Here is a 72089-nt window from a genome sequence, read left to right as displayed (position 1 = left end):
TTTAATTATATATATAATTGAAAATAAGCAAGGAGTAATTTCAACTATATCAATAATAATGATGTACTATAGTTTTGTGATGGAGGATTTTGATGAGGACAAATTGCAATTATATATATAATTGAAAATAAGCAAGTGGTAATTTCAACTATATCAATAATAATGATGTTCTACAGTTTTGTGATGGAGGAGTTTGATGAGGACAAATTGCAATTAAGATATGCATTCAAAAACAACTATAAATAAATTTTAATTATTTTTTAGAAAAAAATATTAATTAATAATATAATAATATAATCTAATCATTTTAATTGAATTTAAATGGTGGTTTCTAATGGCTATTATTTTCTATTTTTAATATTTTGTTATAAATATATAAATTAGTGTTTTTAGTTTGATATATATATATATATATAATTTAAATAATTATATATAAATATGTACATTCATAAAATTAAAATTTCATCTTTTACAATATCTATATAAAATTTAAATTTGCTAATACATATGGTATATAGCATACATATTTACAAATGCTTTCCTTGTACGGTTTTTCCAATTTTCATATCATTTTTCCAATCCATCTAGAAAAATCTAATGGAGGATATAAAACAAAATGTCAGTCCGTGACACGAAAATGATCCACTCCCAAAAAGGTAATTTAGAAACTGATATATTTGTCACCCCAATAAGTTATCTATGCTCCCTTGGAACCATCATTATGAAAGTAGAGAAGTTAATAGCGTTCCCTTTGCAGGTGAAGATTCAAGAAAAGATAGCGTTATTGCTGATAACAACCTGAAAGCACAAGCACGGGATAGCTTTGAAAAACAGAAGCAGGCATCTAAAACTATTGTAGTGCGATCATCACCCTGTCTTAGGTCACTACAGTGAACTTGTTCCTAGAACTAGTGGCATTTGGGACATGAGGAAGTGACTCAGCTACACAGGAGGAGAACATGTTCAGGCCTTAAAAAAATTGCTTCAGTGAGTCATATTATATACAAGATCATCTTCAGTTTGATGTTTATTTTGATGATGTAGTTACTCTTGAAGCCATGATAATATTTTAATCAGCACATGTTTATGCTGACGATTATGTAGGCAGGTTTGCTTTGTAGGCAAAGCAAAAGGAAAAGCTCCAAGAGCATTATCACTAAATAGTGTGCTGATCTAATCTTCTTTTGTAAGAGTAGAATAGTTTCTTTGAGTAATCTTCATTTTGCTATAGTGTGTTTTATGAGTGGGAATAATTGAGGTATTAGAGATTAGTGGTGGGGAGGAGGGGGGTAAACATCATATTTTTCAGTATTTAAAGAAGAAAATATATGGTGGTGGCCAAACATAATCCCTTAGTCATCAAAAAAATCCCTTAGATCAGAGATAAAATAATATTAAATCAACAAAACGGAGGCATGCATAATTATCATGGGATTTTTGATTTTTGATTTTTTTTTTTTTCCCTTTCCTATAAAACCAAATAGGTTAACAGAGTAGTTTAAGTGGCCAAACCTCAAAGAGCATCTTTATCTTTGACATGCAAACCATTTCCTCTTCTAGATTTTCATTTCAATCAGAAACAAAAATGTATTTTTTGTTTTTTTCGAAATAAAACTTGGGGGGAGAAAGGCTTTTATTTCGTAACTCACTTTAAATATACAGAGAAAATCCCATGCCATTTCCATTTTGATAAGTGAGATGACGTGAATTCATTCCAGTCACCTTGAATGCAGCACCATTCGGTATCTCCTTCTGCACCATCGCCCTCTACGATATTGTCCAAAATGTTTCCGAGTTCAATCTACCCAATGCAATTGTGCTAAATGCTAGGTTTGTCCATGAAAAAATACACCTGTATGGGCTTCATGCAGCAGAAGCGATGCAGGCCTTGGAATTGCGATTGGAAATGATTGAATACAATACTTCTGCCCCATCTGGTCCAGGAACAAACCAACGAAGTAGTTTCAATACAGAGCAACAATCTTCGGGATTATTATCCTTGCGAACTTGGAGGCCATCTGAACTTCAAGTCATAACAGGTAAGAAGTTACTTCACTGTTTCATCTGAAATCAGTTGTTGGTTGTTCTAAAAATTTGCAAGATACTGTCACAAGGGAAAATATAGAGCAATTGGACAAGTCCTTATATTGGAAATATGCAAGGGAAAAACAATTATATCAATGAAACTGTGATTTCTTGTTTTGTCTGTTGTCAAATTTTGATGTGACTAACTATAATCTAGTGATGAGAATTGTATGACGTGACTGACTATAATCTAGTGATGGGCATCGTCTAATTATGGATATTAGATTCCTATCTCAGCAAATATACAGTTTCAAACACTCTGTTTTGTTGTTTTATGCTATATTTGCAAGATTTTGTCACAAGGAAAATATAGAGCAATTAGATAAGTCCTTATATTAAAATATGCAAGGGAAGAACAATTGAATCAATGAAAATGTGATTTCCTGTTCTGTCTGTTTTCCGATATGATGTTACTTAGTCCAATCTAGTGATGACCATCATTTGATTATGGATAGAAGATTCCTATCTAAGCAAAAATACAGTTTCAAACGGTATATGTTTTGCTGTTTTCTGCTCTATTCGCTAGATATTGCCACAAGGGAAAATATAAAACAATTGGATAAGTGCTTATATTAGAAATATGCAAGAGAAAAACAATTATATCCATGAAAATGTGATTTCTTGTTCTGTCAGTTGTCAAACATGATGTGACTGAGTCTAATCTAGTGATAGGCATCATCTGATTATGGAAAGCAGATTCCTATCTCAGCAAAATACAGTTTCAAACAGTATATGTTTACTGGTTTCTACTCTATTTGCAAGATATTGCCACAAGGGAAAATATAGAGCTATTGGACAAGTCGTTATATTGGAAATATGCAAGGGAAAAACAATTATATCCATGAAACTGTGATTTTTTGTTGTCTGTTGTCCAGTATGATGTGACTCCATCTAATCTAGTGATGGGCATCATCTCATTATGGATAGCAGATTCCTATCACAACAAAATATAGTTTCATATCGTATATATATGCTTGCTATTTCGTATTATATTTGTTAAATGTTTATCATCCTTATATGTAAGTTCATATCTTTGTATTTTTTGTTGTTGCAGGAGTTGTTCAATCTCTTTGTATTTTTTTCTGTTGCAGGAGTTGGAGTCCACACTCGTGGTGGTGCATCTCTTCTTATTGCAATTAAAGACTTTCTTATTGATAAGGGGTGTATATTCATCTCAAACTTTTAGCATGAATTATCTTGTATTAGTGCTTTCATTGAAATTAACTGCATGTGGTTCAGCTGTGTTTGCATTGATCATATTATCTTATACTCTTATTGAACTGTGCCTGATTTCATTTTGATTAAACTTCTAGAATGAATAGGGAAAATTAGATATCCACCATGCATATTTCCTTGCATCAAATCTAGCTAGTTATCATATCTTCTCAGCAGTCTATGACTTTTGAAGTTTTGGGTGGATAAGAATGTCTGTAAAAATGTTTTTATAGTTTGCTTAGCATATCTATTGGACCGTGCAGGTACAAATTTAGTGAAGCTAGAGCAGGCGTGATTGCTGTTCGCCCTAAGTTGCGCTACAATTAGATTCCTCTTTTTAGCTACCCAGCAGTTTGTATGTACATTAAAATGAGCGAGATGAAGAGAATGGTCATTGGTGCAGCATATTGTCTGAGACAGGCAATGCAGTTTCGACCTCGAATGAATAGAGTAATTACTCTTATTCTCTTTAGCTACATATATATGTTTCAGTTTCTGATCTTATGTCAAATTTAGTTGCTTGAAGACGTTTCCTTTCCTGTGAGGAGTTAGTGCTAGAATTATTTATGCCCATAAGGAAGAAATTGTTTCATTAATTGGTTACTGTGTTGAAGAGAAGGAGTACTTTTTGGTCTACAACTTGTTATTGAGAGGAAGTCTGGAAGAAACTCTTTATGGTATGTCGTATGCCAATTTTCATGCATTTATCATGTTACGTCCTTGGAGACTTTTATTATTTTTTAGTGTTAAGTGTTGTTCCTAGTTCTCAGAAAAAGTTGGGTTACAGGAGGAAAGGATAAGCCACAGGCTCATTGGAAAGATAGGATGAAAGTGGCCATTGGAATTGCTGAAGCTTTGACTTGCATGAGGTTGTTCTCATCCTATCATCCATAGAGATGTGAAATCATCTAATAGTTTGCTTTCTGAAGACTTTGAACCTCAGGTCTGAAGATGTGTAACTTGTGGTTTAGCTTGGTACGTTCTTTTGTATACCGGTTTACTTTGAATTTGTCAATATCATAAGCCCGGTAGCGATTTAAGTGTCTGTCTGCATGGCAGAACTGCATTGGGCTTGAAATTTTCTAAAAAATTAAGTTGTATTTAAAGAAATATGGTGTCCAAAAAGCATAGAACTCCAAACATCAAATCTCTTTGCTCCTTGTAGGCTTGAACCATCATCTCTTCTAGAGAAATTCAACAATTCTAATTTAATAATCCTATCGACCTCTCTTTGTACCTTTTGCGACAATTGCTAGTATTATATATATACACCGGACCATCAGAAGGGACGGGTCACTACACGTGATAGTAAAGACAGTTATATCGTTCCTGCCTTGTGGGAAATACCGGGCTCCCATGGGGTTTCAGTTTGAAATTTCTGTTTTACAAACGGTTATTGCTCAGCTGTGCCTCATGGCTATCGTGAAATTCCAAAAGCCAGAGTTGACACAATCACTGGAAACGAAAAGGTTTTCGGGATCGAAGACTTTCCCCGCACGCAAGTTCTCCACGCCACAGTTTACTTGAAATCCCACCGAACCTAGACAAATATCGACCAATTTGGGGGTGTGGCTGGTAAAGATGGCTGGATTGAGCATATATAAATTAAGCGAGAGGGTCGATGCCCATAACAAACGAGGGATCAGTAATCAAGGAAATAATAATCAAGAACTATGGCTAAGTATAATTCAGAGAATGGGCTGGGTGTGGGTTACAACGTGGAGGATGGAAGTGACCAAGTGGAGATCGATCCGAGGTTGCCTTTGCTGCAGGATGGTGATCTCAGAGACAAGTTTGTTCTTCTCAGGGTCGATCACAACGTTGTGAAGAAAGGCAAGTCTTTCATTATTTCATTACCCCAAATGTTTATCAAATCCCCTTCTTTTTGGATTCTCAGGGTCGTTTTTCCAGTGCAATTTTTGGGCATTTTGCTTCATCTGGAATTTATTAGAATAGTGTGAACTATCATGTTAACACTATTATTATGGTTATAAAACTTGCTACCATTTTTTATGAGAATACGACTGAGGAATGGTTTTTTTTTCTCGAACTCTCTTGCTGAATAGTGTTTTCCTCCTTTGCTAACAATTCATCCACTCCAAAAGGATTCTTCAGAGGTAATAGGGGGAACTGAATACCTTATCACCCTGAGAACCTCGCCTCATATTTAGCATTGTAATTCTGCCCTAGAGCATCCATACTTTCTCTTACACGTTCTCTTATCTCTAATTTTTATTTTCCATGTTAATCTTCACTGCATCTATTTGATTTTGATGTTCCCTACCTGCATACTTGAGCCAATTATTTTCCCTTGAAATGCTTGTCTTGCCTTTGAACTTCTTTTCTCTAGGCCCCCAATTTCCTTACTTAAAGAGAAAGGTAGTCCCTGGACTTCAGCATAATTCCATTGTATAAGTTGGCATTTTTACATATGGCACATCTTTAAGTGTGACCATGAGAGCTGGCCATCTTTAATCTAGGCTACATCTCTTTATATTTTGATGTTCCCTACCTGCATACTTGAGCCAATTATTTTCCTTTGTAATGCTTGTCTGTGTAATGCTTATTTCTCTAGCCCTCCTGTTTCCTCACTTAAAGAGAGCGACAGTCCCAAGCTTCAGCACTAATATATGTTTTTCGTTATATCATGACTCATTTATGAAATGTATTATATATCATGACTCATTTATGCCATTGGTAGTAGTCTGCCTGACAGTTTTGTGATGCCAATTCTATTGTTGATTTGTTAACCTAAAAGAGTGCGGGTTCTTTGTGTTGATCTAGTGTTTATGAGATAATAATATCATGCGGTGAATAATATTTGCCTATGCACTTCCCATCATAGTTTTAATGGAGCTCTAACTAAAATTGACAACGAATACACATCTCATGAGTGGCAAATGTTGAATGAACAATTGGTCTGTAGCTTTGCAACAACGGTTTTCATACAGTAGACACGTAATACTCCGTAGAAGATTCCATGTACAAAAAGTGTAAGATGGCCGACTTTTCATAACCACTAACCACTCTTAAAACTAGTCACTAAGCCAATGATTGGTTTAGTGTATGGTAAAATTAACATACATGTACATGCATCACCATGGTGTCTCCGACAACTTTAAGGGTTAGACTCCGACAGCTCCGTCATCACCAGTCGGATTCGGCTAGAATCTGGCAGCTCTATCATCACCGCTCGGATTTCAACACTTTGGCATCAGATAAGACGTACATCTACATTCATTCAATGTCACCTCGCAGTCCGGCATTTCAAACAGGACAGTGAAGCCCAAAATTTTTTAATTCAAACTTGCTACTCCCTGTAAATGTGTTAGAAAACCTGCACAGATGAATCTAGCTAGTAAAGGTTGAACACACAGCTTTGCAGAGAAAAAACACTAAAAGAAAATCGAAAGAAGAAAAGAATGATTCAATAGAAAATTATGTTACAATGCTCATGATATAGCATTACTGGGTGAAGATCCCAAGTAATGACTATAGTGGTGGTCAATGAGAAGACTCAACACCTACAACAAGTTCCGGAGATAACTAGTCAGTTGCGGAGTTAAAGAAGGAGCAAATCAAGGAGTAAATCATGCAAAAGGAATTTTGCATGCAATCCCATGCTCTAACTAAAAGTCCGCATGTAGATGTGTAGTAGTTCCAACATGCAAAAGGAATATTGCATGCAGTCACATGCTCTAACTAAGAGTCTGCATGTAGGTGTGTAGTAGTTCCAACACCCCCCCTGAACACCACTATGGGGAAAAATAGAAAATGGGCCCTGGCAACTATGGCCAAAGGTCACCCAAAATACAGTGCAACTTGTACTAAAATTGAGGAAAGAGGGAAAACCTCGTGGGAAAACCCCCCCTCAAAATACAATGTAATCAAAAGAGAAGAGGAAGAAAAATACAGTTGCTAAGCAATCGTGTCCTTCACTCCAAGACGATCACGCAAAGAGCGAAACTTTTGCTCAGTGAATGTCTTGGTGAAGATGTCTGCAGTCTGTTCTGCTGAAGGACAGAACTGCAAATCAATGACCCGATCATGTACTAAGTCTCTGATGTAGTGCATATGGATCTCTATGTGCTTCGTCCGCTGCCACTGTACTGGATCCCTGCAAAATTTGAGAGTGCTCTGGTTGTCACACCAGATGACAATGGGCTGGTGGAACTGGACGCCCAACTCAGTGAGGAAGTGTTGTAGCCACAGAGAGTGAATGGTGATGTTGACTACTCCTCGGTACTCAGCCTCAGCTGAAGAGAGAGCAATAGCAGCCTGCTTCTTGCTCGACCAACAGATAGGGCCAGATCCTAGATTGAGTGAATATCCGGAGGTGGACTTGCGATCAATGATGTCTCCCGCCCAATCAGAATCTGTGAAGCCAAGGAGATTCAATGAAGTGCCTGCTGCATAGTGAATCCCGAAGGTGATGGTGCCCTGCACATATCGGAGGATGCGCTTGGCAACATTCCAGTGTAGCTCATGCGGCTCCTGCATGTATCTGGAAACTGCCCCTACTGCATATGAGAGATCTGGTCTCGAGTGGGTGAGGTACAATAAGCTCCCCACTAGCTGTCGGTAGAGAGTGCTGTCAACTAATGGAGTGTCACCTCCATCCTCAAGGTGGACCCCAGACAGAAAAGGAGTCGGCGCTGGCTTGCAGTCAGTCATGCGAAATCTCTCGAGGAGATCCCGTGCATACTTAGCCTGAGAGAGTTTGATGCCTGTGGCATTCTGGCTGATCTCAAGACCAAGAAAGAAGTGTAATGGACCCATGTCCGTCATCAAGAACCTATCATGCAAGGCCCTCTTGACTGTAGCAATGGCTGAAGCCGAGCTGCCAGTGATTAGGAGATCATCTACATACAAAACTAAGATAAGAAGAGAATCATGTGTCCTAAGCATGTAAACATTCGGATCAGACTTACATCTTTCAAAGTTTTGTGATAAGAGAAAAGAATCCATCTTCGCGTACCAAGCTCTCGGGGCTTGCTTAAGGCCGTAGAGAGATTTCTTCAGTCTGCAGACCAAAGATGAATCCTGAATGAAACCATGTGGCTGCTCCATGTAGATCTCCTCAGATAGGTCTCCGTGAAGAAAGGCATTCTTCACATCCATCTGATGTACTTCCCACCGCTGGGCAGCCGCAATGGCAAGTGTAAGGCGTATGGAATCCATCTTTGCTACTGGAGCAAAGGTCTCGTCATAATCAATGCCATGCACTTGTTGGAAGCCTTTGGCTACTAGCCTTGCTTTTCGTCTGATGATTTGCCCATCTGCAACACTCTTGGTCCTGTAGACCCATTTGGATCGGACAAGTTTCCTTCCTGAAGGAAGGGGGACCAGATCCCAAGTCTGGTTCTCGAGGAGGGAGTTATACTCCTCCTCCATGGCGGACTCCCAAGATGGATGCCCAGCAGCCTCAACATAAGACTATGGATCAGAAGACTGAACCAAATGACAATGCCAGGAGGGCGATGGTTCAGTGGCAGTGAGGACAAGAGGAGGCTCAATAAACTCTGAGCTAGTCCTCTGCAGATCAGAATTATCCCCGACAAGACCATTTCTAGCAGTTGGTTGGTCTTGTGCATATATCTCACGTAAGCTCCTTGTTCTCTGATTTATGACAGGGGAATATGATTCACTGCTGGAAGCCCGATCTGGGCTTGGATATGGATCATCATTTGCATGCACTAGATTTGTATCTAAAGACTCTGTCTTTGCATCTGCATGCTCTTCCTCGGCATCTGCATGATCTGTATCGGCATCTGAATGCACTGAGTCATCATCTCGGACATGAGGTAGATAAAAAGTGTCTGCATACGGTGCTTGAGGTGCATGCGAGAGACTTTCCTCAAATTTGACACTTCGCTCAATGATGAGCTTGTCCGTAGAGGGAATCAGGAGTCGATATCCCTTCACACCATCAGGGTATCCAACAAATATGCACTCAATGCTCTGTGGACCAAGAGCTTTCCACTTTTCAGAGGGGATCCGGGCCCATGCTCGAGAGCCGAAAACACAGAGGTGAGTGACCTCTGGTTTAGTGCCGCTCCAAGCCTCAAAGGGGGTCTGGTCCTTGACAGATCTATGAGGAGATCTGTTCTGGATGTAGTTAGCACAATTAAGTGCTTCGGCCCAAAGCTTATGAGGCAGTGACTTGGCATGCAACATGCACGAAGCCATCTCTTTGAGAGATTGATTCTTTCTCTCAGCAACTCTGTTCTGCTGCGGAGTGTATGGAACTGTATACTGCAACTGTATGCCGGACTGAAGGCAAAGGTTCTGAAGTGCTGTGTTAACATATTCCCCCCCATTGTCTGTACGGAGGGCTTTGATCTTTCTCTCTGACTGTGTCTCAACTAGTGCTTTGAAATCTTCAAAGTGCTCAAAAACTTCAGATTTGTTCCTGAGAGGATACACCCAAGTATACCGTGAGAAATCATCAATAAATGTAAGCACATACCTTGCTTTGTTGATGGAAGGATGAGGAAAAGGCCCCATGAAATCACTATGGATCAGATATAGAGGAGAGGATGCTCTGTGAGTCTTGCCGGTGTCAAACTTTTCTCTGGGATGTTTGCCAATAACACACCCTTCACAAACTCCTTTGGAGAAATTGATATTTGGCAAGCCTTCCACCATCTCATTCTTGCTTAGCTGCTGCATAAACCTGTAATTTAAGTGACCAAACCTCTCGTGCAAAAGCCTACTACTATCATCAGCATGTGTAAGCAATAAGGAGGATTCAGATTCAATAAATTCAGAAAATGTATACAGTCTGGCTCCATTGTTTACCTCACCAGTTGCAATTTTGGCATTGCTATGTAGATCATATATGTTCACTGCATCTGGAGTGAATTCCACTCTCTTTCCGGTGCCGGAATGAGTGATCTGATAAACTGAAAGCAGGTTTACCGAAAGTTTTGGAACATGAAGCACATCTTCAAAGCTTTTGTGTAAAAGTTCCACTCTACCTTTTCCGGTGACCTCAATAGGTGAGTCATCTCCCATGAGGATGGGAGGTCCTTTGCATGCATCCAAAGAGGAATAGACTTCCTTTGCAGCAACCATATGATGTGATGCACCAGAATCTATAATCCATGCATCAGGAGAAGAATTAATTGCAAGTAAAGCATGAAAATTGTTACCTTTCCCGTGTGGCGGATCCTCAGTTTTCTTCTTGGTGCCCTGAGGGATGTGGTCCCCAAGGTTGTGCTTCTGAAGGATTTCTGCCATTTGGTCAATTTGTTTCTTCATGCAAGAGGATTCTGGATGGAATCCTCTTTGACAGTAGGTGCATCTGTTTCCTTTCTTCCCTTTCTCATTTCTCGAGCCGGAGGAGTCATTGAAGGGCTTGGTGTACCCTTCCTTCTTTGGATGGGAATGTGCTTTTCCTTTGTCTTTTTGCTGCTGATTTTTCTGATTTGAATCAGATCTGTGATTTTTATTGTGGCTGCCATCATGCACAGCAAGTGCATGTGCTTTTGGAGGTTTGATTTTCCCCATGCCAATGAGTTTATCTTGCTCAAAAATAAGGGACTCCATAAATTCTTTGAGAGAAGGCATAGTGTAGGATTTACCTGTTGTGAGCCTTACTGAATGAAATGCAGACACAAAGACGGAGTATTCCGGTCCGAGCTTTGACATAATAGAGAGAACTTGGCGAATCTCCTCCATGGATTTGTCAATTCCACAACCCTTGAGTTGCAATAATAGATCATTATATTTGGTGAAGAAATCTTGAATTCTGTCATAGTTCCGTGGATCCAATGATAGCAGCTCCACTTCGAGCATATGTCCTTTCATCTCATCCTGTTTCCCGTAGAGCTCTTCAACCTTTTTCCAAATCTCATTGGGAGTATTGCAGGCAGATAGATGAAACTGCAACTCTGGAGAGATGCACATGCATATGGATCCGTGGGCCTCATCCATACGGTTGAGGTACTTGGATTTCTCTATGGCTGAAGTGGGTTCCACTTCTGTAGCCATGGTAATCCTGTACAACCCTTTATGACGAAGGTATCGAGCCATTTGGTCCTTCCATTCATGATAGTTGTATGGTGTTAGGATCGATGCTTTGGGAAACTCCATTTTTCTGTCAATCTTAGATCTCCAAGCTGTAATACTTGCAAAATAAAGTACTAGTGCGCCTTTTATCTAGCAACCTGTGGGCTCTGATACCATGTAAATGTGTTAGAAAACCTGCACAGATGAATCTAGCTAGTAAAGGTTGAACACACAGCTTTGCAGAGCAAAAACACTAAAAGAAAATCGAAAGAAGAAAAGAATGATTCAATAGAAAATTATGTTACAATGCTCATGATATAGCATTACTGGGTGAAGATCCCAAGGTAATGACTATAGTGGTGGTCAATGAGAAGACTCAACACCTACAACAAGTTCCGGAGATAACTAGTCAGTTGCGGAGTTAAAGAAGGAGCAAATCAAGGAGTAAATCATGCAAAAGGAATTTTGCATGCAATCCCATGCTCTAACTAAAAGTCTGCATGTAGATGTGTAGTAGTTCCAACATGCAAAAGGAATCTTGCATGCAGTCACATGCTCTAACTAAGAGTCTGCATGTAGGTGTGTAGTAGTTCCAACACTCTCGTGCTATCTTTTTTATGAAATGAATAGAAATGTGTAATCACCATTTCGATGCGAGTAGGGGAAACAAAACTTGAAGGCGAGTAGGTTTTATTACTCACTGTGGGTGGAACTCTACACTTGAAGACATCTCCATGGGCGTTCCTCTCATCTGTTGGCCATTGTTTGCAGATCAGTACTTCAACGCCTACTTTAGAAGTATTGTAGAGCTTTATAGTGAGCCTGTTGTAGAACTCATCGGCTTCGGTGACCAAGATTAGTCCTTCCACAGACTCTGCGCACTAGATTTCGGCAAGGGCATGGTCTTGGGCTTATGGTATCCAATCCTCTTAGAAAGAAAAGTTAGTAGGGTTTACATAAGTGTAGAAATAGAAAGTCATAGATGGCATTTTGGGATTCCAATGGCACAGAACCAGTCGTGGCTGCCTTCCATTGGAAGGGGCTTCAGTCCACTTTGTCAGGACGTAGTTTGAGGAAAGAAAATCATTCCATTGTTTGGAGATGAAGCGATAATGGTATACAAACTCCATTGGAAGACGAGCTAATATCTCTGTTTGAAGATCAAGTGATTCGCTCCGCAATGAACCCACAATACCCACCCATGCTTCTTGCATCTATATGTATATAACCTAGAAAGAGCAAAGCGAACTTGAAGATTTACAGAAAAAACCAAAAACGAATTTGAATATTTTCGAAATCATGTAAGACCAAAACAAAGTTGAAGATTTGCAAAATCATGCAAGGCTAATAGAATATTTCTTTAACCACATTACAAATTTATAGGACTGTACCACATTACAAATTTATAGGAGTGTAACTGACATAGGTATGGATTGTGAGCATTATTAAAAACATGTATGACATGTCGGCTTTATATTATTATCTAGGAAATGATTGAATGTAGCGATAAAAACATTTATTGTGCTACTTAACCGGAAAATAATATGTAAAATTTATTGTGTTACTAATGAGAAAATAACATTTAGAAGTTGATAAAATGTTCGTGTAAAAAATCAAATAAAAGAATTATAAATAAATGAAATGGTATAGGTTTATATTTTGCAATTACATATTGATTGATAATACAATATAGATTATTATTTTAATGTTAAATAGTGACAATATAATATAGAATATTAATAAGTAATGAAATAAATATATAGATTATTATTAGTATGGATGGGGTGTTACATATTATATATTATGGGCTTTTCAAGAAAAAGAGAAATTTCAAATGCTATTTGGGATTATAATCATAGATTATAAAAACTTGTTTCCACTTTGCCTATTGGTTCAAATTAAATAGAAAGGTTTTTTTTAGAAAACATATTATTCGAAATGATAGGGTTGGATTCAAAGGATAATTATGCTTCTTATTAAAAAAAATTAATGCACTACCATCATATTTTTTTTACTATTTCTCTAAAAAAAATAAGACAAAATTTGTAAAAAATAACTAAGGAACATGGCTTCTTCTAACACAAGAATGTATATATATTTAAATTTTACCATTTTTTGGTAAAAGTCTTTCCATGCTCTTACCATGAATACCTCTAAAATTCCATGAGATGATTGTTATTGTAAATTATGGATAATGAAAGGAGAGGAAGAATTTGCCATCAAAGCATTATGTTAGAAGGTAACCATAAAATATTTGATTTCTTATAGTAACTATAATTTACTTATTTAGTCGAGATGCTTGTCCTCTTTGGGATTCCTTTTAAGATTATTAGAATATCTAGGCTTAGGGTTGTGCTTGATGTTTGTAGATCCTCTACTCAAGGCTTTCTTTTGCGTGGGAGGGATCGTTGGACTAGTTGGATGTGTTCTCCAAGCACATATTATAATTAATGATTTTGGTAGGTTTCTACAATTCTTTGAAGGTTAATGTTGTCTATATCCATATCCCCACTCTCCTCATATTCTTAGATGTCTTTGTCCTTTTGAATTTTTCCTCCTCATTATCTACAACAATTTGTTGTGATTCCATCATTTTCCTACATTTGCGCTAATCATACTCTTCTGGGGAGCCTGAGGTGGCATTTGGTACTTGGGTTGTACAACTAGGATTCTTATATCATTATTTAGGTGAGAACCCTTAATGGTCCCATTTTGTTATAGTTGTGCCCTCTCTCTCCTATATACACAATATGGAGACTTGGTCTCTGGATTATAACATATGGTCATGTACATTATATTCATCATGAGGGATATTTCTCTCTCAGAGAGGGATATAATTGTTTGTTTCTTATCATTTTTAAGGTGTGCGTATCGTATCATTTGGCAACAGAGCTCATGATCCTATGGTTTTTCTACCTCAAACAAATCCTTGTGGGATTTTTTCTATAACATGTTTTCTAGGAGGTTTTAGATTGTGGAACATGGAGAATATTGAAAAGGAATCCTTCTACATCCTTTTCCCCCTCCGTTTTCAATAGATTTTAGAGCGTTATTTAGTTGAAAATATCTTAAAAGATGGCCATGATGATGGATTTTTGGCACCTAAAATGAATGTGTTCATAGTTGAGCATTTGTATGAAGTATGAATCTTGGAAGGTTAGATACATTTGTCTCTGTTTGATGTTCATCATCATGAAGAGTTACTTGATCAACAATGAAGGCTTTGGTCTCAGCTAACCTTTGTTGTTCTATTCTCATTTCGGCTTGAAATATTTTCTTTTCAAGGGCCTTGGCTTTAAGCCTTTCCTCTTCATCAATGGCCTTTCAAAGGGCCTCTACTTTTGAAGGGCATTGCTTTCTTTGTTTTTGCCTTTGCCTTATTTTTGGGTAGTGGAGAAGAAGCAAGTCATAATATTCTCCCTATTGCATTTTGTTCCATAACTCTTCATATGCGAGAATGTCTTGGAACATGAGTTCTTAGGGAGAGACTAATGTTCATATGGATGTGAGAATTTCATATGCTTGTAATGCTCTTTAACTATATGATGGGGGTTGTGTCTTTTCAAAATTCTTGTGAGGAGCTCAAGCTCCTCTTTTTTCCTGCCCAAGGAAACTTTTCTACATCATAGTTTTCTATTTTGATAGTGAAGCCCAACCATGACCTTGTATTGATGTTTGCTAAAACTAATGTTATCCCAAATTCCATACTCTTATCGACATATTTCAACATATAAGTATTTGAAACTTATTTTATGCATGCCCATGGTTTATCTTTTATGGTTTTTGTTGGCTTTGTGGGGCATGACACAAGTTTAGCGTTAGTTAGCCAAATAAATCCCTACGCTACTGTCCCTTTCGGTGTCAGCCCGCGGAGCGCGGATTGAAGTCTCACCAGAAGCAGTATGGGGGGATGTTGGAACCAATTTTCCACACCCTGAGATAGTCGTGATGTTGGTTTATACCCTCTATTCCTACTTTCGTACGGGTCACTAAGCTTTAGGGATCTATCAGTCTACCCCTTTATTCCACACTAAGCTTTAGGGATCTATCAGTCTACCCCTTTATTCCACCCTTAGATACCTTCGCAAACGTGTACGATTAACCTTCGTGCAACCTTAACCCACGATCCAAGTACTTTCGAACTTCTATGACAACGTATTGTATAGGTTCCCAAGTTATCTTAAGTGTTTTACTTATCTTACTAATCAACCACAGTTAGCATCGCGTAAATAGATATTCTTACTTGCATTCGATTAACCAATACAGTCACATACATTCGCGCATCACATAACCACTGTAAATTAAACCCAAAATGCAATATAAGCATATGCATTAACAAGAAATAAATACACATAATTTGCAGAATACTTCTCTTTATTGATATCTTCAAATTAATACAGACTCTATCCCCCCTGCGCACACAACTGCAAGGGTTCATGCACTCAGCTGCAGACTTCCACCCTAGGCCTCTCCGCACTCAACTGCAGAGCTTCTACCTATGCTAAAACCCAAAACACTTAGAATTCTCTACTAAGACTCCAAAAATTGTCTACCAACTACTTAGAGCTTATTTACTTAGCCCTTTTTTATACAATCCCATGGTCCATGGTCCATGGGTGGATCTTTATAGCAGACTTTACACTTTACAAAATACGGGCAGAGAACCCTTTATGACTCTTGACACCTTCATGCTCTGGGACCACAAAATGCAGAGACTTTACATCTTTTTTACAAAATTTGTCCCAAAACATGGGCTTTTAGCCCCAAAACTGTCCTTGGGGTAACCCATTCCCAACAGGCCCCCAACAAAAACATGGTGACTCGCCCTCGAGTCACTCTATGGGTGCAAATATCTTGGCTCGAAGACCTCCTAGTTCGACCTGTATGATGGCAACCTTGACAGTGCATTGTTTTGTTGCTTGCTTCACTTCTTCAACCAACTGCTCAGTCGTTGGTCCTGAACTGTCAGCCTGAAGCTTCTGCTAAGTTGCTTGTAGATTAGCAAGCTTACCTTCAATAGAGGTTGTGACCGAATAAGCCTCATCCAACTAGGGCTTCAAGTCCACCTTCAACATTGCCTCCTTATGTTGTGTTGCATCTACCTGTTCTTTCAATTGTTTGGCCTCCTGCAATTTCGCTAGTCTCTGTGTGAGAGCGAAGGTTCACGTTGTACCTTTTACTTCATCATAGCGTTGTTCTAGTTCTCGTGCCTCTATCTCCAGCTGTTGTACATTAGAGTCCCCCTCCAGGCTCGTCAAGACCTCGAACGATTGTTCAAAAAGTTGTGTACAGTCTGCTACTGCATTGTCTACCGCCGCTATTACCTCTGTGACAACGGTTGCACACTGCTCCTTTACTTCTGGCAGAGTTGAAGGTTGGGCCTTCAACCGTAAATCTGCAATTTGTAGGTTCAGCTCTAGCTGAACCTTAGCCAACTCTGTGTGAGCATCGCACACCCCTATAGCAAGCTTATGAACATGCACCTTGACCAGTTCTTCCTCAGAAATGGCCAACTCCGGGACCATTCGACATGCCTCCTCCATGACCTGAACTATGCACTTGTTTCGGTCGGTTACCTCGCTCATGATGGTGATGGCAGAGTCTCACTATAGGGCCATCTGTTCATTATTAATCTTCTGCTCACTGATCACCTGCAAAGCACGGTGTTTGCGGGCCCTCAGCTCCATGATCACTCCATCCTGCAATAGGTGGAGCGCCTCGCCAGGGAGCGCTGCCAAGTTCAACCCCACTCCCTTGAGGGTGCTGACAGTGGGCATGTTAGCTTCCTTTTCTATGGTCAGTGCTCCATCCAACAGTACTATCGCGTGGGAGACCTTTGCACGCAACATCTCGGCAGCTTCTAAAGTACTGATAGCGAGGCTGGTGGAAACTATGCCATCCTATGATGTGTGGGTCTGTAGCTCCTATAAACCTATCTGGATGGCCCCCAATAGTAGTTGCTACTGCTGCTCAAACTGATGTAGTGCCTCCATGATAGCATCCCACATCGTGTCTCCAATGTCATGTAAATCTCCTTTTATGAGGGTGATTGGGTCCAGCAACGCCTTACTGGCCTTGGATTTCTTCCTTGACCCCACTTTTTCTTGTTCCCTTGGACACTTGATGCGGTTCGACATCGTCTATGGGTCTGTGCCATGCTGCTCTGTTTGTTCGTCCGATTCTTCCTCTATTTTAGGCGAAGATGACCTCGCGCCTTTGTTAGAGCCACAATCTATTTTTCCTATCTCATTTTATGTCTACTAGGCGACATCATGCTCCACCTAGACCTTCTCAGCGGCCTACTTCTTCCTCTTCTTAGATAGATGTGCCATCTTGAGCTTGGCTTTCTTTTTGCGTTGTGCGGTAGACTTGCTCGACCCCACAACAAGTTTGCCCTTAATTTGAAAATGACACAAAATATTCAAGGTTTTTTTAGGACTAACCCACAACCAGGATGGTTTCAACATTCTCCTATATTACAAGGCATTAAGTATGCACATGGTACAAATAGGATGTCAAAAAAGAAAATGGAAAAACCATTTGCAAAATATACAAATTACCCTCTCCAACGTGTTCACCAAGAAGGCCCAAATCCAAGGAAATTTTCTTTGTTTTTTCTTTTGATTTTGATAAAAATTAAACAAGTAAATTAATGGCAGTCATCACATCTGGGTCTTCTTTACATATTTATATGGTTTCTCTATTTTATTTTGACAACTTGTTTGTACCATGTGCATCCTTAATGCCTTGTAAGTTAGGAGAATGTTGAAACTATCCTGGTTGTCCTAATGATAGTATCTCCTTCTCAAAATGTGTTATATAAGGGGAAAATTTTACAGGACTCCAATGGTGTAAATATATGAGTTTTTCACCATTGGTAAAGGTTCAATGCCAAAGAGTCTTCCCTAGACCCATGGGACACCTTGACTGGTTGAACTTGTGGTTACACCCAAAGGGAGGATGAAAAATTGAAATGATCTTAGCTCAAGTGGCTTGGTGAAAATTTGGTTTCCCAAGTTTCATTAGTTATTAATGGATATGTTGTAACTGACATGTTTGTACATTTATGAAGTAGTTATATGTAGTGTATAGAGTTGATGAAATAGTTGTATATGGTGTAATCGAAACATATCTAATTGATACTGCCTATTCTCCAAAAAATTTAGCTCCTATTGAAAAAAGTAATAAGACATTTTCCTCAAAGGTTTAAACCATTAAACATAATTCCAACACCAAAACATAATTATAAGGGAAGCATGCGTTAGGTGCATCGTGCAATATTTAAGTATAGGGCATATAAATGTCTTATTTTAAGATAGTTTAAAGACAATGACAATATGTTGATTCTTTCATAGGATTTACCCTTGAAATATAATACACTAGAAGCTTTGTTTCAACAATATTGGTTGTACATTGGGGACTTGAGAGTGCTTATGTGTATCTTCTCTACCCCTTACTTGATAGCAATAGGTCATCATCACCAAAACAATATGTAGCTGCAGTTCTTAGTCTGTCTACAAAAAAACAATGATGGAGAGAAAGATATACATAAGTTTCACATATACAGTGGATGCACATATGCATAAGTTGTGCATATACAATATATTCACATATACGAAATATATGCACATATACAGAAGCTGCGCATATATAGAAGATACACATATACGAAAGTTGCGCATATATGGAAGATACACATATACGGAAGTTGCGCATATACAGAAGATACACATATATGCATATGTACACAACTTCCATATATGCGCATATCTTTCGTACATGCACACATTCTGTATACGTGTATCCTTTGTATATGCACAACTTATGTATATGCGTAGTGATGTAGATGCATCTAACCTAGGTCAAATGTTTATTAAGGGAGTTTGTTTATAAAGTTAGGATTTAATTAATTAATGTATTTTTTCTATAGTTTTAAGAGAAAATGATAATTCTTGTAAATAGGACAAGATTTGAGAGTATTTTGGAAGGTTTTATAGAATTTTGGATTAGTTTGAACTTATCTAGGGATAAAGTATTAAATGAGAGATTTTATGGATCATGAGAGATATTTTAGGAGTTAGTTTAGGATCTAGAACCTACTTGTGTTCTAATCCATTTGTATAAATCTAGGTGAGCCCATGAGGCATTAAGTATTTAGAGGTGTGTAAGTAGGTATGAGAGTTAAGTATGAGAAGTTCTCCTATAAATATTTAATGTCTTAAACAAATGATATATACAGTGACTAAAGCTATGCATAAACTATCTATATACACATCTTCCATATATGCGCAACTTATGTATATGTGCATCTACCGTACATGTTCAACTTCCATATGTGTGCATATACAGAACTTACACATATGCATAGTTCTGCACAACTTTAACATACGTACATACATAGCCTTTGTATATGCACAACTTTCATATATACATATATCAATTTTTTGCACATACAAAAGATATGTGATGCAAAAAATGTGCATATCTTTCATATATGTGTAACTTTTATATATGCACATATTTCTCGTATATACGTTTATTTCATATATGTGAATTTATTTTTTATATGTGCATATTTGGAAGTCGTGCATATACAATAGATGTGCATATATAGAAGTTATGTGTATATACAAAAGTTATGCATATACAGAAGATATGCGCATATAGGGAAGTTGTGCATATATGGAGACTGTCGTATATGAATGTTACAAAAGTTGTGCTCTTCTGTATATGCACAACCTATGTGTACTCACATATACAAAAGTTGTGTATATACGGAAAATATGTGCATATACAAAATTTGCGCATATATAGAAGATATGTACATATACACAATATATTCACATATACAAAATATATGCATATCTTCCATATATGGCCAACTTCCGTATATGTGCATATTCTCCGTATATGCACATATATTATTTATATGCACAATTTCCATCTTTTGGACTTGCAAAAGGTGTAAAATGAGTATTATAAAAATAGGGTTTGTAAATTCTAGAAGACTTGAAGTCTTAGATGTGAAAACATAGGGCTTGTAGATAAAACCTTAGATCTTATGTTTCTATTGAAATAAGAAACTATAGTTCATGCAAGGAATGAATGACATCATGTTGATGATGAGGACGAGGAGGAGAACCATATATGCGCATATACAGAAGTTGTGCATATACAAAAGATGTGTGCATATACGGAAGTTGTGCATATACAAAAGATGTGTGCATATACGGAAGTTGTGCATATATAGAAGATGTGTGCATATACAGAAGTTGTGTATATATGGAGGTTATCATATATGCGTATTATATAATTTGCAAACTAATTTTATGTATGCACAACTTTTGTATATGGTTGCAAATTGTTTTTATGTATGCACAACTTCTGTATATGTGCATATACAGATGTTGCACATATTTTAAATCTATCTGCATATACAGAAGATATATAGAGAAGTTGCGCATATACAGAAGTTGTGCAGAACATCAACATCTATATAGGCACAACTCCTGTATATGCACATCTTATGTATATGTGCATATCTTGCATATATGCATAAATAAATATGCATATATACGAAAGTTGCACATATACAGAAATTGCGCATATACGAAAATTGTACATATATCGAGGTTGCATATATTCCGCATTAATTATTTATATATGCATCTTCCATATATGCACAACTTCTGTATATGTGCATCTACCTTACATGTTCAACTTCCATATGTGTGCATATACAGAAGTTACACATATAAATAGTTGTGCACAACTTCAACCTACGTACATACATAGCCTTCGTATATGCACAACTTCCGTATATACATATATAAATCTTCTTTAGTCAATTGATAAATCTCAAACAAAAGGGTTCAATGGTGGAGCACATTGAGGACTTCCAAAAATTAAATATAAGGGTAAATGATATTCTATAGGAGCATAGGATTGATGTGTTCATAGGGACCTTAAAGGATTACATCCAACATGAGGTTCACCTTTGGGAACATGATTCATTAGAAAAGACATTCAGGTTGGTAAGGAAAATTGAAAACAAAATTATGGCAACAAGGAAGCATACCACTCACAACTATAAAGATGGAAGTGTTTGTACCTCTAGCCTTCCACAACCTACAAGGCTGACACCACAATAATTGGAAGAATAAAGAGCAAAAGGGATTTTTTATAGTTGTGATAGAAAATACACTAAAGGTCATAAGTGTCCCGAGAAGAAATTATTTTACATAGATTGTGAGGAGGAGGAAGAAAATGATCAAGAAACGTAAAAAGAAGAGGATAGACACTAGGAACCAACCCTAGATAAAGCAGAAATAAATCCGACCATATTTTGTAATGCATTGGCAGGAATTACCACTCCTCAAACTCTCAAGATAGAAGGATATATCAAGAAGAAAAAGCTAATACTGTTGATTGATTCGAGTAGTACCCATAATTTTATTCATTTTTAGATAGCCAAGGAATTGAATTGCTTCCTACATCTAGCGCCAGAGTGTCAAGTGATAGTTACAAATGGAGGAACCATAATATTATTTGGAAAGTTCCATAATATCAATTTATCCATGGGAGAATATGTATTGAATAGTCCAGTGCTTTCCATTCCAATGGGTGGTGCTGATGTTGTACTAGGAATCCAATGGCTACAATCTTTTGGTACAATAGCTATTAATTTTCAAGAATTTTTCTTGAAAGTTTTTAGGGAAGGAAAGGAAGTTGAATTAATGGGTATCGCAGGGAAACCAAGAAATACAATCAGATCTGACAACATAACAAAGCTTCTAAAGAAAGAAGAATGGGGCGTAATTGCACATTTATGTGCACTAGAGGTTCCCACATCGAAAGCATCTATTTCTCTAGATCTCCAAAAAGTCTTGGACAATCATTCCAAGGTATTTGAGACTCCCAAAGGCCTCCCACTTATTCGTGATCATGACCATGCAATTCATTTGATTCTAGTAGGTGTTCGTCTAAACATCAGGCCTTACAGATATCCCTATTCCCAAAAGAGTGAAATTGAACATATGGTTGCAAAAATTATAGAGGCTGGTATAATTCAACATAGTCAAAGTTCTTTCTCTCCTCCAGTAGTATTGGTGCACAATAATGATGGATCACAGTGCAATTGTTTGGATTATAGGAAGCTCAAAAAGCTCATTATTAAAGATAAATTTCCCATTCTAGTCATTGATGAATTATTGGATGAATTACATGGAGCAATTTACTTCACCAAGTTCGAACTTCATTCAAGATATCATCAAATCAAAATGAAGACTGAAGACATTCTGAAAACAACATTTAGAACTCATGACGATCATTACGAATTCCTGGTCATGCATTTTGGCCTTACCTATGCACCTTCTACATTTCAAGGTTTGATAAATTCCATTTTCAAACCCTTCGTTCGAAAATTTGGGTTAGTATTTTTCGATGATATACTAATCTACAACAAGTCTTGGAAGGATCATGTTCAACATGTTGACAGGGTGCTCAAACTATTGGAGGAGAAACAATTATATGCAAAAACCTCCAAATGTTTCTTTGGAGTACATGAGGTGGAATATCTGGGTCATATGGTATCTCATGAAGGTGTTAAGGTAGATCCTGGCAAAATTAAAGCCATTAACGAATGGAAAATTCCCACATCCATAAAGAATCTGTGAGGATTTCGCAGGCTGACAGGGTACTATCACATGTTTGTTAAGAAATATGGGAGAATAGCAGCACCTCTAACAACATTATTGAAGAAATATGCATTTTCTTGGAATCGACTATGTCTATAACTTAGCAACCCGTCCTAAGACTTACCAAATAACAGACCATCCAAGAACTTATCAAATAACAACCCATCCCCAAAAATAAGGGTCAATAATACTAAGCCTAAAACTGTGAAGTAGAAACTTACCTGTGAGTTCTACTGATCTTGAACTAATTCACTTTCGCCATCAAGTCGTTGAATAATTATGGAATCTCTCCTTATCCACCATCCAACAAAACAATAACTCGACAAGCAACCAACGTAGTTGAGTTTCTAATGCACTTAATATTTTTCCTTAAATCCACCCGTGAAATCGACGTGCAGTGCATATATATAGAAGTTATGCACATATAAAAAAGATATGCATATACGGAAGATATGCACATATATGAAAGATGTGCATATACAGAAGATATGCACATATACTGAAGATATGCATATATGGAAGTGTTGTGGTCACCAACAACCCCCCTCTTTGTTTGATATTGGCAATAACATCAAGCAAAGGGGGGACCCTAAACAAAAAATCCAAAAAATATTTTTGTTAAATTTTTTGTATTTTTCTCCCTAAGGCTTGATCGCATCGCAAGGAGAGAGTGAAGAGTTCCCCAAGTGCGGAAAGCAAAACTGTGAAAAAGCGACGCGAAGTTCATCGTGTCGCATGCATTCCAAGCGCTCTTAAAAAGAAGATCTTAAGGAACCACCGACCGCCGATATGCGACATCGCACATCACAAACATCGCACTAAGCAGCATAAGCAATTGAATGAAATCTACGATCTGCGATCTGCGACATCAGCGATCTGCGATATCAGCGATCTGCGATCTGCGATATGAAAAGACTCATCGCAAGAATTCTCCGACATACACGGTGGAACCAAGATTAAGCGCGTGCCTTAAGGGAAATTAATGACCACATGCTTGAGTATCCAGAAATGATTGCATCGCATTTTTCGAAGAGTCAAGTCATGATGAATGTTAGAATTATGCATTCATTAGAATTTAATGCTTTCATGTCAATCTTTTCGTCATTTCCCTTCTTCTTTGCGTAAACTGCAAGACACGTAACTAATATAAATCTATATGAAGGAAACATCTAAGGAAAAGGGGAAAGCTCCAATCAGATAATAGAGAGAAGATGCCTCTGCAAATGGATGCCGCATGTAGCAGGACCGCGGATTCCAGACTATCATCCAAGCGGCACTGATGAAAATAGACTATCCAAGACTCAGAGTCAAAGGCACACAAAAGCAGCGTGTTCGCAAAAGATCCTGAAGCTCAGACTTGGTAAAGCAGAGAAAGAAGCGCAAGAGAAGGAAGACGCTCCAGAAAAGCCTGGAACAAAGAACGGAAACAATTCTCGAAACAGGGGATTGTCCATACAGTGCGACTCCTAACTCATTGAGTCATTCGCACGACCGGAAACCGAAATAGCAACAGCAAAATCAGTTCGAAAGGAACCTGGGTTGTACTAAGTATACACGCGGCGAATACACCCAGCTAGAGAAAGGTTTTCGAAAATATCTTCTAGTCTGTCAGAAGGAGGTGCCAGCTCTTGTTATTTCCACTTTTATCACCCAAACGAAAGAAGAAGGCAGCCAGCCGACTCTTCCCAGGCAAACGTTGCACTGTTTACAGCACTAAGGAGAATATACAGAAATGGTCAGAAATTAGATTTAATTTATAGAAATAAATTGTCTTTTAGTAAAGGGCGGTCATTTGAAGCCGTTCCCTAAATTTGTGTAATTAAGATTAATTAGTTAGTAGTATTTAACCCTTCTCATGGCATTTGGAGAAGGGTCCGGAAATCTGTCAAAAAACTTGTCCTCAGAACATGCACTTCTGCACCCTCGGAGGAGGTTTTTGATGAATAGATGGATCGAGATTTATTTATGTTTGCATTTTAATGTCTGTTACTGATGTTGCACTTCTGTACTCTTAGCAGATATTAGAACAAGTAGAAATAAATCATTATTGCTTGAAGTTTATTAGTGAAATCAGTGATAAAGGGTACTTTTATCTCTTGAGTAATTTCTGCTCGTATTCCTAAAGTGATATGCAGCTGAGTTCTTTATATGTTACTGTATGAATGTATGTATTACCATTTGGCACTTCTGTACGGTGGAGTCATTTATTTATGCTTGACATATGAACTAATTATGCGATATGCTGTTCACAACTGTTTTGCCTAACTTTTTATGCAGAATGGTTTATCCTTATTGATTTATATTCTTATAATAGCTTAATGATCTTTATTACCAGCTATTGTTCGAAATCTTTTTAGATCGCATAATAGAAGAAAACACCCCGGGTTAGCGTAGATTAGATGTATTGTTTTTCTTCATTATATTACATTAGTATAGAGTTAGTTTAGCAGTTAGAATTAAAATTAGCTTAGAAAACCTTTAGATCAATACCATCAAACTCTACACACACACGCACACCCCTCACATTGGGAAACTGGTCACATTACCCCCAGTCGGACCCGCTACTCCAAACAGGCAAGGAGCTGCCAACCAAGTTCCGGACCGGGTGGGTATCCCCCTAGTTGTCGACCCGATTTCGGGGCCCTCAACAGGAAGATATGCACATATACATAAGACATGCATATACAGAAGATATGCATACAGAAAGATGCATATATACGGAAAATATTCATATATACAGAAGCTATCCATATATAAAAAAGATGTGCATATACGGAAGATATATATATATATATATATATATATATATATATATATAGAAAATTCTATTATGGAAGAAGTGCATATACAGAAGTTACGCATATATCTTTATTCTTTCTTTTATTTATAAATTTTTACATAGTAAGTGGCCAAATTCCACTCATATTTTTCAATCTAGTTTGCTAGTTTTTGAAAATCACATAGCTTAATTAGTAAAAGAGTAAGATTTCCATCTCCCTTTAGTCACACACGCATATATCTTTATTCTTTCTTTTATTTATAAATTTTTACATAGTAAGTGGCCAAATTCCACTCATATTTTTCAATCTAGTTTGCTAGTTTTTGAAAATCACATAGCTTAATTAGTAAAAGAGTAAGATTTCCACCTCCCTTTAGTCACACTTAGTGTAGTAGGAGAAAGAGTAAGTGGCCCATTATGAACACATAATTTTTTTTTCATGCAAGGAATAAATGAAATATAGTGTAATTAGGAGAATATTGCAACGGATCGAACATCTGCATCTTATCACACTTTGCATGCTCACTTGATCACTCTCACATAGTTACACACCACACACTAAGCTTCTATAAGCTTTGTATTAGAAGGTATCCAGTTTCCAGAGCTTTTGATACTTATTTTATTTTAGCTTACATATAACACCCTAAAAAAAAGTAAGACCCTTAAAAGCTACCATAACTTGAGCCAACTAAATTCCCCGTAGGGGCCACCAAAGAATTTATAGTTCAAGTTAGGACCATTCACGGTAGGCATCCCATAATCTGCCAAGGTCATGTTACATATTTGTGCCCTCTATATATGCACAAATTCAATATATACACAGATATGGAGGTCATCTTTTGTATAGAATATCCACATAAACATAAGCCATATATTAAAGTTGTGCATATACGGAAGCTATATTTCATATATGCACGCTTCCACACACACACACACACACACACATATATAGATACATATAAAAAATCTACACATATACGAAAGATGAATTCTATATATGTGTGGCTTTTGTATATGAACATATGGAAGTGTGCATATAGGGAAGATGGTCTCCATATATGCACAACCTCTATATATGCACATAGATTTATAATCATGCATATATAGAAGATGGCTTTTGTATATGCATAACTTCTATATATGCACATAAATATGGAAGCCATCTTCCGTATATGCATGATTCCATATCTATGTGCGTATATAGAAGTTGCACATTTATATGACTTCCTAGGGAGAAGGGGTTGGAATACAGTCTTCCATGTGAAAGTGGCGTAGAAGATCATTGCCCATGAAAGCATCTGAAAGATAACGAATAATATAATGCATGTATGTAAGAGCAACGTGCAGTTTAATGAACTGCTAAACTGACAACAATGTCTGCTTCAATCAACTAGAACAATGTACTGCTTCTTATTTTATTCTACAACAGAACTGTAGCATATGTTTGATGCTCTAAAAAATCAAACAATTCCTAACAGCGTCTTGACATCTTTCTGCAAAAAGGAAACCGAAAATATCAGCAGCTATTTTCAAGTTTACATCGAATTATACTACAGTAGAAATTTTTACTCAAAGACCCTTTCAATATCAAACAAGTTTGTATTCAAAGTAATGATATAGTGAGCAAGTAATAGCAAGGATATCTGCATATATGATGCATGGAACTAACAAAAGAGGGTTTGCCCAATACCTCGATGATACTCAATGGAGTAGTGGGTGCATATCGTTCTACAACATTTCCATGTTTGTCCAACAGAAACTTAGTGAAGTTAAGCTTTATTCCATCCCCAAAAGGCCACTCCATTCCCCCATGCAAAAGTCCACCTTTCCTTGACTTCAAGAACTTGTGGAGAGGAGCTTCGACCTACATCACAGAATTTCTACTTAACACCAAGGATCCAAAGAAGCAACCAGATGGAATGGTTAAGTTTAAATGAATCCTCTACCATAAAAAGAGAAGAAATCCAAGATGGTATAAAAATCAGAAGATGAAGACCTTGTCAAATATGGGAAACTCTGCTTTAAAGCGAGTGCAGGCCACTTCTGCAATCTGAGCATTATCACCTGGTTCTTGTCCACCAAACTGATTGCATGGGAAAGCCAGTATTTCTGACCCTGTAAACACTTCCCCAAACTCCTTAAGTTGTCAGAAAAGTTTCGAGAGTTGTAAATCAAAATAAAGTTATGGAAACTGGTTGAATGAAAATTGCAGGTATTTATTGAATTACTCAACATCATGTTGACTCTCAAGTTTTAAGTAGATACCACTGAAGTCCTCAATATGTTCACAATATAAAAAACATTCAACTTCTTATAAGAGCAGAGTGATTTGGTAAAATTAACTTCCCAATGAAGTGAATCTGGCCTAATGCAACCCCAATATAAAAGTGGGCATGTCTGTTCTTGTAAGGGGCACTATTAGAGGGGTTCAGGGTTCGCTCAACAACACAGTAGTTAACAAGATCCTAAGTAACAGAAGTGATAGGTTACTGTTGAGCATCTGATAATTGTCTGTAGGGCTGAATGGTCACAGACAAGATAGTAACAGAGTGCACTAGAAGAAAATAACGGGGTGGTCAGGAATGGGACCGAAAATGTGGGCCACATAAACTAGCCCATTGAGAAAAAGACCCCCCTTACTAGAAAACTACTGAAACTTGCACAGGCTAGGAATCAAACCCAAGGATCTGCCCCTGGCTAGTGGTCTGCTCTATCACCAAGTCATATGGCCTTTTCATGAGGCATCCTTACGAACCCAATCCCCTCCCATTATGGCTTATTCATATGAAATTGATCAGCACTTTACTAATGTAATTTAATTGACCCATGGGACTGAAACCCAAAGGATTACACTGCACCTTAAGGCTTATAGTGACTGAGTGATAAGGCAACTCCATGGATTACAAAGAAGCAAGAAATCCTAGCCTCAGATTAAAAAAATCCCTTTAAGCCCAATAAAAGGAAGATCATGCCCATCAAAATAAAGAACATCAAATAAGAAAGAAGTCGCATAGAAAGAGAAGAATCATGTTTGCCCTGGAAAAAGCACCTTTTCATTCAAAGCTGGAAAATGTGCATGATGGATGTAAAGCAAATGGTATCCCTTCATCTGTGACACATCACAGACCTACCCCTGAGCCAAGATGTTGGTAACAAGATCTCCTCCAAATGTAAAGACAGAAAGATGAACAGGAGTGGACATGGGAACAGAACCAAAACCGGTTTGTTGGTCAGGTTTCTGGTAACATAGGACTCTACGACACATTACAGTATATTGTTTAAACTAAGCCAAAGATTTTTAACAGGTTTGAAATTAAAACTTGACCTAGAATGGTATAAGAGTCTAACCTTCCTGGTACAAGATACACACTATTGTTAGCACCAGAAATAGAAGTACAGCTACAGCAAAAAATACTATAAGCATCGTTAGAACTGACAGATTATATAACAGTATAAGTTTGTATAATACCTTGATCCTTGTACTTTGTATACACTTCATTCAGCTCAGTATAATTAGAGTTAGTTAACCCACTGCAAAATAGAAATATGGATCAGGATATTAGAATTGCAATCTTATCAAAATTGTATACTACAATTCAATATCTTTTTATTTGACTTAATCTCACAATGCTGGATCGTTTTAACACACAACATTATTTTATTTCCCATTTTCACTCGATGCGGTGTAGTAACATACGGGGTTTTAAAAACTCGAGAAAACTTTGTGCAGTTGGATTTTATCATGTTTGGGAAAGAACGCAAGTCAACAAATTCTTTTTGGAGGCACAGGTTCAAATCTTTTGCATGTAAAGAATGTTCCTAGAAAGATTTGACGTGATCAAGTTATCAGGATGAAAAATCATTCCGAATCAAGTTATCAGCATGAAAAATCATTCCGAATCTATAAGGCGTGATACTGTCAAATGAAACAAGGATTGCATGCAATGGTAGTCCCTGCCATTTTTACATTTGCTATAATGCACATTTATGGTATATATATGTTTCAAGATGTAACCCAACTGAAAAGCACATTTTGACATTTGCTAAATGCATATTTATGGCATATATATGTTTCAAAATGTAACCCAACTGCACGCTCCCTGCAGAGTTCATGAACCTGGCAACATAAACAGAAAAATTGAGAATTCATAGCTTGTTGATTTACAAAGATTTGCAACGTTTTAGTTTATTAATAAAAGAGAAACACGTTTTACAACGTTTCAGTTTATTAATAAAAGAGAAACAACCCAAACTAAATTGACTTTTATCATTTGCAAAAAGGAAAACTTGTGCTTTAGTGGACCTAGCAGTAACCTATATTACCACACGCACAAACAAGTTCGCTATTGAGTTTCTCTACAGGTTTTGATGCACCCCGCCATTACTTTTGTGCAATAAATAACTAAATAATAGGTTTTTATATACAAGTTTTCATACACCAGGCCATTACTTCTCTGCAATAAATAACTAAATAACAATTTTAATTAAATAAATTTTAGCTTTTAAAAAAATTAAAATAAATAAGAGTATATAATCTAAATTCTCAGGTTCAAATCTCTTGGATATTTATTCATAACAACTACACATAAAAGTTAAATTTGCATATTTATTTATAACAACTAAATACATAAAAGTTAAACTATAGTGATAAGAATAAAAGTTAAACTATAGTGATAAGAATCTGAATAGACTAGGGGATAAGAAACAAATCCATAGTTGAAAAAACAAACCTAAAATCTATAATGATAAGAGTGGGAATAAACCTTGTATTACTAGGCTGCTGATTCCTCCAATCAGCCAAATGATAATGATCCTATGCACTTGCACATCACCATAGTGCCGGTGCATACCATACATTGATTGCACATCACCATAGTGCCGTTCCATACCATACATTGCTTTTATTATTTGATCACAGCTCTGTCATTAATTTAATCCTCGTCAATTATCCATTAACGACTCCGATTTAGTGAAAAGGTTAACTCATTACTGTAACTCTATAGTAACTTGACGACGGATGGCGACTGTGCACGATTTGTACATGTTCCAACTTTCATACCAGCATTTCCATCTGCAAAGATGAGGAACAATGTATCTTGTTAGATTTTTGAGTATGATCTGCCTCAGTATAAGTTCTACACAGTTTTACACAGCTTTGATTTTCAACAACATATTTGCACTGGTAAACAATGCCTTCAATATACCATTTCTCTGGATTTTCTAGAGTACCCACAAGTATAATAATAAAAATTTAGATATTTATAGCCATGAAAAGGAAGTGACCAGCTTCTAGAAAGGTTTATTGATTCGAATGAAAGGCAATTTTAATAACCATTATGTAGATTTTGGTCCGTGTGTAGTCAAAATCTTTATGAAACTTTATGTTCTTGTGTGTATTCAAAACACCTGCGAATATAATTAGAGATTTTGAAGCAATCACATAGTTCAGAAAAATTAAGAAACACGTGATAATTAGTTGCAGAGACATGTAATTTGCTTTCCAATTATGCATACAATGAGCCTTCCGTGGTTGCAAGAATAGGAACCAATGGGCAACAAGTAGCAGAAAAACTAAGAAACACTTGATAATTAGTTGCAGAGACATGGAATTTGCTTTCCAATTATGCATACAATGAACCTTCGGTAGTTGCAAGAATACGAACCAATGGGCAACAAGTAGTGGGGCACAGAAAGGTGTGGGCAAAGCAATGATTTCTAGTACCCCATTTTAGACTCCTTTACTCAATGTGTGTGTTATCAACCTTTCTATTTACCTACTACCTTTCACTCCGTGCCTCCCACATAGCAATTCATTGGAAGGGCTTGCATGGGCATTTTGAACTTAACGATTAGCTACGCCCGTGCTGCCTGCAAAAGCTACCTTTACTGTTATTATCTTATTTTAAAGAAATGGACACTTACATGGGAACGCCAGAAAGTAGATATGCTGATATAATATATGAAACAGATAGGTAGAAATGCGAATCTAAGTTACAAGTATCTATGCTACATCGTATATGAACATATATAAACACGAGTAGGCGCCCCTCACTCTTTTGATCATCTGATTCATTCTACTCAGTGCCTTTGAGTTTGGTATTGGATGTGAGGAACTATAATAACTTTCTTATTATTGCCACTATTTCAACCTAGCCCTTACTAATAAACTTGGTGCCCCCAACCTGATACCTTAATATGGAAATATTCTAACGAACAGATTCAAGGCTCAACCCAGATTAGAACGGATTAGGATCTCGCGCGGTCACTATTTAGACACATTCACTGATAGATATGGATTGGGCGGGTCAATACTTATTTTCTAAATTCGAAGAATAACATTCAAAATGATGGGATCCAGGAAAGCAACAATAAACATAAAATAAAATAAAATAAAAATAAAAGAACGTGTAGGATAGGCACGCAAGGCTTGCATGTAGCCCACGTGCCCCCACCCCCATTTAGCCAAGCATCTAACCCAGGTTAGTTGTTCATTCCTATGGAGTGAATCGATTTTGGACTGGAAAAGGTGTTGCTATGGGCTTTCGAAAAAACTGATTCAAATGCGCTTGCCTCTGCATCATCACCCCAAAGCAACAAGAGCCCTGCTTGACCAGATCGGTCCCTATGCATAGGCAAAAAGCGAAATGAGCTATCTTTCAGAGAGGAGAAGATTTGTGGAAGGTGCTTGTAGGAAATCCCAGTGAACAATTTGAGAGAGTTTGCAAGTAATTCTCTCACCATTGTTAAGGGCATTTCTGTCGTGCTCAATTCACTCAAGTTCCGTGCACTCAAGATCTGTGCTTTCCCTACTCGACGCCTATTGTTTGATCTTGAGGAAGAGTTGCAATCATTCGATGATGATTTTCCCAAATGGTTGTCTGTCGGCGATCAAAGGCATCTTCAAAAAACTAATGTAATTTCGAATGTGATTGTGTCCCGTGACCGTACCGGACAATACAGGAAAGTTCAAGCAGCTATAGATGCAACACCCTAGTCTAAAAAAATGTGGTAGTACCGTCAGAGAAGGCGTTTATAACAATAATTGGAGATGGAATGGACAACACTATTATTCCGGGAAGCAAAAGTGTGGTAGACAATTCGACAACCTTTGCGAGCACAGCTTAGTATAAGATTTAAATTTGAAATTTATTCTTCCACAAGTTTTCTTGTGAACACTTGCCTTTGTCCTGGTTTCACAAAATTTCTCCTTTTTTCTTTTAAATTCACTTTTGAGTTTATTTTAGAAGTGTTTTTAATATTTCAAAAGTATGATCTGTATGTAAATCGAAGTAAATAAGTAAATTCGTACAGAATGGCATAAATTCAAGTTCTTCTTATCAACCAAATGATCTCGTTCATGATGGCTGAATGCAGGTAAAACCCGATAATTAAGTTATAATTGAGCAGGTAAAATAACATTGAACATAAATTTGATTGATGCATGCAAAATTTTCCATAAATAATGGCCATCTTCCAAGACTCTGCCAGTTTCCTTCTGTAATATATGCCAGATCAAAGATTTTATTGTTTTGTGAGGAGAAGTCAAGAAATCATGAGCTTTTAAGGGCGGTTAAAACTTCTAATCAGACACTTCTAATGACGCAGGAGTTGCTCATTGCCAGCAACACAAAATAAATTAAAAAAATTAATGAAAATTAATAAAATAAATAATAAACATAGAATTATAATGAATGACATGGTGTTGCAATTTTCCAGGCAGATAGGAACACAAATAAAATAAATAATAAACATAAAATTAAAAAGAATAAAAGAACGTGTAAGGAAGGCACACAGGGGTCGCATGTAGCCCACGTTCCCCACCCCCACTTAGCCAAGCATCTAACCCGGGTCAGTAGTTTATTCGCATGGAGTGCGTCATATTGCTTTTGGACCTGGATCAATTTGGGACTAGGAAAGCACTGGAAATGTAACAAAATCTTTCACAGGTTATGTTATGGGATTTCAATAGAGAGATTTATCTTTTTCCACCAGGTCTGATTCCATTCCGGTATCATGTTTTTAATTATAAAATTTGTATGAAGGATTTTGTGCTTCTCCCATCTCTGAGGCCCATCGGAGAGCAGAAATGCATAATGGGAAAGGTTGTGAACAACATATGCGTAGCAGAGTCATGGTTATGCGATTGACCAGGCGACCTTCACACACATGAGTAGGCAGACCTATCTATGGGCCACTATCTTTGCATAACAGGAAGGCATGGATTCCAACATGCAGGTTGGGAAGACGCACTATAGTCGGCCAGATCTTCTAATGTAAACTTGAAACTATAGATGAATAAGGAAGCTGGGAAAGAATGGAGTTCCTTAAAACAGAACTAGAAGATCCCTTAACTGAGTGGAGCTGATCTATCTATTCGTCCTAGAGAATTATTAGGCCGAAAGGAGATATGAGTGAGATATATTAGAAGAATACCATGGAGTTTGGGTTGTCATCCTGCCTGAGGATAGCGAAATGACTTTTCCCTTCCCTGAAGAAGACTTCCACCTTGAAGAAGACTGTCGCCTTCAAAAGTTTGCATCTTCTGAACCTAGTATTCATCGATTGGAATAGCTCTGGTAAGCCCTTCTATGTCATTCTTAACAGAACAAATGTAATGGATTGGTAATAGAAGTTAAGGCAGTGATGCGTCTCGATGAGCATGTATCTTTTATGTTCTGTGTTCTATTAGGTTGTAAATACATAACCAACTTCAAGAATGAGATTTAAGGATAGACATAACTAGTATAAATTATTTTAGTAATACAACAACAATTACAATATAAGCATTACTTACAACCATATGTATGACACATCTATGACACAGAATGCAGTAGTTTCTAACAGAGAATGCAATAATTTCTGACTCTCAGGACTTGTTGCTCCATTGTTCTTCTCATTGGGCTATGAGACTGCTACTCTAATGCGCTCATGAGGGTGAGACAAGCCTTCATCTTTCTGCTACTCTGGTTATGCGCACTACTGTGATACTCCGATGCGCTCATGAGGGTGAGATGAGCCTTCATCTTTCTGCTACTCTGGTCCTGCGCACTCCTGTGCTACTCCGATGCGCTCATGAGAGTGAGATGAGCCTTCATCTTTCTGCTACTTTGGTCCTGCGCACTCCTCCGCGCTCATGAGGATGAATCGAGCCTTCACAGGAGACACAGGAGACAGAGGGTTAAGATTCCAGCTTCAGTGGTGGCAAAGGAAAGCCAAGTACCGAGTATGTTGCACCCTGACAAATGGCTAACATGCCAATAGTTATTTACACGACACTCTTTGGGTTCGGGTTAGATGACAAGAAAGTTGGGTTATGTTTTAGTTGAAAGTATTGAGGAACATTAAATGTTTCTAAATTAATGTTAAGTTGAAACTAGCATTAAAATAACACTGAATAGAAGTACAAAACTGTTTACCCTAAGTTTTAATAGAAATCACGAAAATCATGTTGTCTTTCCTGCAATAAGACGTCAAAAGTGAAACTTCGGATAAAAATTTGTTTGATAGAGTATTTTCATTAAAAGATTGTTTAAAACATAGAATACGATGGTAGGTCAAAAGGAACTAATGCTGGGTCAACGCCAAACGAAGGCTATAATCCCTGCTATGCCGAAGGCAGGGACTAATAAGTAAAATGATTCGAATGTTCAAACGCGAGAGGACGTAATCAGTCAAGTTTATGAAAAGGGATAATTTCACTATCATAAAGCCATGCATAATAATTTTGTTCCTTGAATACATGTTTTAAAATAAATCATATTAAAAGACCTGTTTCGACAAAATTACAACGCTGAAAGTTCTAAAAAATCTGCTTTCCCCTTTTAATCACATAAATTCTGTCCACCATGAAATCACTATAACCAACTGAAGAAAAAAGGAGAATTACAATGAATAAAACACTTCCCTTGTAAATATTGAAATCCACATCATTACCCTTGATGACCTGCATACAGTTTGACAACATTGCTTCAGGCTCTCTTATAAACGGGTTAATAGATAATAATAGCAGAGAAAGGAGTTCAAAGAGATAAATTAGTATGAAGACAAAAATTACCTTGACTGTGAAGTCATAGACAGAGGAAGACTACTTTGAAGAGTTCCCAGTCATGGCTGTAAAATTAGGAAAGAGCCGAAGTCGGAAGATATCAAGATCTTGAGGGTACAACTGGTTTGATCTGAGAACAAAAGCATGAATATAGTTTAGTATCAGCTGAAGCTACAAAGCGGAAGGCACGAGGGACGTAAAGCGTGCTTGTAATATGGGCACCACACGAAATAGGAGGAGAATTGCAATACATTGTGAGCACAAAAAACTCATTTAACACTTATGGAAATCACGCTACCCTCGCACTTCTTATTACTATTTACCATTATGGAAATCAAGCTATCCTGGCGCTTCTTTACTCTTTTTTCATGGTTATAAATCTAGGATAATATAGGGCACTCTGAACTGTCTAAAGAACCTCGTAGAAAACATGGGTTGCTATATATGTTTTGAAAGTACTATCCTGGCACTTCTAAATTTATTATTATGTTTTTTCTTTGGTTATAAATCTAGGATAATATAGGGCACCCGGAACTGTTTCAAGAACCGAACCTTGTAGAAAACATGGGTTGCTATATATGTTTTGAAAGAACTATTATGGCACTTCTTAACTTATTTTTTTTTGTTATAAATCTAGGATAATATTGGGCACCTGGAACTGTCTAAAGAACCGAGCCTCGTAGAAAACATGGGTTGTTATATATGTTTTGAAAGAACTATTTTGGCACTTCTTAACTTATTTATTTTGTTATAAATCTAGGATAATATAGGGCACCCGAAACTGTCTAAAGAACCGAACCTCGTAGAAAACATGGGTTGCTATATATGTTTTGAAAGAACTATCTTGGCACTTCTTAACTTATTTATTTATTTATTTTTTGGCTATAAATCTAGGATAATATAGGGCTCCCGGAACTATCTAAAGAACCGAACTTCGTAGAAAACATGGGTTGCTATATATGTTTTGAAAGATCTATCCTGACACTTCTCAATTTTTTTTTTTTTGGGTTATAAATCCAGGATAATATAGGGCACCCAAAATTGTCTAAACAACCGAAACTCGTAGAAAACATAAGTTGCTATATATGTTTTGAAAGAACTATTAGTTTTATCCACTCAATTGACTTATGGACACAGTGTCAAAAGGGTACAACGATAAAGGATGTCGGTGCTATAAAAGCGGTTATTTCGAAAAGAGTTTCCAAAACAAAAACTTCGCATTGAGTGGAGCGTAATGGGGTTTTAGGTAGAGATGTTGTAGAAGTTTTTGTTTTCGACATTGCACAATGTTGATGTATTGTATCTCAGGGTTCATTTAGAACATGTCAGGAATAGATAGGTAATATATAAGAATAAGATAAGGAATATGGAAAATAAGAAGTTGCTTAAAATTTAGTGAAAATTAGGGGATGTTATGTTTGGATTATATTATTAGATAATAAAGGAAAAGATCATTTTGTAAAAAATAATAATGTTAAAAATATTATTATAATTAAATTTAAGGACAAATTGTGATGTAATAAAAAAATCATTATCATAAATGAAAAAAAGAGGTATAAATAAACAAACCTCAGGGGGAAATAAGAATAAAAGAGAATCTGAAAAGAGGAAAAGGAGTAAAGAAAGGAAGGGAGCTAAGAGGAAAGGGTGGGAATCCAACAACTAAGGAGTAAAAAAGAATGAAAGAGAGCTAAGAAGAAAGGGCTGGAATCCAACCACTGATTTTGCAACTGTCGTCCCTATTAAAATTACTAGGTCTCCTTTCAATTTCTATGGCTTCCTTAAATTTACAGTGAGATTTGTTTATTTATCCCATATATATATATATGTTTTTTTTTCTAATAACTATAAATTAAAAAATAATAAAAAAACTAAATAATTAAAATTAAAATAAAATTTAATTAAACATATTACATTTAAATTTAATTTATAAACTAGTTAATTATTTTTTCTCTTTTATTTTATAACTAATTAATAATATTTCAATATTATTTCTATCTTATTTTTTCCCCATAATAAATTGTTGTTTTTATTTGAATATTACTTTCATTAGTTTGGAGTTTGTTATAGTCCTTTGTATTATTATTTTTATATTAAGGGTCATGTTAGTTATATATAATTGTATAGTGTATTTAATATTTAATTTGGTTAAAAAAATTGAAATAAATAGATATTTTGTCTCTTTTTCCTTTCTAGTTAAAAATAGTCGTATTTTAGTAGTTTTCCCTATAGTCGTTAGAAGGTCTTGACTCCCTATATAACCTACCGCTATGGTCTGATTTTTCATCTTGTCTTGATGATGAACCACACTGGTTGGTTCGAAAAGCATTGGCCTAAATCTACCAATGTGATTTCCTCCGAAATTGTTTTCAAACAATAAAAAATATGGATCACAGAAGCTTAAATTTGAATAAAATGATTCTTTCTTAGTTGCTTCAAATAATGGGTGTAACAGTCAAAATATAAATGAAATTGTGAACATAAATGTTAACATTACATAATCCATATTACAACAATATTAAAAAATATATAATTCATTTTACATTAAAATAACAATTTCAATAATTTATAATTACAATTTCAAAAAAAATTATATATATATATATATATATATATATATATATATATAGATAATTAATCTAACACACACATGCACATATTTGGGTCTGGAGTATGCCCTAAATTGTTATGCTTGGCTAGGAGTTCATCTTCTTCAGATGCAAGGAACAGGTTAATGGCCTAAGACCTAGAAGCATACAACATGAGTGAAAGATCTACCCGTGACCTTCCCCCTTACAGACCACCAACGAGTCATTATAGGTGGTGTTCTCTTCCTTGAATAGAAATGACGAGTCATCTGAAATTGCTAATAGCAGTCAATTATGGTTGTCCCCATTGTTGGCTTGACAACTGAATTATGATAGGATTTCACACTATTTAAAAGAAAATAGTTTGTCCTCAACTCCTCCCCATGATACTAATGAGCTACTTGTCACCCAACCTATTCTATAGAGGCATTATTCCAACAAATGTCATTTCAATAAGAATCTTCAAGAGCATGACAATGGTGCTAAATTTGTATAGAAAGAACAATTCTTTCCACCACCTCACACTCCTCTTCAAGATGGTATATGTCTGCACCACATTGTGAATTAAAAGCAATAGTCCCTTCACATGTAACATGGGCAGGATAAATCATTTAGAGTTTATGGCTAATGAATTCAAGGAAGTTCAGGTTGATGGCTTCCCTGTTTGTTATTTGAGCATCTAATATTTGGAAGGGTCGACGGTAGGACCAATTTCAATCATGGTTTTATTCAGCAGGACCAAGCTATTAATGGTGATGTGTTTAAATGAGCTATATTCAATGTGCATCAATCTTTAGCAACATGGGGATAATCTACATGTGTTACATGAATAATTGGAGGGAATCAATAAGTGTTTATTTCTGATTGGAAGACTTGCGAGCTATGGAAATGAGGTATGGTTATTGGTCCACCTGTATCTCAAATGTAGAGTGGATATTTTGGAAGTGATGTCTCTCAAACTTCTTAATTCGACTATGGTCAACACTCAACATATTTCTTCTGAGCCTTCGAGACTTGCTAATGGAGACACTCTCTTATCTGCCCTAAATGAACAAGTTCTTCGAGATATGATAGACACCCTTGAGCTCTCTTCATCTCCTATGTTTATGCTTCAAAATAACAAGTAATTTACAAATGTATGGCTTTGGATTTTTCCTGTAAATAAGTTTACTATCAGAATGAATCTTTCCTATGAATTATGAGTTTAAATTATGCAATCTTTGGAGACTTTAATTGTAATATTATCTCTAATGTTCAATATATATTCCGGTATGACTCTATATGCATAAAATCTATGTAAATCTAGTGTTGAAGCTTCCTTTTTTGTTTTTTTTTTCCATGTGTTATTGTCATAACTCTATTTTAAATAAAAATATTTCCAACTTTTATGAAAAAAAATAATTAAAACATTTAGAACATGCTGATAAAATAACTACATCCATAATAGCTTCTAATAAGAGTAATTACTTTGTTTTGTGTACAACATTATCTATAAATTTATCACATCAACGAATAGGAAACTCTGCGACATGAAATGAATCATAATACGTTTATATTTTAACAAATAAAGAGAAAAGTTGTGGCTTATAGCTAAACACAAACTCACTCATGTTTGTTAATGTTTAATATAAGTCAAAATCTAATCACAACAATATTTCATATGTTCACCATTTTCTTATTTTCGATTTTTTTGAATCATTTTATAATATAATTGAAAACTATAAAGTTAAACACTTTGAAATTTAGGGCTTGACACAGTTTGATTTTTCTATGTATCGGAGGAGCGACGCGGTCTTGTGCCTAACACATGGCAGCACTAGCTCAGTTTTGTGGGATGCTCTTGTTTAGACCATGGAGATGGTTGCACTCTATGAATTTAGTGCCAATGACACCAAATCATGTTTTCAAACACATTACCTTTCTTGTACGTGTTAAAGACCGTTCTCAGCAATGCCATCTTGCCAATGCCACCCATGCCAGTGACGCCTATTACCTGAAATTGATGATCTTCCGCATCTTCAAGCCTTCTATTCAACCACATCTCCGCTTCCTTTATCCCAGATCCCACAAAGCCAAACTCCAATACTGGCTGAAGTAATGCCCTTGCTTCGAATGGCTCAGAAGAAACAATCCCTTGAGTAGAACTTCTAGTTGAAATGGCATTTTCAAGATTGTTGCGGCGCTCAATGATATTTAATTTGCATTCTATAATTTTTCCACACAATCTGGGCTTTGCAGAAGTGGCAATCTAAGCAATATTTATGTTGTTGGGAGCGTTATATGACGCTCTCCACATCTTATAGGGAAAGTCGAAGCCTTTCCAACCCATCATTTAGAGGGGGAGTGATAATTCTTTGTTGATGTTGAAATTGGTTGAGCGTGTCATCTAAGAAGACTTTGACGCTACTTAGCTTTTCTTGCAGAAACTGTGTGTTTCTTTTTAGGTGAATAACATCATCTATGGTTTGGACTAGTGGAGAAATAACAATGTTAACAACGTGCTTATGATGTTGGCTATTGCTCTAGTGCAAACAACCTCCATGGCTTTTGCAACGACAAAGCAAGAAGAGGGAAAAAGTAGAAACAATATGGAAAATAAATTTTGTAAATAGAGAAAAAGCAGAAGCAATATGAAAAAGCAATAGATATTCGCAGACAAAATAATATGTATGGAAGGCAAGGTGAATAGGTACAACAATGAATCCAATTGATATAAAGCGAGCAGTGGTCGTTTCTCCTGAATTTCTTTGGGCAAAATGTGACAGAAAAAAGGAAAAGATAGAATAAAAGGAAGGACGCAATATGAGAGTGACCAAAGAAAAGAAAAAACAGGAGAGCTAAAAACCATGAAGGCACATGAGTGCGTCCGAAGAAAGAAAAGGGGGATAATAATAAACAGGCAAGGCTAGCAATGTAATGGAAAACAAACTTGCAAACAGAGCAAAAGCAGAACGAATATCGAAGGAAGGAAGGAAGCAAGGAAGGAATCAGTATGAGTGTGAGCAAAGAAAAGAAAAAGTAGGAGAGCTGAAAACCATGAAGGCACATGAGTGTGAACGAAGAAAGAAAGAAACAGGCACATGTTGAGATGGACAAGGGAAGGAAGGAAGCAGTATGAGTGTGACCAAAGAAAAGAAAAAGCAGGAGAGCTGAAAACCATGAAGGCACATGAGTGTGACCGAGGAAAGAAAAGTGGAAGAATACTAAACAGGGAACGCTAGCAATGCAATGGGAAACAAACTTCTTATACATATACATATATATAACTTCTTATCGAATTATATTTTTACACAATATTACATTTGTTCGAATACATATAAATATGCTCAAGATAAATATCACAAATATATATATATATATATATATATATATTTGAACAAAAAGTATATGTTTTACACAAGTGAAATGAACACTCAACTAGAGATTTTACTAGTTACATTGGTTTTTTTCAAAAAATACAAATTTGTAAGTATCAATTTTAACATAGTGCGATTCTCTTTCAAAAAAAAATATTACAAATTTGCAAGTATCAATTTTAACATAGTTCCTCAGCATATAGATATTTTGAAAAATCATGTAAAAACAAAGCTACACATGTTTGATATCTATGTCCATATTGTTCTAATGGACTATGTCAATGCCTACAATTTGGAGTTGTTTGAACCAATTCACCATCACTCTATACAATTGACCATTCAATTAAGTGCATCTAGTTTTGAATCATGCTTTGAAAGCTCTATATCTCATCTATAGTCTTTTAGAGAAGGTGATTCCATTATTATGGAAGATTCCCTATCTAGTGTATCTTCTTGAGTTCTAGGCTTTCATAGTGACAATGGCAATTTTGTATAAGTCCAATCTTTTGAATCTTCAATTATTTTTTGACCTCTTAAATTTCACATGTAAAATATTTGTCATCACGCTTACACCCAAACAATACCTATTTGATAAAGGAGGCTTATTAGTCCATGCATAAAGCTTAGACTTCTAACTTAAAGTCTAATGTAAATTACTAAACTCAAGTAATTCTAATAATAATAATAATAATAATAATAATAATAATAATTTAAACAAAAAAGGATGAAAAGTTATAATTCCAAACTAAGGCAAATTTCTTAACTCCTATAAACACCAACATGAAAAACTTCCAGCAAAAAATTATTTAACATCCAAAACAAAAACAAAAATCCACAACAAAACCAAAAGCCAAAGAACAAGCTCCACCAAACCAAATTTAAAGTCCTTCAAAGTATTGATATCTCCAAACATTATGGAAGCCCAAACACTAGTATTAAGGAGAAATCTCCTACATGGATGAAGGAAAAGGACAATTGATTGTATAAAGGTATTAATGGGCCTTTAGATATGACCTCAGTTCATATCTAAAGGCCCATTAATACCTTTATACAATCAATTGTTCTTTTCCTTCATCCTTGTAGGAGATTTCTCCTTAATACTAGTGTTTGGGCTTCCATAATGTTTGGAGATCTCAATACTTTGAAGGACTTTAAATTTGGTTTGGTGGAGCTTGTTCTTTGGTTTTTGGTTTTGTTGTCGATTTTTGTTTTTGTTTTGCATGTTTAAATTTTTTTTGCTGGAAGTTTTTCATGTTGGTGTTTATAGGAGTTAAGAAATTTGCCTTAGTTTGGAATTATAACTTTTCATCCTTTGTTGTTTTAAATTATTATTATTATTATTATTATTATTAGAATTACTTGAGTTTAGTAATTTACATTAGACTTTAAGTCAGAAGTCAAAGCTTTATGCGTGGACTAATAAGACTCCTTTATCAAATAGGTATTGTTTGGGTGTAAGCATGATGACAAATATTTTACATGTGAAATTTAAGAGGTCAAAAAATAATTGAAGATTCAAAAGATTGGACTTATACAAAAAGGCCATTGTCACTGTGAAAGCCTAAAACTCAAGAAGATACACTAGATAGGGAATCTTCCATAATAATGGAATCGCCTTCGCTAAAAGACTATAGATGAGATATATAGCTTTCAAAGCATGATTCAAAACTAGATGCATTTAATTGCATGGTCAACTGTATAGAGTGATGGTGAATTGGTTCAAACAACTCCAAATTTCAGGCATTGACATAGTCCATTAGAACAATATGGACATAGATATCAAACATGTGTAGCTTTGTTTTTACATGATTTTTCAAAATATCTATATGCTTAGGGACTATGCTAAAATTGATACTTGCAAATTTGTAATATTTTTTTTGAAAAAGAATAGCACTATGTTAAAATTGATACTTACAAATTTGTATTTTTTGAAAAAAAAAAAAAAAAAACCAATATAACTAGTAAAATCTCTACTTGAGTGTTCGTTTCACTTGTGTAAAACATATACTTTTTGTTCATATATATATATATATATATATATATATATATATATATATTTGTGATGTTTATCTTGAGCATATTTATATGTATTCGAACAAATGTAATATTGTGTAAAAATAGAATTCGATAAGAATTTATATATATGTATATGTATAAGAAGTTTGTTTGCGTTGCATTGCTAGCCTTACCTGTTTATTATTCTCCCACTTTTATTTCTTCGGTCACACTCATGTGCCTTCATGGTTTTCAACTCTCCTGCTCTTTCTTTTCTTTGGTCACACTCATACTGCTTCCTTCCTTCCTTCGATATTCGTTCTGCTTTTGCTCTGTTTGCAAGTTTGTTTTATGTTGCATTGCTAGTATCCCCTGTTTATTATTCTCCCCCTTTTCTTTATGCGGTCGCACTCATGTGCCTTCATGGTTTTCAGCTCTCCTGCTTTTTCTTTTCTTTGGTCACACTCATACTGCTTCCTTCCTTCCTTTTATTCTCACTTTTCCTTTTTTCCGTCACATTCTGCCCAAAGAAAATCAGGAGAAACGACCACTGCTCGCTTTATATTAATTGGATTCATTGTTGTACCTATTCACCTCACCTTCCATACATATTATTTTGTCTGCAAATATCTACTGCTTTTTCATATTGCTTGTGCTTTTTCTCTATTTGCAAAATTTATTTTCCATATTGTTTCTGCTTTTTCCCTCTGCTTGCTTTGTCGTTGCAAAAGCCATGGAGGCCGTTTGCACTAGAGCAATAGCCAACATCATAAGCAGTGTTGTTAGCGTTGTTATTTCTCCACTAGTCCAAACCATAGATGATGTTATTCACTTGGAAAGAAACACACAGTTTTTGCAAGAAAAGCTAAGTAGTGTCAGAGTCTTCTTAGATGACATGGTCAACCAATTTCAACATCAGCAAAGAATTATCCCTCCCCCTCTAAATGATGGGTTGGAAAGGCTCCGAATTTCCCTGCAAGATGCGGAGAGCGTCATACAACGCTCCCAACAATGGAAAGGTTGCTTAGATTGCCGCTTCTGCAAGCCCAGATTGTGTGGAAAAATTAGAGAATGCAAATTAAATATCATTGAGCGCCCAACAATCTTGAAAATTCCATTTCAACCAGAAGTTCTACTCAAGGGATTGTTTCTTCTGAGCCACTGGAAGCAGGGGCATTACTTCAGCCAGTACCGGAGTCTGGCTTTGTGGGATCTGGGATAAAAGAAGCGGAGATGTGGCTGAATAGAAGGCTTGAAGATGCGGAAGATCATCAATTTCAGGTAATATGCATCATTGGCATGGGTGGCGTTGGCAAGACGGCGTTGCTGAGAATGGTCTTTAACACCCACAAGAAAGGTAATGTGTTTGAAAACGTGATTTGGTTAACTGTTTCAAAAAAGTTTAACATTCAGGAGTTGCAGAGTGTTATTGCGAAAGAAATTAGTTTAAACCTGGGGATGGACAGTTCTAATGCTGAGAGCAGTTCTGCTGTTCTTGACATGCGAAAGAGGGAACTTTCTAATTATCTCAAGGAGAAGAAACTTCTGCTCATTCTAGACGATGTGTGGAATCAAATCCACCTGGAAGAAGAATTGGGAATCCCTTTGGGAAATTATAGAGGTAGTAGAGTGGTAATCTCTACCCACAACAAAGAAGTGATTCGAAAAATGGTGGCAAATGATGACTACATACAAATAAAACCCCTATCCATGGAAGGAGGATGGGGATTGTTTGGCAGAATTTCCTTAAATGCAGGCCATGCTCCTACAAAAATTGTAGAGGATATTGTTAGAGAAATTGCAGAAGAGTGTAAAGGTCTACCTTTGGTGATAAATGTTGTTGCAACAACAATGAAGGGTAATACTTCTAGTGATGAGTGGAGTTTTTCTCTAACTCAAATGAAAAATTTAGACCATGTTTTTTTAAAGTTGTACAGTGGCATTGATGAAGACCTCTATGGGTGACTCAAATGGAGTTACGATTGTAACTTACAGAACTATTTTCTATATTGTGGTGCCTTTGACAAAGACGCAGAGATTGAGGTGGAGGAATTGGTGGAGATGTGGATAGGGGAGGGATTGGTTAGTAGCATAGACAAAAGCCAATTAATGGTAGTAGGAGGCAGGTATGTAAATATTTTAGTAGAACATTGCTTGTTTGAGCACGTTAGCAATGATATTGTTATTGGCCAAAGAAGTCGATAAAATTTCATGACATTCTTTGTGATATGGCGCTCCATATTGGTGAAAAGGAAGAAAAATGTTTATTTAGAACAAGTCAAAATATGGACCAGTTTCCTGCAAAAAAAGTGATGGACGATTGTAAGAGAATAGCAATTTGCTATTATAATAATATTGCATTTATGCCCACAGATTTCATATGTCCAACAACACTTGCAACTTTGATCTTAGCCCAAAATGAGGGTTTAAGAGAAGTTCCAAATGGCTTCTTACTCAAACTCCCCTCTCTAAGGGTTTTGGATCTTAGCGACACCAATATAACATCGTTGCCAAAGTTGATGTGGCAACTCAAACATCTTGAGTTTCTGGGGTTGAATGGCACTAAAATCAGTACTCTCCCCGCCGAGGTATGCAATCTTTCTCGATTGCATTTTTTGCATCTTTGAGACTGTCGATGGCTAAAATCCTTGCCATGTACAATAGGAGAGCTGAAAAATCTCAAGCATTTAGATCTAGATGAGTGTGATATACTAGTGGGGATACCACGTGGGATATCTCAACTTACGTCATTGAAAAAGCTAGGCTTGTTGACGGGAAATGTTGTGCTGGGAGTGGACGAAGGTGAGAGTGGTATGTGCAGTTTGAAGGATTTTACAAATTTTCCAAATTTGATGGAGCTCCATATATATGTCAAAGTGGGAAAGACAATAGACGGAAAAATGTGGGGAATAAAAGTGGATCCAATGGGAACTTGGTTGCAGATATATAAATACCAAAACCTAATCTATCTAATTCTTCGTTATCTGCAACATCGTTTTCTTAATCACTAAGGGTTTCAAGAAATTAAGCCTAGTATAAGGAAGTTGTTTCTGCCTTGGAATTTTCAACACGCCATATTAAGTCCATAACTTCAACATCCTTCCATACAATAATTATTTATTTTGTCTCAATTAAGATAGTTACACAAATTCAACATCCCTTCCTAGGTTGATTATTTCTTTTGTCTTAATTAAGACACTTAACTATCTTATTTTTAATTGAAGATAATGAAGAAAAAATTTTGAGGTAAAAAGTATTTTCGTCTTTAAAAAGCATCTCAAGCCACCATTGTGTGTAGTAGTGTTAAGATTAAGAAAACAATCACTACCCTTTCCTCTTGATTCAAGCTAGTATTTCCCCAATTAAAAACATGACTATGATTAGGTATCTCATGTATAAGTGGAAGCCAAGGGGCTCCCCAAAATTTCTTCTAACTCTAGCCAAAACCCCCACCTTTGGCTTAAGCGAGGTTGGCGTAAGGATGCCCAATCTTAGCTAGACCATTGGGGGTAAAGGAGGACATCATCTTTGATGTAGGGTTACCCCCACTTATACCCACAATATGCATAAATACATCTGTCCTACGTATTTGACTAAAAAAGGAGTCAAAAATTCAAACCATACATGGTTAAGGCCCTTTTAGCCACATTTCCTTTTATAGCGGAACTAATCACCCCGCCAAACTTCGTATCAGAACTTAATCAACCCTCGAGCCTTTATCTAAGACATTAATTAAAGCCTTGTTTTACAATCCTTCCTATCGGGACATTATAACTTATCATAACCTTCATTTAGGCCTTCATAACCCTTAAACCGCATATATACAACCTTTCTCCTTTAAACACCTTGGTTAATACATAATTAACACATGAAAGCCCTTCATCATCACTTTAATCCAGTGTTGCACGAAGCGCCCCCCCGGATCGAAGCTTCGAAGCGCGCCCCGTACGGAAGCGCCTAGGAAGCGCCGTACGAAGCGCGCTTCGGAATTATGGAAGCGGCGCTTCGGCAATTTAAAACGCTTCCTGGAATTTCCGAAGCGCCGGCCGGAAGCGCCGCTTCCATGGCTCCGAAGCGCGCTTCGTACGACGCTTCAGGCCGCCGAAGCGTGGCGCTTCGGAGTAGGAAGCGTGCAGTTCACGCACGCTTCCGTACGCTTCGCCGAAAAGGGGCGCGCCCAAGGGAGAAAAACGCATTTTTTAATTTTTTTTTTTTAGTTATGTTAACTCAACATTAAGGGGGTGGGTTAGGGTGAGGTTAGAGTGAGGTTAAGGTGAGGAATGAAAAGAATAAAGCCCCCATTCATTCCTCATTTTCTCACTTTGAGTTTATGAGAGTTGGAGAAGAGAAGAGAGGAGAGGAGAAGAGAAGAGAGGAAAGGAGAGGAGAAGAGAGGAGAGCTTGGAGGAGTGAAGAAGGAGGAGCTAGGAGGAGGAGGAGCTTGGAGCAAGAGCTTGGAGGACTTCATCTACAAGAGCTAAAGAGGTAAGTTCAAACCCCAAACTCCCTTGTTTTTTTGACAATTTTTTTGTATTTTTCTCCTCCCTCTCCTACTCTTTCCCATTGTTTCTACTTGCTCCTTTATTTACAGGTTGCCATTGTCCACCACCTATATCCATATTCCAAGATGGTGTTCTTTTGGCTTCTATGTATCAGGTAAGTTCAAACCCCAAACTCCCTTGTTTTTTTGACAATTTTTTTGTATTTTTCTCCTCCCTCTCCTACTCTTTCCCATTGTTTCTACTTGCTCCTTTATTTACAGGTTGCCATTGTCCACCACCTATATCCATATTCCAAGATGGTGTTCTTCTGGCTTCTATGTATCATTCCACTCTTGGTTTTAATGATGGCAAGGGTGAGGAATAGAAGGGAAGAAACATAAGAGGAAATTGGTGATGGTCCTAATAGTAGTGACTCAATGTATGAGGAGGAGGAAGGGTTTGAAGAGGAAGGGGATGAACTTGAAGGGGACACTGAAACACAAGATGGTAAAGCTACATCAACACCCTTGTGGAACTATGTGACCAAACTTGATGGGGGAAAGGGTGGTAGGTCTTACAAATTTGTGTGCCCTCATGGTTGTCATGGAGGAAAACCATATTGTGGTTTATATACCCGTCTGAGGAGGCATCTTTGTGGGGTGCTGGACAGTGATGAAAAAAAGGGTTCTGTGGGGGTACAAATTTGCCCAAACATTTCAACTGAAGAAAGAAGAAAATACATCCAAATAGAGATGGCTGCACAACAAAAAAACAAGAAACAAAAAACTCATTCTGAATCAAGTGCAACCTCTAAATTTGGTAGTTGCTCATCTCCCCATGGTACTTCTGCAAGCTCTGGAGGTAGAAGAACAATAGGGGATTTCCTTAATGTTGCTGGGAGGGATGATGTGGATGGAAAGATAGTCCGTTTTCTTTGTGCTTGCGGTGTACCATTCAATGTGCTTCGCTCTCCCTATTGGCATGAAATGGTAAAGGCCATCAATGAAGCCCCAAAAGGATACAAGGCCCCCAACTATGAGAAAGCTAGAACAGTGTTATTAGAAAGAGAAAAAGCTAAGGTTCAAAGAGCTTTGACACATTTTACAAATGAGTGGGTAGATTCTGGGGTATCCATTGTATCAGACGGGTGGACAATTATTAGAAACCAACATTTGATAAATGTTCTTGGTGTTTCTTCTAGTGGTGCAGTATTTATTGCATGTCATGACTCCTCCTCCATCACTGCATCTACACAAAACATTGCAGATCTCCTATTGAAATCAATCAAAGATGTTGGTCCGAATAATGTGGTTCAAGTGATCACAGATAATGCAGCAAATTGTAAGGCAACAGGAAAAATTGTTGAGCGTACTCATCCACACATCTTTTGGTCTGGGTGCCTGGTTCACACATTGAACCTTTTGATGCATGATATTGTGAAACACAAAGAATGTGGGTGGATTGCTGAGGTTTACAGGAAAGGGAAGCAGCTCATTAAATTCATCACAGGGCATACAAGGGTAAACTACTTCTATGGCACTTACTCCAAGTTGCAATTGCTTAAAATTGCAAAGACAAGATTTGCTAGTTATTACCTCACCTTTAGGCGGCTAGTGAAGGTGAGACAAGATTTAACTAATCTGGTGTGTGTTGAAACATGGGATGAAATTAACACTGACATAGATGGTGCTAATGCAGTCAAGGACACTGTTCTTGACAGTTACTTTTGGGGACAGGTTAAATATGTTTTGAAATTCACCAAACCAATTTATTACATGATCAAGTTTGCAGATTCAAATCGACCAGTAATTGGGGAGGTGTATGAGCAAATGGATAGCATGTTGGGGCAGATTAAAGACATTGTTGAGCCTAGAGATACCACCTTGTACAATTATATTCGTGTAGAGGTGGAAAACCGATGGGAAATGCTAAATGTTCCATTGCATGCATTAGCATATGTTTTGACACCTAAATACTATCATCCATCATGGCTTTCAACACCAGCACCTGGGGGGGAAGCAGGAGAAAACCACACCAAGATCAAGAGGTTCACAATAAATATATGGCTGCATTGAGTAAATTAATCCCTGAGCAACTATACGCTCAACACTGGTCCATTTGGGAGCATGCATGCGATTAAAGATCGAGAGACTTTTTCTGCTCTTGAGTGGTGGAACATGCATGGAGGGGGTACTCCACTTCTACAGAGTTTGGCATTGCGGGTGCTATCACAGGTGGTAAACACTTCTTCTGCAGAGAGGTGCTGGAGCTCTTATTCTTTCATCCACAGTGTTAAAAGGAACAGGTTGAGTTTAGACCGGGCAGAGAGCTTGGTTTATGTTCATTACAACTTGCGATTGTTGTCCCATTTCTGTGAAGATGCAAAGTCTAATAAAGACTTGTTGATTTGGGACAAGAATCCAGAGGAGCCCAATTTGGACGATGGAGTGTTGCGACTAGAGCAATTAGACGATGCTCTTATCCAGGTATGTCCATTGTGGTATGAATTTTCCAATTTTCCCTTATAAAGCATTTCTCTAATTCATGTTTTTAATTTTTTTGTTAACTAGTGTTTTTTTTTTTTGCATGAATTTTTTGAGCGATTCTAGGATGATGATGACCGTGTTGATATGCCACCACCCCCACCCCCACCCCCATCTGGTCCCTTGGTTCCTAGGTTCCATGGTTCAACACCAACAACAGGGGGTTCTTCTTCATCAGTTTCAGTGCCACGACTTCCACAGGCACCATCTTCTTCATTGCCACCACGTGGAGGCCCGCCACCACGTTCTATTCGTGGTGGAAGGAGGAGAGATTAGTAGATATATTCAAAATCTACTACTTTTTGTCATAGATTACTCATTAGACTTGTAGACTTGTGAATTTGAATTTTGAACCTTTTTGGCTTGGCGGTGACCAAGTGACATATTTTGTAAACATTATTATTTGAATTTTGGACATGACAAATGTTGACAGTTGCTCACTTGCTAGATAAATCATAATATGCTCTATGTTTTATGTTTTATAATATGCTTAAATGTTTTATGTTTTATAATATGCTTAAAAATTTGATGTATGTTTGTAATAGCTAGAATATAGATGATTGTTTTACATACTAGTAACTACAATGGAATCATGGATGCCAGATCTATCTTGATTTATGCAAAAATATGCATGTTTTCATGTCTTCTACAATTAATTTGGTATTTGGGATGTTTGTTTTGAGTATAAATGCAAACAAATATAAATATAAATATATATATATATATATATATATATATATATAGCAGATGCTTCCGCGGACGCTTCGCTTCCTAGATTTTTGGAAAATGACGCTTCGGCGTCCCCGCTTCCAAAAAACGCTTCCGCTTCGCTCCCGCTTCGTGCAACATTGCTTTAATCCATTTAACCACATTTACAAAGGAAAATACATGCAAATCATACCTTTACCACTTTTGGTATAATCTTGGCACATTTAACAAGGATCACCTTTATCGTAATTGCTCATCGCTTTAGTCTGTGGTTAACATTAAACACAGGACTCTTCCCACTTCCAACTCTGATACGCGACTATTAGAACCATTTAACCCCTCTTTTCCATTATAATCACTCGAAACAACATTTAACGCAATATAAAGAAAATACATAGAAAACCCACTCTGAAACACATAGGATGGAACTCAAAACAATTACAATCACAATTATAACTCTGTCGGGTCCGCTCCTTCAAACCTCCTGCAGCACTCCGCCAATCATTCCATTCTCCGACACTTCTGATTAGCGATTGGTCCGATCTCCGATCCCCGACTGATCGCTATTAGCGTATCGGCATTCCACCATATCGCACCAGCGCATTGACTCTTTGACTTCCCGATTGTGATTTGCGATTAGTTCTATACCATCGATCTGAACCTTGATTCAATGGTCCACACTTAATCACGTGATCACAACCGCTCCATTTCGAAGACCCGTTCTGATGGCTCCAAAGGATTTCGCCGATGCGACTAAATCGGGCCATTGATCTTAAAGATCCGACAGCTGTGATGCAACCATACTTCACTTCTCCGCTACTCTGTTACTTATGTTTTTCCACCATTTTCAATGGGTTTCTGTGGTTTTGCTCTTCTTCAAAAGTTCCCATTCTTCTACTATTTCACTGCGCACTCCCCCTCCTACTTATCTTCACATGCTCCTTTGGTTACTGTCTTCTTGGATCCTTCAAATGGATTCAATGATCGATACGATTCCTCTGAATCGTTCCTCTCCTCTGCGTATTTCTTCAGAAATCCACCTTCTGTTTCCGTTGCTCAACTTCTTCTGAGTTGAATTTCTCTGTGAATTCCGACTGCGAAACTTCTCCAAAGCTTCACTCTAATATTCCACTGGATTCTAAGATCCCCTTGTGATTCCTCTAAATCATTCTACTCCTCTATGTATCCTTCAGAATTCTGCCTGCAAGCATGTTATAAAACCTACAAATTCACATGGAATTCAGTGATTCAATATAGAATTACATAATCACATAGTCCTGGAATAGACCTATGTATAAACAAGTATAAACAACTGAATACATTCTTGCTCAACTTCTTCTGAGTTGAATTTCTCTGTGAATTCCGACTTCGAAACTTCTCCAAAGCTTCACTCTAATATTCCACTGGATTCTAAGATACCCTTGTGATTCCTCTAAATCATTCTACTCCTCTATGCATCCTTCAGAATTCTGCCTGCAAGCATGTTATAAAACCTACAAATTCACATGTAATTCAGTGATTCAATATAGAATTACATAATCACAGTCCTGGAATAGACCTCTGTATAAACAAGTATAAACAACTGAATACATTCAATACCCTCTGTCTCTTACGTGCCTGTTATTCAATATCAGCAGCCTCCCCTGAGCTCTACCCATAGGCTTACATTTATGCCAGGAAGTTTTGTTGAACTAATCTTGGTTGGACTCCTAAATCCTTTGAACTGACGACTAAATCCTCTGCCCACTTCTAATTCATTAAATTCCTAAAATCTCTCTCTCTAGTTCCTCGAATCATTCAACTGTTTAAGAGATGTAATTGACTTTGAACTCTTGTCATTTATTTACCACTCATGTTCTCATTTATTTGAGAGCATTTACATCTTCCTCCATTATCTAATTAAATCACTTAAACGACTAAATATTACATTATCTTGAGACTTAGGAAACTAACTCTCTAAAGATACATGACCTCCTATGTCTACCTATTTACGATGATTTTCTATTGGGTTGAATGCTCCTACATCAAACTCCCAAAGTAGAAAATATTCATGGTATCCTGATTCTGTGTCTTCTGACCTTTGTCTTCTTGGATCCCGTACTTTGTTTTGTAACCGCCCAAATGTCTTGTTCCTTTGTTGCTGCTGCCCTTTTGTTGTCTTTTTCTCCATTTTTTCCTCTTTGTCAATGAAGTTCATACTTTGATTTATCATACTTCCTTCTTCTACCATTTTCCTCCATTTAGACTGCTTCATCATCAGTTTTCACATTTCTTCAATCTCTGTCTCCTGTACATCCTTGGACTATTCCATGTTCTGCTTCTTACTTCTTCCCCTTTCTCTTTGCTTTAGGTTGTTGCTGTTGTCCAATAGTTCTTCAATTTGCTGCTCTTCTTTTTGTTCTATTATTCTTGCTGCCTCCCTATCATCCTTACCCTCTTTCACGATTGAATCATGACTGCCCAGCACTCTATCCAGCAATTTAAATTCTCTATTCCATGGACTAAATTCTTCCATAGAATTCTCTTCTTTCATGCTCATCTGTGCCAAATCTCCTCTAGCATTTGCAACAAAACCTGCACTCACAAAACACTTGTTAAAACAAAAAACATAAGGCTTTTGTGCCTTATCTCCCTTTGACAACACTTCAACTTGCTACACTGTTTCTTTCTCCTCTGTTAGCACACCAGTATGCTGATTTGAACTCTCAAAAGAATTCATGAGACTTTACACTAGTATTTCTTCCACACCATCTGCTTTAATGATGTTTTCCTTCTCTTGTTCACTATAGTGAACTTCTTCTTTTGCAATCATACTGTCATACTCTAAATTTTCCAACAAATATTCCAGAAATGCAATTTCTTTGTGACACTTCGCAAGTATTTCATCATCACTTATGTTTCTTGCATTTATACACAAATTATTAGTTTGGAAATCATAAGGTTCAACAATCTCAACTGTTGCTTCACATATCAGCTCTTCATACTGAATTTCACCTCCTTATTTCACAAGAACTTGTCTCTGTGTTGTCACATCCATGCATTGTTAAGTTCCTCCTGCTGCAATAAGTCACTTCTTCTCTCATTTAAGAGACATTTTCCATCCTCCTTTACTTCAATGTTTTTATCTTCTGAAATATATTTCTCCACACTTCTAACAACTTCAAAAGATTGTTTATCCTCTGCTAAACACTCCTTTATTAGTGTTCTTTCTCCCTTTTCTAAGTCTTTTGCATAGACTTCTTCCTTCTTAACATCTTTCAGTAGATGTCCGTCTTTCTCAACGACTTCCATGGGTATTTCCACTGTACCTATCATCATAGTGAACTGATGATATTTTACTATGTTTTCAGTTAACATAGTCTCTTCTTCAAGTGTGCGTTCAATCTTTTGTTTTTTATCTTCCCCATGAGCTATTCTTGTCTCACCATCTGCATTAACATTCTCCTGCATTTGTTCTGCATCCACAGACAAATTATCAATCTTAAAAGTATAAGACCCTGTGGTCCCACTTGATATTTCAGCCATCATATCTCCTTGTTGTTCTAAATCCTCCATATGATTCAAAAAAATTTCAATGGTCTCCTCTTCAATCTCCTCAAGCCCTTCACTTGGTTGCTTGATATCTTTCTCCAACTGCATACGAGACCTATCTATCTCATCTTCTTCCAAAACAGAATTTAGATTTTGTTTGTCTTCTTTCTCCTTTATGACAATATCAGCAAATTGTCCTCCACATGTTTCACCTGCAAACATACATAAATTGTTAGATTTAAAATCATCAGACCTTTTGGTCTCACTTGAAGTTTCAGTCTTCAAGTCTTGATCTTTAGTCAGCATCTCCTCATGTTGTTTTGAACTATCCCAATAATCCTTGAGATCTTCACTTGATCTCCACTCTTTATCTTCAGTGTAGTCTTCAACTTCTCCCATAAATCCTTCCTATTATGATTCACAAATGGACTCTTCCATTTCTAACTCAACTTCCTTGAGTTTTCCCCTCAGCCACTTTGCTTTCTTTTGTTGCAGCCTTCTCTGCATCTCATGCCACCTTACTAGCTTCTTTCTCAATACCCAACCTAGTCTCTGGCCTTGTTCAACTATCCTCCTTAATGCATCGAGTTATTCTTTTAACTCTACAATCTCTTTGTCAATTTCCTTTTGACTCATCTTTTTTCCATTTGCCTTGGCATCCTTTTTCTTTATCTTTCTTCTGTTGTGGCCTCTCTCTGAACCTCTGCTATGACTATCAGTAGTCATCTTTGTCTCCTCTTTCTTCATAAGCTCCTCACTCATCTGCAACAAGCCTCTACAACAACTAGTCCTCCTTGCTATAATCTTACCTCACTAAGCTATCCTCACTCAGTATTTTGGTAAGCATTCGTCCTCTTTCTGGAACCTCCTATTGAGCAACACCTTTGCTCCCTCTAGGCTTCTGCAGTTTCTCACTCTCTCTTGAGAACACTTCAGTTGTCCTCTCTGTCCAATCTCTCATTGGATTCTTCAGGTTCACTGCCACTTCTCCTTCAGAGTGTTTTACTTACTCTGTCTTCAAGAACACATCTAGTTCTCCTATTAGAACTTCTCTTGTTGTCACCTGTGTATTAGTACACATTCTCAATTTAAAACTAAACATAACATATTACCTCACCTTCAAGATCTCATCATGATCGTGTTTTACCATTCCGCCTGTGCCTTGGATGGATTGCCTCTCTCCCTTGCATCTACAAGTTCTACTACACATCACCTCTTTATGTGCCTTCTTTTGTCAAATTAGAATCTGATCCTTCCTCTTGCCTGCATAAACACCTTAACACATATTCTGCTCTCAATTATATCTCATAGAATTTCTCTGTTATGTTTTAACCAATTGTTTCAACTTCAATTTTTCTCTGATACAAATCTACTCTGATTCCACTATGATGTAGGCTTATCCCTGCTTATACCCAGAGTATGCATACAATTGCATAAATACATCTGTCCTAGGTATTTGACTCACAAAGGAGTCAAAACTTCAAACCATACACGGTTAAGGCCCTTTTAGCCACAGTTCCTTTTATATTGGAACCAATCACCCTGCCAAACTTCCTATCGGAACTTAATCAACCCTTGAGCCTTTATCTAAGACTTTAATCAAAGCCTTGTTTTATAATCCTTCCTATCGGGACATTATAACTCATCATAACCTTCATTTAGGCATTCATAACCCTTAAACTGCATATATACAACCTTTCTCCTTTAAACACCTTGGTTAATACATAATTAACACATGAAAACCCTTCATGAGTGCTTTAATCCCTTTAACAACATTTACAAAGGAAAATACATGCAAATCATACCTTTACCGCTTTTGGTACGGTCTTGGCACATTTAACGAGGATCGCCTTTATTGCAATCACTCATCGCCATAGTCCATGGTTAACATTAAACACAAGACTCGTCCCACTTCTGACTCTGATATGCGACTATCGGAACCATTTAACCCCTCTTTTCCATTATAATCGCTTGGCACAACATTTGATGCAATATAAAGAAAATACACAGAAAACCCGCTCAGAAACACTTAAGGCCGGAACTCAAAACCATTACATTCACAATTATAACTCTGTCCTATTCGCTCCTTCAGACTTCCTGCAGCACTCTTCCAATCATTCCATTCTCTGACACTTCCGATTAGTGATTGGTCCGATCTCCGATTACCAACTTATTGTTATCGGCATTCCACCATATCGCATTATCGCACTAACTCATTGACTTCCTCATTGAAATTTGTGATTAGTTCTAAACGTCGGTCTGAACCTTGATCTAGCGGTCCACACTTACTCGCATGATCGCAACTGCTCCATTTTGAAGGCCCGTTCCAATGGCTCCAAAGGATTTTGCCAATGTGGCTCAATCCATGCCATTGACCTTAAAGATCATATGGCTGAGATGCTACCATACTTCACTTCTTCGCTACTCTATTAATTCTGTTTTTCTGCCATTTTCAATGGTTTTTTGTGGTTTTGCTCTTCTTCAAAAGTTCCCATTCTTCTGCTATTTTGCTGCGAACTCCTCCTCCTACTTATCTTCACATGTTCCTTTGGTTACTGTCTACTTGGATACTTCAAATGGATTCAATGATCCATACGATTCCTCTGAATCGTTCCTCTCCTTTGCATATTTCTTCAGAACTCCACTTTCTGTTTATGTTGCTCAACTTCTTTTGAGTTGAATTTCTCTGCAAATTCCCACTTCACAACTTCTATAGAGCTTCACTCTAATGTTCCATTGGATTCTAAGATCCCTTTATGATTCCTCTGAATCATTCTACTGCTCTACACGTCCTTCAGAATTCTGCCTGCAATCATGTTACAGAACCTACGAATTCACATGTAATTCAGTGGTTCAATATAGAATTTACGCATTCACACAGTCCTGGAATAGACCTCTGTATAAACAAGTATAAAGAATTGAATACATTCGAGACCCTCTGTCTCTTACGGGCCTTTTATTTTATATCAGTGGCCTCCCTTGAGCTCTGCCCGTAGGCTTACATTTATGCCAAGAACTTTTGTTGAACTAATCCTAGTTCAACTCCTAAATCCTCTGAATTGACTCCTAAATCCTCTGCCCACTTCAAATTCTTTAAATTCCTAAAAGCTTTCCCTCTAGTTTCTCGAATCATGCAACTGTGTAAGAGTTGTAATTTACTTTGAACTCTTGTCATTTATTTACAACTCATGTTCTCATTTATTTGAGAGCGTTTACATCTTCCTCCATTATCAAATTAAATCACTTAAAAGACTAAATATTACATTATATTGAGACTTAGGAAACTAACTCTCTAAGATACATGACCCCCTATGTCTACTTATTTACGATGATTTTCTCTTGGGTTTAATGCTCCTACATCGATCTTGGAGAATAAAGATAATATTAAAAATATTATTACTTCTAAATTTAAGGACAAGTTGTGGGATAATAAGGAGTTGGAGGGAAAAAAAAAGTTGAAGGTATTATAAGAATGTGATCAACACCAATCTTAATAAACAGAATTATTTTTCTATCTTGAGCAATGCTAAGAAGGAAATGAACATTGCCAAGATAAGAACTATAACTCTCATGAGCTTCAATGTAAATTAGGCATTTGTCGATTTCCAAAACACCTTGGGACAAAGAGTTTGTCACCTTTGTGACACTGATAGGGTTGAAGATGAAAAACACTTTCTCTTGGATTGCCTAATGTTTAATCACATCAATTCTAATTTTCAAAATCTTTGCCACACTACCAACCTTCTTGACTTGTTATGTCAACAAAACTATGGTGATCTAGGAGCATTTATCTCCCTTTTTTTTGATTACATAAATAAAATGTTAAAGTTTCTCAATTCATATCATTCTTTCTTAAGATCATATTGGCCATATTGATCATAGTGAACCTTTTTTCTCATCATCATCATTGTCACTATCAACTTTCTTGACTTATTAACTCAACAAAACTATGGTGATCCAAAAGTGATTTTCTCCCTTCTTTTTCGTCATGGAAATAAAATGTTATAGTGAATGTTAATCATCACCGCCATCATCATATTTACTTATATGTTAAAAAAATAACACCAAATTATATAATTAACTTGAAATTTAAATACATATAATTTGTTTTTCTATTATAATAAATAAGTTTATAATTTTTTATTAGATTATATTTTTATAAACAAATTGGTTCAATGATCTAAAACTAAGTATATTTTAGTCAATTTTCACTCCTAAAATTTTACATTACACAAACTTTTCAACTTATCCGTAAAGCTATTTTTTTATAATTAAAATAATATAAATTTATATATTATCTTAGAATCAAATAAATGGATATATTCTTTTAATTTATATTAACCTAAATTTTACATTACACTAACTTTTCAACTTATCCGTAAAGCTATTTTTTTTATAATTAAAATAATATAAATTTATATATTATTTTAGAATCAAATAAATGGATATTTTTTATTTTATTTTATTATATTAACATTTTCTTTGAATATCTCAATCGATATAAACATATGTTAGATACTTATTTTTAATATTTAAATTAACACGAATTTACATATTTTTTAATATCTAAATTAATATGAATTTAAATATAATATGGTATTGTTTTTTTTAACTTATTTTTATATATTAAAAGAAAAACAATTTCATTAAATTTTAACTTATAATTTAAATAAAATGATTTTAATTCAAATAAAATAAAGCATAAAATTTTAATTTCAAAAACCAATTTATTTATAATCAAATTTTATATTTAATTTCATTTATTTTAAAACATAAAATTGAAATATTAAAATTAAGTTAAAAAATATTACTCTAAACTTAAAAAAATTAATATAATATCATATTAATTTAAATTCGGTTAAATAAATTATGATAAAATGAATATTAAAATTTTTAATTTTCAATAAATAAATAAAAATTGCTAACAAGCATTTTTAGAATAATTTGTTTGACAAAGAATATGATGATGATGATGGTTAACGTCCACCAAACTTTGGTCTATCGGACCTAAAGAAATGAATTATTTAGTTTGATTTAAGATTTTATTCCTATGCTCAAAAAGTTTGGAGAGAAGCCTCCCGAGCTCACTGTAATTTTGACATCGTAAAAGGCTAGGAAGGTCAGTATTGCAAGAAAAATTTTGAAACTGAAATCTAATGTGGTTGTACACGGGGCACTCTAAGTGGAAGTGATTTTCATCCTCGTTGTTCGTATTCTCACAGAGATGGTAGAACCTTTCCATCCATGGTATTTTAGGAACTGCCCAACGACCCATTTCACTATGGAGCTCATGATAGTTCGTTGTAATCTTAACTATATTAATTTTCTTCTTTGAGCTAGTTAAAACAGAGAGATACTTTTGATCTTATGGGGTGGGGTTGATGACCTCCTTATAATATCTTAATTTTATTTTAGCTGCTAAATATTTCTCACACCACTTTTTTTCTTTGAACTTAGAAGTAACAATATTTTTAATGTTATTAATGTTTTACAATGCAACATTCTCGTCGATCCCCCAATGGTTTAACGAGGCCCTGGTGTCTTTATACCAGCCTCGTTTTAGCCTTAAGTGGTTTTGGCTGGAATATCAAATAAAAATATTATAAACCTAACATAACTCCAACCAAAAATAAATGTTTTCTTTCACTTTATTACAAGTTGTCACTGTTTTCCATTGTATAGTTTCGCTTTTGCCTTTGCTTTCGTTGACATCCCAAGTCAATGTAGTGACAAGAATATCAATCCGATGGGATTGCGATTGAAACATGTACTGCCATGTCATGTCTGTGTATGTTCATTTTGTTAGATTAGAGCATACATAACACACAACAGATTTATACTCAGAGACTTAGAGGGCAATAGCAAAAAATAATTTCAGAGATAGACGAATGGAGAAACAACAAGATTACTCAATCAGAAACAACGGAATAGATAAAACAATCACTGGAGAACATAAATCACTTAGCATTACATAACAGGCTTGGGCCTTGGCTTGCAATCCCTAGCCAGAGAAATTACAAACTTATAGAGGCAGAAGAACGATCTAGAATCCTGTATGTGATTCAGATGGAGATCTAGAAATTAATGGCAGTGTAGAAAGATCTAGAAACCTAGAGATCTAGAAACTAATGATGGTGCAAAAGGATCTAGAATCCTGGAGATCTAGAAACTAATGGTGGTGTAGAAGGATCTAGAATCCTGCATGTGAATCATGAATTTGGCTTCACACTTAAAATTCTCCCACTTGAAGCCAAATAAGAGTCATCAAGTCACACCGAGTCCTACCACGCCTCTACATAACTCATGTTTATTTCTTGGAAGAATCTTAGTGAGCATATCATCAGGGTTCCTATCTGTATGGATCTTTTCCAAGGATAAGTGTTCTGCCTCCAACACATGTCAGATCCAATGGTACCTTAAGTCAATGTTCTTGGTTTTTGAATGAAATTTTGGGTTTTTCGCCAAGTGAATGACACTCTGACTATCATAATATAACACATACTTGTCGTGCTTCATTCCTATCTCTCCTAGAAATCGTTGCATCCACAACATATCTTTACAAACTTCTGTTGCAGCTATGTATTCTACTTCTGTTGTAGAGAGGGATATTATTCTTTGTAGCCTTGACACCCAAGATATTACTGCACCTGCAAATGTATACAAATAACCTGTAGTGTACTTTCTGGTGTCCATATCTCCAACCATATATGCATCTGTAAATCCTTCAAGCACAATCTTATTATGACCAAAACATAAACAATAATGACTAGTACCCTTGAGATACCTCAAAATCCATTTTACTGCTTGCTAATGTTGTTTTTCTGGATTGGCAAGGAACCTACTCACTACTCCCACTGAATATGAAATGTCTGGTTGTGTGCATACCATGGCATACATCAAGCTGCCAACTGCTGAAGCATAATGAATCTTGCTCATCTCTTCTTTCTCCTTGTCATCACTAGGACATAATTCAGTACTCAGCTTGAAGTGGGTTGCAAGGGGTGTACCAACTGGCTTGGCATCCTTCATATTTAACCTGTCAAGCACCTTCTTGATATATTTTTCTTGTGATAGCCACAACCTTTTGTTTTTCCTGTCATGCATGATCTACATGCCCAATATCTGTTGTGCTAGTCCCAAATCCTTCATTGCAAATTTTCTACCCAAATCTTTCTTCAATCTATTGATCTTATTCTTATCATTCCCAACAATCAATATGTCATCCACATATAACAATAATATAATATACTTTCCTTGATAATACCTCTTGATAAAGACACAATGGTCAGCGTCCAACCTCTCAAAACCATGTTCCAACATGAATGAATCAAATGTCTTGTACTATTGTCGAGGTGCCTATTTCAACCCATAGAGACTCTTCATCAACCCACAAACAAGGCCTTCTTTGCCTTTTTCTATGAAGCCTTCTCGCTGCTCCATATAAATTTCTTCCTCCAATTCACCGTGAAGGAAAGCAGTTTTTACATCTAACTATTCACATTCTAAGTCTAAAGCAGCACCTAGACCAAGAATGACTCTAATGGATGACATTTTAACAATAGGTGAGAAAATTTCAATGAAGTCAATACCTTCTTTTTGGGCAAAACCTTTCACCACTAGCCTTACTTTATACCTTTCCTTCTTTTCGTCACCTTCATGCTTAATCCTGTAAACCCATTTGTTTTGTAGATCCTTTCTTCCTTTTGGGAGGTTTACCAACTCCCAAGTTCTATTTTCCAGCAAAGATTTCATTTCTTCTTCCATTTCTTTCTTCCATTCTTCATTGTGCTTAACTTTACAAGCTTCTTGAAAACAATTAGGCTCACCTTCATTAGTCAACAAAATATAGTTTGAAGGAGGATACCTCTGTGAAGGCTTATGAGGCCTAGAAGATCTACGAACCAATTGTGGTGGTGCATTATCAGGTTGAATCTCCTATAAGGGTTCCTGCAAGATTCCTTCTTCTTGTTGTTCATCATTTTCCACTTGTTGTTCTTGATGCTCCTAAATTTGATGTTCATTTTCTTGCATTGGTGGGATGTTTTCTTGCTACTCTTCAAACCTATCAATAACCTTCTTGACCTCTAACTCACCTACAGTCCTCTTGAACATTTCAGACTCATTAAATATAACATCACTGCTTCTAATAATTTTATGTTTGACTGGGTCCCATAAACGATAACCAAAATCTTCATCTGCATATCGCCAAAAAAGGCATTTCATAGATTTATCATCTAGATTAGTTCTATTTTCTTTGGGAATATCTACGAATACTTCACATCCAAAGAATTTCAAGTGAGAATAATTCAAATTCTTACGAGTCCAAACTTCTTCAGGGATACCGCCATCCAAGGCTGCAGTTGGAGATCTATTTATGAGGTAGCAATCAATCTTGACTGCTTCAGCCCAAAAATTCTTCTCCAAACCAGAATTGGACAGCATACTTCACACCTTTTCCATTATGGTGCGATTCATACTTTCTGCGACACCATTCTATTGAGGAGTACCACGCACAGTCTTCTCATGCTTTATGCAAAACCCGTTACAATATTCCTTAAATGCATTTGAGCAATATTCTCCACCATTATATATTCTTAAACACTTCAGCAATTTGTTAGTTTCTCTTTCAACAACAACATGGAATTTTTGAAATATTCCAAACACTTCACTTTTACTTTCCATAGGATATGCCCAAACCTTCCTAGATACATCATCTATAAATGTTACAAAATATGATGCTCCTCCTAATGATTTGATTTTAATAGGCCCAAACACATCTAAGTGTACCAATTCTAACACATTTTTCTTTCTGTAATGGCCACTTCTAAGGAATGAAACCCTTCTTTGTCTACCATATATATAATGCTCACAAAGTTCAAGATTGTAGGATTTCAAACATGGCAATAAATGTTTACCAACAAGGATTTTTAAGCCCTTCTCGCTCATGTGACCCAAACACTTATGCCACAGATCTGCTGAATTTCCATCTTTTGTGATAGCAACCGTTGTCTTGTCATGTCGATGTACGTTCATTTTGGATTGCCACGAGGAATGAGCGAATTCGAAGCATAACAAGACAAATTATGCCTCGCTACATTTTTTAATCAAAAGGAACATAAACCTTAAGCATTTTAACCCTTTAATATTATTAAAAGAAAATGCAATATAAATATAAACAAGGATGTATAGTTAGCATTCCCGGCTTAGTTTAATTATTAAGTATTGAAAGCTATGAATTAGTTTTTTTTTTAATATTTGAACATGATCTAGTTTTTACATTTGAATACAATCTAGTTTTTATATTTGAATAAGATCTAGTATTTACATTTGAATTCTAGTCTAATGTTTTGGTTTAGAATCCATTCTAATTGGAAAAAAATTGTGTTTGATTCTCCAAGAAATGTATCCCATGCATGTTTTACAAAACTAATGGAAGTTTTTTTCCTCTAAATGTTATTATCTAAACTTTTGATTAGGGATCCATATCCATTAAAAAAATATTTACATTTGATTCTCCAAGTGACATATCTTTGTGTCACAAAAATACTTGAGTGGGCCTAATGGTTAAGAACATGTGCTTTCCTCATAAGAGGTAGCAAGTTCAAATTTAGAGTGGTTAGGTATGTACACCTTCCTAGATTTAGTAGTCAAATAGTTGCAAAGAGGTAGGTCCCTTCTCTCATACATAAGAGAGTCTCATAAGCCAATTTGGTGTAGGCTTAGTGATAACCTTAAAATCAAGTTATTATTATTAATACTACTATGTTACCACGCAAATAAATAAAAATGGATACCTTGTTGAACTCTTTTATTTATTTTTGAATAAATCTTTATATCTATTAATAAAAGATTTCATCATTGCACTGAATTATAATATATTTAATATGTTAGAGAGGGAAATTAGGTTTTTAACCTTTGTAGTTATTTATGAAGAATGCTTTTATCAATAAATGAAATTCTGAAATTGATAAACAAGTTGATAAATAAATAAATTTACATTTTCTCTTCTAAATTATTTTTTGGGAATTATAATCGGAAAAAAATTGATTTAAAAAATTTCACTTATTTTAAAATAATCTAAATAATAAATATATTGATAAATTATTAATGTATCTCATCTCACCAAAATAACTCATTAAAAAAGTTGAGTTTATCTAATATATAGTAAATAATTTAAATTATCTAATATATAGTAAATAATTTAAATTATCTAATATATTATAAATAGTTTAAATTTAACTTTAAACATGTATATATTATTATAATCCTATGGAATCCACCTCTGGCCATATGAATTGATCCTTTTGTTTGTACATGGGTTAGCATGTTGTGTGAGAAAATAGAGGTCACATGGCGTGAGAGTAGAATTCACTTGAACAATAGAACGCCCTTTACTCGAATAGACTTTTTCAACGCCCATACTTCTAACATCCACTCTCGCGATCCATCGCATTTATTTAGGTTTTTCATATTTATAAAAAATAACATTATTTCACAAATAAGTTATTTTATATAAATAATATATAATGTAAATAATCGTAATTAAAATATCAAGTTGTATAACACATTATGTTATACACATAATACATGGTGTCCCGTTTCCATCAATAATCAATCCCATCGCAATCTTCCAAATATACTAGCATTTGCACATTACTATGCAAAGAAAAATCTACATTAAATGGACGGGAAGGAACATTAAACGGAGGGAAAGGGACATCTGTTCAAGATTTTTCACTCATGATGCATATAATCTCATGGTAATCTTTGAGGGGAAGGGACATCTGTTGCAAGGGCTGATATTCCAGCAGTGAAGGAAGTTGTTAGTTCTGCAGTTGATGTGATGCAAGCAATGGGTTCCTCCATTTGCTCGTTGTTTCCAAAGGTAGAGGGGATGAATCATCTAGTTTTTCAGTTTGCAGAAGTCACTGCTCAAGAGAAATCCTTATTGGGGTTTGTTCTGTTGCAGTGAGCTTAGCTTAAACCTCAACCTGGAATTCATGAATCGGGGAATGAGGAAGTTATTAATTTTGAATAAGGTGAAGGCACTGTCATTCAATAAGATGGGATGAATGTCCCTTTTCCATTCAATAAAACCCGACGTTCGCAATATCAGATTCACGAAAACCAGTTACCATCCATAGTTGTGGAGTCTCAATTTCAATTGGTTTTCTGCCAGACCTTTTACCTGGACGACCACTCGTATGCAGGTGACGACATCCAAATGACGTTAAACGTGGTGGGGGAGAGACATTGTTCAAGATTCTGTTATGAAAAGGTTATGACGGCAATTCTTAAAAACAAGTCACTAAGCCAATGATCGACTTAGTGGATAGAAGGATTAACATACATGTCCATGCATCAACATGGTTTCTCTGGCAGAGTTCATGGCTCGACTCCGGCATGGTTTCTTTCTCCAGCAGTGTTCACGGCCTTATATGACTGCACTGCTCGGACTTCAAAACTTCATTTAAGTGGCAAACAATGTGAGAGGGGTGATTCTCATCCAACCCTTCTTTGAACCGGTCCACACGGGAATGCGAAACGTCCGACCCAGCTCTGCCTCAGAAATGGATTGACGTTTTCTAAAAGCTTTCGCTGGCCATGGGAGCTAACAGAGACCATCCTGCATGTAACCCTGTTAAGACATCACCTCTGGGCGTCCCGGGTAATACAAGTGTCGACCCCTTCGGCTTCAACATCAGGCTGACCACTGCCATAAACCTGTCGTGATTCAACACTGAGGGAGTGGCCATAGCTCGCACCGATTTCGCGAAGAGAGGGCTGGTTCCATCCTAGAGCCTCCGAGATTGCCTTCGTCATTGAAGAAAAGTTCCTGGTGGGGGTCGGGGATGTGTTTGTGTTCCCCAGTGCTCAACTGCACTTTCTCTTCAATGTGGGAAAATTCACCGCTCTCACCATTTCGGGGCTCAACAGTGAAAGCCCCGGCACTCAAATCATGTCGCTCGTTGCTTTGGGGTCGAACTCAAAGATTCCCCGACTGTTCTGAAGTGAGCGTTTCATATTTGCAGAAGATCCGTAAGAATCTAATTGGAATGTGAGCCATGTTTGACAACATGAGTTGCTTCTACTGATTAATACCCATCTTCACAATCCAAAATACTTGGGCATTCACTGCGATACTCAGAGATTTGCAATTTCTCACCATCTTGGTCAGTCGCTGATATTCTGGGTAGTCTCTGAGATAAATCCTTCTTCGCTTCTCACCTGATGAAGAGTCATCACTATTCCATTATTTTCATCATTCTCTTTTCTCGGCGATATTCCAGGAGTTGCAGTGAGAGGGGTGACTTAGGAAATTTTTGGATGCTGAGGGGTCGATGAGCTATCATAACTTGTAGATGAGCTGTCCTAACTTCCAGATGCAAAGGGAAATAGAACAGAACAGATATCCAAAAGTTAAATTTATATAAAATTAATTTATATCTAGTTGTTTTACATTACTTTATTTTCAAATAATTTGGAATTAAAAGAACAAAAGTCAAGCTTAATTAATTTCGATACTGTTTCTTGAATTTCAAAAAGTTCAATTAAACTCGCTCGAGTTTAAAGTTCAATTAAACTCGCTCAATTTAATATCAAAATTTAGCTAGGCAAAGGCTTTTATATAATAGATGAGGGCGTGTTGACTTTTTAACTCAACCGTGAGGATTTAATATACTAGGAATATGTTTCATTTGAAATATTAACTATAATTATAATTTAGATGGCGCATAAAAATGGTGGAGTGAATTAATCCGGTAATGGATTGTTAAACGCTTGCACTTGGGCTCTCCCTCACTGAATGGTACTCAGGAACGACCAGTGACATTTGTTCATAGTACGTTTGAAACTATATTTTGGTTATATTTAGTGAACATACATTATATATTAATAACAAGCGTGGTTTCATGTGCTCTACCCTAGGTGTCATAGTATAACAAGCGTGGTTTCATGTGCTCTACCCTAGGTGTCATAGTGGTTTCATGTGCTCTACCCTAGGTGTCATAAGACATAGTTATATAATTGATATAATTTGATCGCAAGAAATTTGTGTCCGAAGATGGATCTTAATCTAAGAATTTAGATATGTTTGTAGAAGACATTATGTCACTGCAAAATAACGAGAAAAACCTAGTTTCGGATTCTAACTAGTTGCACAGTTAATTAGTAAATTTGGGAATTTTGTACGATCTCGAAGATCCCAAGATTCACTCTAGGAAATCATGACAGATGTTTTATGTAGGACATTACCATTTTTGACGTAACAAATTTTGAATTTATAAAAGTGATAAGATAGGTTTGCTACAGTATGTTTGACACAATCATATACAAATATAATTACTTAACTATGATAATTCATTGGAATGGATTTTTTTAGTCTTATTAGAAGTCATAAACATGTCAAAAATTTTCTTTGTGCCCAACCATCTTAACTATGAAATGCACACAACACACATTCAAATATTATGGAATTTGGTTTCATCATGGGATATTTTCTGCATTGGGGTAATTTACCTTGGTACCTCTATTAGCTAGATGGTGGAAGGCATCATTAATGTGGGATTCCATGTGAGTCATTCGAGCCTCAAATTTATTTAGACAAGCTTGAAGCCGTTGTTGATTCCTATGGAGGGATGCTTGAAGATTGAGAGTGTACATTTATGGGCGAATCTCTTCGAGAGGATACTAGCTCCCCTTCCTCCTCTTGATTTCCTCTAATGACCACCTTGCCACCGAGGATAGCATTATTCATGAAGCATCGTAAAGATTCCAGTAATATAATGAAAGTCTCTAATGGATGCTCCCCATAAATAAATATCGTGGCACCACATACTCTTGACCCCTTAATTGTTCGACCTACCACCTAGGTAACGACAAAGAGAGGCTATTCTAGCTCCAAAGTCCAATTCCACCACAAATGTGTTGAATTTAAACGAATTTAGAATTGTAAAACATTTGAGACAAGAGATAACACCCGAAGCGGGCCTACTTCCAATTCTCACCTTCTAAGAGAAACCAAAAATCAAATGCACCACTAAACCTTCCCTCCAACAACAGAGCGAGGAGGATGAGGAACTCAACGAGCTTGTGGGAGAGGATTCAATATAGTGTATGAAAATCTTAATTACCCAAGTAAGACATAAAAGAGAGATATTTGTTACCTAAAAGACTAGCAGAGAAGGCCTTGGGCCTCGACAAACAAACGAACTCCATTTTTCCACCACCATCCATGCTTTGAAGGGGAAATGATAGACCAAGAACCTTCCAACCCTACTTGTTTCCGTAAATAATTCACTCCAGGGTCCCAAATGATGGGTACATTTTAGATTCTTGGTTCTCTATATGATTTATTGTCTGTTGTGCCAATGGGACGATGCTCCCCTCCATTAGAGAACTAGACAATGGTTCCAAGGATACTCTCCACAACAAATGAAATTTCCCTTGCAGTTCCTAAACTCATCTCTTGTCTCGCCAAATTTTCTATTGTTCTCACGACCGTTGTAATTATACCAATCACTACATTAGAATGTTTCCCTGGCCTCCTTCCAATGCCCGTTTGTTATCCCTTGCTTGCATTCTAATCAACATGTGTGAGGGGAGTAATACTCCCTGTCCTTTGATTATTATCAAGACTCATCCCAATCAGGGAGACCTTCTCCTTGTGAACAAGTTCTTCTGAAGAGTGCATTATATTTGAATCCACATTCAATGGTCAGCCTAATGCGAGGTCTTGGGAGTCCTCCAAGGCACATTGATTAGTTAGTCAATCCACTATTTTATTTCCATCTTGTCTAGTGTGATTTTTTATCACGTATGGGAAAGATAAAAGAAGGTCTTTGATATGCTAAATTTGAGCTTCTAGTCTCCAACTTCGTATTATTTTATCCACTGGTGCTCCATTGAGAATCTTTTGCATCACCTTGATCTAAATCGAAATCTTGTTGAAGTTCATTCTTTTAGCCATCTACGGCCCTTTTTCAAGGGCATTTACTTTTGCCACATTATTTTTTGTGTGTCCATAGGTCCCCATGAATCTAACCACTGGATGGCCTAATCTATCCCTTAGAATTCAACCAAACCTTCTAGGGCCTAGATTCTCTTTTGAGGCCCCATCAATGTTTTTTTTTTATAAATCATTGGGACGAGGGGGAATCATAGGGAATAATACAGTTGGGGAAAGGTCTATAATTGCCAAAATTGAAGCCTCCTCTCTGGTAGCTTTCGATTCATCCTTTGTCTAGGACTCGGATAAGACAATTTCCCTAAAATTGTCTTTGGTAGTCTATCTACTATATAAAATTTTGATGGTCTTTGAATATTGCTCTATTATGACCCTTCCATATGTTCAAAAGGACGAAGCCTAGGTTGAGGACCCATGCTTGATTAACAATCAAATTTTTTGAAGAGAGCCATCCACTAGTTTTCTATTGTTTCAACCAGGCTATTAGGGGATTGATCCAAATGCCCAAAGGTGTGTAAAATCCACTCCAAGAGAGTGCTTTCTATTTCGCAAGAGTTTAGAAGATGTCCCATATTCTCTTGTTGTTGCCAACAAAATGGGCATCTAGAAGGCCCAATGAATCCCTTTTTGAGCAGGAGGTCCCAAGTAAGAAGATGTTTTCTACACAGAAACCATAAGAAATGAGAAACCTTAGGGTAGAGTTTGTACGTCCAAAGTTTCCTCCACACAGGATCTCTGGGCCAAGGGTGGTGATCAGCAACTAGTGAATAGGATTCCTTGATAGTAAACATCCCCACCAATTTATACCCCCCATCGACACTTATCTTGACTCTGAGAGGGAAAGACTCAATGTTCCTTTAACACATCTCTGAAAAGTTTCCACTCTGATATGACTTCCAAACCTTAAAAATCTGCCTCTATTTTCCACTGTCTCCACTTCTCATTTATGCTTGTGTTCTTCTAGTAATCCTTTACTCTACTGACATTAGGAGACCACATCAAAGGCTTGGAAGGGATCCAAATTTGGATTTATTTAAGGTTTAGGGAATTTTTTCCATGAGTTATTCCAAAAGAAGGATGAATTGTCATCATGGATTTCCCAAAAGAGGTGATCTTTGACCATATAACTGTTACTGTAGGCTAAATGCCATATTGGATAACCTAGGGGAAGGTGTTCTAATCGAGGAATCCCTTGTTGGTTGTCACCTCTCTGATATTTTTGGTTCCATATTTGTTTCTATAGTTCAAAACCACTTGGATCCAGCACCACCAATGTTTTGCACCCATTACCTTATATATAATTTATGGATCTCTCAGCCCCATCCCGCCATGTATTTTTGGCAAACATAATTTCTCCCATGATACCAGTGCATATTTTCTATGTGTGTTTATTCCCTGCCAATTTTTTTTTTTAATATTGACATGAATTCCTTATAGACACTCCCAGGGGAATGCATCATTGAAATTTGATATATCGAGATGGCTTGCACAACTGCCTTTAGCAAGGTACCTTTTCCTGGAAGATTAAGAGAGTGGAAGGTCCATGATGATAGCATCTAAGTTAATTTACTATAGAACTCATTCCAGCATGTGATTGATAGGGGATTCACCACCAAAGGAACTCCTAGATTCTTTATGTGGAGGGATCCAATCAATAAATCCATGGTTCAGGCCAAATCTCTTTGAAGTTACACAAGGGTGTTAAAAAATGTATTCTTAATTTTTATTTATTAAGAGACATGCTTGTCGCCAGCTAAAACTTTTCCAAAATAGCATGCAAGGCTTTAGCCTCTCAAATTGTCAATTCTCCAAAGAGCATGTTATGGTCCAAAAATTGTTGGTGTGTCACCGAGAGATCAGTTTCAAGGATCATTTTCCTTTTATGTGACCCTTTCACTTTTACTCTTGAAGAAAATGGCCCATGTCTTTTACTGTGATAATAAACAAGAATGGGGATAATGGATCACCTTACCTCAAGCCTTGGATGGAGAAGAATTTCCTTGAGGGAGATCTGTTGAGAAGAATAGAAAAGAAAGAGGTTGTTACCATGGATTTTATCCATCATATCTAATCTTTAGAAAATACAATG

The 72089-nt window shown here is 36.5% G+C and overlaps 2 protein-coding genes and 1 long non-coding RNA gene across 3 annotated transcripts; 2 read left to right on the top strand and 1 right to left on the bottom strand.

Annotated features, from left to right (window-relative positions):
- Positions 1-587: 587 nt before the first annotated feature.
- On the top strand, positions 588-843 carry LOC149148093 (uncharacterized). The gene is made up of 2 exons (XR_016263586.1): positions 588-656; positions 758-843. It is a non-coding gene; the product is annotated as an uncharacterized LOC149148093 (long non-coding RNA).
- Positions 844-27248: 26405 nt separating this feature from the next.
- LOC149148092 (putative phospholipid hydroperoxide glutathione peroxidase) lies at positions 27249-40462 on the bottom strand. The gene is made up of 6 exons (XM_089442068.1): positions 40339-40462; positions 29819-29888; positions 29258-29319; positions 27785-27903; positions 27479-27652; positions 27249-27281 (listed from the first exon to the last, which is right to left on the bottom strand). The coding sequence occupies exons 1-6, from the start codon at positions 40460-40462 to the stop codon at positions 27249-27251; spliced, it is 582 nt and encodes a 193-aa protein (XP_089298194.1).
- A 4543-nt stretch (positions 40463-45005) lies between these two features.
- LOC149148091 (putative disease resistance protein At5g63020) lies at positions 45006-45737 on the top strand. The gene has a single exon (XM_089442067.1). The coding sequence runs from the start codon at positions 45006-45008 to the stop codon at positions 45735-45737; it is 732 nt and encodes a 243-aa protein (XP_089298193.1).
- Positions 45738-72089: the final 26352 nt, after the last annotated feature.

The sequence above is a fragment of the Pinus tabuliformis genome, chromosome 9, assembly GCF_031772625.1.
Source record: "Pinus tabuliformis cultivar Carrire ecotype Pingquan chromosome 9, CPIR1, whole genome shotgun sequence".
In the NCBI taxonomy this organism is placed as follows: domain Eukaryota; kingdom Viridiplantae; phylum Streptophyta; class Pinopsida; order Pinales; family Pinaceae; genus Pinus; species Pinus tabuliformis.
This window is presented reverse-complemented; position numbering and strand designations above follow the sequence as displayed.

What these genes read in the sequence shown, in the direction of transcription:
- LOC149148092 (XM_089442068.1), bottom strand. Translation starts at nt 40,462, where the DNA reads ATGTGGTTGAATAGAAGGCTTGAAGATGCGGAAGATCATCAATTTCAG. An exon ending in CATTTAGCAAATGTCAAAAT is followed by an intron (nt 29,320 to 29,818) that starts GTGCTTTTCAGT and finishes TCTATTTTGCAG; the next exon opens with TGGGTTAACTAACTCTAATT. An exon ending in TACAAAGTACAAGGATCAAG is followed by an intron (nt 27,904 to 29,257) that starts GTATTATACAAA and finishes AAGTGTTTACAG; the next exon opens with GGTCAGAAATACTGGCTTTC.
- LOC149148091 (XM_089442067.1), top strand. Translation starts at nt 45,006, where the DNA reads ATGTGGCTGAATAGAAGGCTTGAAGATGCGGAAGATCATCAATTTCAG.